Below are 72,089 nucleotides of genomic sequence, written 5' to 3'. Positions count from 1 at the left end.
GGCACTGAGGGTGATGGAAAAAGTTCCTCCCTCCAAGCTATCGCATCCCTCTAACGATCAGTGGAAGGTGGGGGAGAGAGTGCCATTGAGGGCACAGGAGTAAGTACCAACTTACAGAGTGTCCCAAACATATCGAATAAGGAGGGGCAGTACTTTAGTCAGTATATCTGCAACAAAGGAGGCGCAAATCAGGAGCCGATATCAATTACTTCCACTCCCTGAGGTAAAAGGTAGAGGCAAATCGTGGGAAAAGCAGGGAGCAGGCTGTACGGGAGATTGTTCCGGTCTTCTCCAATCTGGAGGGAGGCCTAAATGCTGTGGTCCTAAGGAGGTACGTGCACCCACTAAGCCCTCACCATCCCGCAGCTCATACTTTAAAATAATGGAACAGATCGCCACATGTCAGGGGGAGGGGAGTAATGCTACCCCACAGATGCAGTCAGCTTCACTCCTTTTGGAAAACCGCTTCTCCCCGCTGGCAACGGGCTTTGAAGATAAAGATGGGCACAGCGAAAGTCTGAGTTTGGAGGTAAACTCCTGTCTCACCCCAGCCCCAAGCACAAGGTCGCCTCAAGGTAATGGCAGAACCTTTGTAACTGAAGCAAAGAGATGACAACTTGCAAGCCGCTGGAGGAGTGGAAAATCAGGTGGAAAAGATGATTATGAGCCTAAGGCAAGATATCTTTACGAAATTTGAGATATCCAAGACAAATCAGAAAGGAATCCAAGATAAATGTGGGATATTGGAGGAAAAACTGGATGACATAGCACAACGAACTGTAATTTTGGAAGGAGAGGTGAAGGTCCTGTCAGAGGCAGTGTCGGGGAATGCTAAGGATATAGAGATGCTAAAATTACAGAATAGAACCCTGCAGGACGATATGGAGAGGCTTGAAACACAGTCTAGACGCAACAACTTGAGAGTCCTTACATTTTCGGAAGGGTCTGAGAAGGGGGATATCAAGGCCTTCATATGTAATCTACTGAGAGAAGGAATCTTGATGGACAGACCAGATATCGAGTTAGAGAAGGAGATTCAGAGGGTGCACAGGGACTCATTCAAGCTGAATCCGGCTACTAAGATGCCTAGAAAAATCTTGATAAACTTCCTTACGTATGCTGTGAAGGAGTTGGTGCTGGGGCGTGCTTTGAAGGAAGGTTCTCTAAAGCATGATGATTTCAGCTATCAATAAGATCAGATTTAGGCAAAAGGACGGCTCGGAGGCAGTGGGAGTTGGGTACCAGAATGAATGAACTACGGAGCAAGGGAGCCCAATTTCAGATGAAGTTCCCAGCAATGTTAAAGATAATGTGGTGAAAGTAACCCTGAGGAAGTTGACACCTTCTTAGCACAGATGGAGGGATGAGTTTCTAGATTATGTTTTAAGTGTAGGGGTCGTTATTGGATGTATAGGTACAAGACATAAATTTCCTATGAAGCGTTAGGCTGTTTTTCCCTTGTGAATTCCCATGTATTTCTCTCTCTTTGGCAAGGGGGGTCACAAAGGGTGTATTGTATCACCCAGGGAGTAGAAAGGGGGGGCCCGATTCACAGAACTAACTTAAGACAAAATCCTAAACTTACTACTTTTGGTATTCACAGAAGTTAGGATTTTGTCTTAAGTTTGTCGTAAGACAAACTTAAGACAAACTTAAGACAAACTTAAGACAGACTTAAGACAGACTTAAGACAGACTTAAGACAAACTTAAGACAGACTTAAGATAGACTTAAGACAGACTTAAGTTAGGATTTTGTCTTAAGTTTGTCTTAAGTTTGTCTTAAGTTTGTCTTAAGTCTGTCTTAAGTCTGTCTTAAGTCTGTCTTAAGTCTGTCTTAAGTTTGTCTTAAGTTTGTCTTAAGTTTGTCTTAAGTCTGTCTTAAGTTTGTCTTAAGTCAAACTTAGGACAAAATCCTAACTTCTGTGAATACCATAAGTAGTAAGTTTAGGATTTTGTCTTAAGTTAGTTCTGTGAATCGGGCCCAAGGTTTCTCGGGGGTGGGGTGGGGGAATAATGGCACTGGTTGTGGGGCGCATAGGGAAAAAAGAAAAAGATTTGGTCCTCATGATGTTATCTTCTGTAGGGGTGAAGGGTATGTTTGGGTCAATAGGGTTGAGAAGTGTAATTTAGGTCCTAAAGGAGATGAAGCGTTGCAACAGAAATAGAGTTTAGGAAATTGAATATGGATAGGTCAAAAGTGGTTAACCTCTTAACATGGAATGTGATAGTGTTGAGAATTAGGAAGAAGGTATCCCGGGTAATAGAGTTTTTAAAAGATAGTGAGGCACAAATCAAACTGTTGCAAGAGACCCATCTGAATAAGTACGAGTGTAGACAATGTTTCAGTAAGTTACGATGGGTCCAGGAGGTTGTGTGTTCAGATCAGAGAGGGAGCACTAGAGGAGTGGCCCTTATTATCAGACAGAGTCTGATGGTGACTGTACAGGTAGAGGAGGTGCCTGGACGGGGGGTGATGGTGGCTGTACAAGTGGGGGAGGTGCCTGGACAGGGGGAGATGGTGACCGTGCAGTTGAGGGCATGTGCAAAGATGGTGGTGACTGTAAAGATTGGCAGGTGTCTGTGCCAGGTTGTGGTACATATGTTCTTCAGGAAGATGTGTTGGGGTCTCTCCATGTGTTGACCTTGACGGGCAACTTTGGACCAGTTTCAGCATGCCCGCATTTTTTTCATGGTCAAGGCATGGTGTCTTGGAGTCTTTTCCCTATAGATGGATATGATGTCATTAACCTTCTTTGACATGCCTTGCCAAGATCTATCCATCCTGTTCAACACCTGGGACAGTCTGTCAACCACCTTAGCAATTAGACGCATGTCCTGCAATGTGTCTGACACATCTGATAGAGTAGCCCCTATGGCACTAATGTCCTACCTCATGTCAGCCTGCTGTTGGAAGAAATCCTCCTCCCACTGGCCACCATGACCATCTGCTAGCCACCACCACATGGGAAGTCCTTAAATTACGGGCGTCAGGTCCAACAGTGGGTCTGGCAGGTGGCAGGCTGTAGGGAGGAGATTGGTGCCCAGGGGATACCTGCACCTCATCGTATATGATAGGTCCCTTAGATGGTGGAGAGAATGTCTGGGATGCACTGTCATGGGAGGAGTGTGGAGGAGAACGAACATATCTGACCTGGTTATGAAGGAGTGACGGCTTTGTTGGTGTAGGTGAAAGCTGTGGCTGGAAGCCCAAGGGATTGAGATAGGCAATCGTCAGGGTTGGAGTGGGAGGAACTTTCCTGTCCCAAGCAGGAGTGGGATTAGATGCATTGCACAGTAGGCCAACAATGGTGTCCAGGGAATCAGTCTTCTCATCCTCTGTATAATGTGCCAGAGCATCTTTATCCGCCACCACTTCCTCCTCATCTTCTTCTACCTCCTCCTCTTGTGCATTACTGACAGCTGACATGGCGGCTTGCTCGCAAGAGAAGTGGGTTCTCCCCTGTGATTGCCTGTCACTCACCATAGGTCCATTTTCCTCATCGTCCTCAGCACCTGAGAAACAGAAGTTGCAACAGGATAGGTATTTACTTTAGTGTAGCCTATTGTGCAACACAAGGGTTGAGTTAAAGGATATTTGCATCAACGGATGTTCCACCTATGACCTGGTTTCTGTACACATACATGTGACAGCTCACACCATAGCACTGAGTTGTTGAATGCAGATTTGCAATGCAAAAACAAACCCATCAGCTCCAGCCACAGCTCTGTGTTGTTTGGCAATCCCTGCTATGTCAGCTGCTGAACCTGGCTCCTCGTATGTGTAGCAGAAGATGAGGACCTCAATACAGCAGCTTGAGAGGGAAGTGACAGCACACTTAATGATATGCATGAATTATATGCAAACATGCACACTTGACACACACATCACTGATTGATTATGTAGGGAACATTTTAAACACCGACCATAGATTTTATGCCAAAGGAGCTAAAACTGCTAATGTCCTTCCCCAAGGATTTTGTTATTGTGGATGAACTAGGAATCCATAGTGTACACCACTATATGGCACACTTACCTGACCGAAAGATGCTAGTGTGCTTGACTGCTGCAGCCAAGATGTCTACTAAACTCCAGGACTGTGTTGTCTGCTGCACTGAGGTAATCCTGCCATATGCATATTACGTCCAGGGAGCTGCATGTGTCCCTCCTGATCTTTACAATAGGGGTGGGCAGAGCTTGTGGAGTTGCACTACATGGAATTCAGTGGAGTTGCATAAAAACTCAGTGGAATTCTGCATAGTTCATCTCTGGCTAACATGTCACCAGAAGTCCAGAACAATGCTTAGACTACAAGTCCCAGAGTGCACTGCAATGCACAAGGCTCCCAGGACTTTACGCTATTGGTTTACACACCCCTTACCATCACACCAAATATAACCTGGGAGAGTCACAGAGCCCTTGGGTTCCATTCACAGGTCATCACCAGCGAAGTCTCACCTTCACCTTGATGCTGAGTCAGTGCTACAGGAAGGGGGTGTCAGGAACCAGGCCCTGGCCCGAGGGGTGCCCTTGTGTCCCCCGTGGCCCACGATGAGCTTGGCAGGCTGGTGCTCCACCTGGGCCCAGCAGGCCCACTTGGGCAGGCAAGGTTTTCCCAGGGCACCGGGCAGGGCCAGAGCCAGCTCCAGGCTGATGGAGCCCACCAGCCCCCACAGGTAGCCCAGCATGGTAGCCCACTGGCCCCCATACACCCAGTCACCTCAAACTTTTTAAGAGGCACATAGTATCCTGGTGTGGCGGCCATGTCAGGGTCAGCTCCAGGGTTCATTTGTCATTTAACTTGTGTTCAATGAGCACCTGCAGGTGATGTGTAACTGGATTAAGGGCTGTTTTGTAATATTTCAAGGTGAGCTTGAACAAAATGTGCACACATTACGGTTGACTATAATGAGCATACAATATTCTTTTCGCCAAAATTCATAGATATCAGCTAATAAAAAAGTGATCATTACAATGCAATTCCAATTCTACAGAGAGCAGTTAAGTTAATAGAATGGTTCTTGCCAGTTTAGAGATGGAGCCTACTTTGTTTCAAGTTAATTTCCTGGAAGTCAGTATCAGCTCATGGAGCATGAATTATAGGGGAGGGCAAACTCTGCCACATGGCAGAATCAGAGTTTTTTGCTGAACTCCGTGCTCCCAGCGAAGCGCGGAGTTGGGAAAACTCCACAAACTCCGCTGGAGGAGCCGAGTTCACCACCCACCCTTACTTTACATGCACCCCCCTGGTCACCAGCAGCAGTGGGCAGCTGTTAACTCAACAAAGCAATGACATCAAACAGATATCACATTAACAGGCAAAAGTGTATTAGAAGGTTACCGATAGTTGAAGGAAGGAGGTCACTAGGAATCCTAACTTTACTACTACTACTAAATGCCTTTTGTGAATACAGAAAGTCCTAAAGTTAGGATTTTGTCTCAGTTTAGTAGTAGTAAAGTTTGGTGTTCTAACCTTACTACTACTAAATGCCTACTAAATGCCTTCTGTGAATTCCAAAAGCAGTAAGTTTAGGATTTTATCTCAGGTTAATTCTATGAATCGGCCCCAATATTTATTTCTTCCTCCTCAGTGGTAGCATTATTAGGGCAAGGCATAAAGCAAGCAGACAAATACTTTTTGTGGCCAAACCAGGGCCTTGATTGTGTGCTGCTTTAATTTATTTTGTATGTGCATATCTTGCAAGTGGTGATGATTGTCTGCAGGTGTATGCAGGTGCATGAGATTACACTTTTTCCACTCTGAGTAGGGAGGTTCCGTCACAGGTACAGATGTAAAGATACTACTCATAAACACCCTTTGTGAATACCAAAAGTTGTAAACTTAGAGAACCATCCTGCTCCAACCAACTGAAGGCTGTTTCTGGGGCAGTGCTAGACAGTGAGACGAGGTGTGGGTATGTGACTGTACTCTCTACTACCTATGTTTGCCACCTGCCCTGGAGACTCCTTGTGGCTGGTATTCATTCCCTGCTTGTTTACCTCCCTATGTCCTCTTACAACATGCCATACCCTGGTCACAGGAAGGAGGCCCAAGGGTCGAGACCTAAGAAATCTCCTGAAACTAGTGAAGGGACTTGCACACACCCGGATGCAGTCCCTCAAGACAAGTTGGACTTTATCATTTTGCCTATGAAGGACTAAAAAGACACCCTTGCACAGAAAATTGATACATTGGTGGTGAATCTCGGACTCCTGCAGGCTCACTACCGTAAGCTGGGAGAATTCATTGCTGCTACTGAACTTACCTTGCATGAACTGGTCTCCATGACTCAGGATCTGACAACCTAATTGGAGGATGTGGTGGGCCGAGTTCGTGTTCTTGAGGCCTGTTTGGAGGACTCTGAGGGTTGTGCAGAAATAATATTCATGAGGTGGGTATGCCTGAGAGATCAGAGGGTGCAGACATAGCACCCTCTGATCTGATCTGATCTAAAATGTGGCTATGGGAGAAAGCGGCACCAGAGGAGTTGTCCCCCTTCTTCACCTTGCAAAGAGCCCAAAGGGGGACCCTCCCACCCACCACCTACTGGTGGGCACCTCGGCTCTTAGTAGCACACCTTCTACATTTCAAGGACAGAAACCATATCCTTAAGTGCGCCAGTGATGAAGGGAAGTTGCCCGTTGATAACATTCAAGTGATGCTGTTCTTGGATTTCACAATTGAGATCTTTGTGAATCATGCCATAGTTCCTAATAGTGAAGAGATGATCTTTTCAAGTTTGGAGTGTCTGGAATCAGTGGTGAAGTTGGATTTTAAATTGCAATTCTGAAAAATGCACTTTTAGAACGTTGGCACTTTCTTGCTTTAGACATTCAGTGCCTGCTGCCTAGCCCTGATCACATGACTAGGGTGGATGACAATTAGGCTTTGTGTATACCCCCTAGACAACCATGCAGAATGGGAGCTCAGTTGTGACTTGATGGGCTATCCTGGCAGGAGGGGAGGGAGGAGCTGGACTCAGCCTCATTTACCCTAACCCTGAATAGATTGTGTCCTGTCCCCCCTGTAGCGAATTTAAACCAGGGCAGGAAGGAAGGACCTCTATGCTCTTCAGCATGTCTTTGAAGTCTCCCCCTCTTCAAAGGCACAACTGGGTGTAAGTGCTGGACCCCAGAAACCACCACTTCAGTACGCCTCTGGACCTGTGGATACTGTGCTGGGAAGAAGGACTGCTGTGCTGCTAAAAGGACTGTCACTCTGCTGGATTGCCACTCTGAAGGAGCTGCTGTCTTACTGTGCTGACCTGCTACCTGCTGCCTTCTTACCTGGGGAGGAAGAACTGGACCTGGAACCCATCTTGAACCTACGACCCCCAGAGGGACTCAAAGGACTGGCCTCCTGATCTGTGCCTCAGAGGCATAGCAGGCTCCCCACAGCTCCTAGACCTGTCTTCAATGAGTTTCTGGCCCCCAAGTGGTGCCTCTGAGGTCCCTGGGCCCTTGGTGTGCTTCCTGATCTCCTAAAATGAAACTTTTGGGCTCTTTGAGAACTGGCTTACTTGCATCAGAACCGCACCGAATGTACAAAGAATCAGCTAGAGACGCCACAAGTTCATCTCTTTGCAGATCCAACATCATCTATTGGTGTGCATCACCACCGTGAGGCTCCATCCCGCCCATCTTCAGCGACCCGCCTGCTCTTCGCACCCCACTGACCATCACCAGCTATGCTCTCCTTGCTCCCAATGAACTTCTCCCCCACAAACTGGACTCTTGCCACAAAACTTGAGAAGGTAAAACAGCTGCGGAATTAATCTGGTGTTGTACTGACCCACGCTCCTTTTTGGTCTGCTTGAACTTTTAGATCTGACCCGGTCTACCATGACCAGATGTCCCTGGTTGGTGCTTTATGCTTTCAGGCACCAGTTTACATTTTATTGTCTAAAAATGCATAAGTCTGGTTGCACTGATTGAATTTTTGTCATTTTGGTCTTGTTTTATTTATCAAATATATACTTTATTTTTCTAACCTAGTGTGATATCTTTTTGTCTGGTGTTGTCACTGTTTTACTGTTTGAAGTGTTGCACAAATACTTTGCACATTGCCTCTAAAGTTAAGTCTGACTGGTATGTGCCAAGCTACCAGAGGGTGAGCACAGGTGACTTTAGGGTTTGCCTGTTTCTTACCCTGACTAGGATTGTGGCTGCTGCTTGATTAGGGCTCATACCCCAGTCAACTACCAGCCTAATTTCTAACAATAACCTATTGGTTTAAAAGTAACTTTCTTCATTAAAATAATACTCAGCACTGGAAGTGTGTTTCCACTCTTCCTCAAACATGTTGCAAAGTTATGACTTGCTGCTTTTGACAATACTTGTTTATTAGAGATGACCCTAACCTCTCTAAAGTTCTGATTCAGTTATGGAAAGAATAAACAACTTCCTTTTGAGAAGAAAATTATGTTATACAATATTGTGAACAAATTCTTCTGTTGAATTCTAGCTATTTTTCTCCTTACCTGCTTCATTGATCTTATAATATTCTGTGCTACCCTGGTGCGAAATAACTTCTGTTGAAGTTCTTTGAATGTCTTATTCCTTTCAGAAGAATGATCATGTTTCATTTTCTAAATATTTTGATGTCTCACTTTGGCCTCCTATCAATCTGGGAGTTCTGCCACTCTTCCGTACACCTTTGCCAGTAACACTGGTTATTTTTAAAAAAATGCTAAGAAATATTTGAGTACTCCTACCAATATTCTTTTTTTTCTTTTCAATAATATCTTTTTTGAGTAGGTCTGCCCTGTCTTTTATGTGTGGAGTTCTCTGCTCCAACTGCAGAGTCTTTCAGTGGTAAACTTACAATTAATTTGCAGTTTGTGAATACCCAAAAAAACTAAACTTACACAAAACTGAACATTTACCTTTGTGAATCAGCCCCAATATGCAGTAGTTAATTGGACATTTAATTGGACTTTACTATGGTAATGAACTGACCTCTCAGTGAAGAACTTAGTCCAGAGAGAACCTGCATGTAGAAGGAGATTGACCAACTTATAGGGGTAGAAAGATTGTAGTGAAGAACTGCCCTCTTCTTAAAGAGATTGGTGAAGGTATAACTTTACTGAGAGACTAGTTTGGTTTCCTACAACTCTGCATAGAGTGAGTACCGTCTCTGAGTTCTACCCTTGCCTGAGGTGCCCCCTCTAGTCCTGGGCCTCAGAAGTGGGTTCTGCAGCTGTTTTCTGCGGAAACTGACACATTGCCTCTACTGTGTGAGAATTTCCTCTGTGTTTCTCATTCAATCCACAGCCTGCTCGGCTCGATGACTATGCAGAGGCGGCTCGATGACAAAGCATTGCATTCACCGCAGTTTGAATGCCCTGAGACTGAGCTTGCAATGTAATGGAATAGGGTTGTGATGCTGTTGGTTCTGCTATTTCTACTATTTTCCACGCGTTTTTAATTATAATTTTAATTTTCCGGCTCAGTTTGATGCTTTGGTGCTGGATGGATGGGTGCAAAAATGCAGGAAGACTACCAGAGCCAGGGCCATTCACAGCCGAGGGGTAAAAAAGCGTGAAAGGGGAGGGAAGCAAGGAGGAGAGGGAAGCAGAGAGGGAAGCAGAGAGGGGAGCGGGGAAGAAAGTCTAACCCCGCTCGACCCAACCCTACCAGTTTTTATGCTGTTGCTCCACTCTGCTCTGCGACTCTTACTCGACTCTCTGTGCCTCCGGCCGCCAGTTCCTCGCCAGATCCCCACCTCAGGTTGTTCAGATTGTTCAGGTGGTTCAGGGCTGCTAGCTTGCTACGAGCGGTGAGAAGAACCTCCACTGGGTGGATCGCGCACGACAGTGCAAACAACAGGGGGGATTGTAGAGCAGTCCTTTTGGTATGCACAGAGGAGTGGACGACGAGTGAGCCGCTCTTAGCTTTGATCCCGCCTTGCAAAGGGTTGCAGAGGATTGCGCCCGCTCATACCCCTTACTACTTCGCGTTCACTTCACTTCAGATGGGAGGCGGGGGAGCGAGACGCAGTCCACAGCTCACAATTCACGGTTTTGTCAGCCCCCCCAGACCCCTGGATTGTCGCCTGAACTCTTGTACTCCTGTTGAGACTGGGGCTGGGGGCTGAAGCTGCTTCGGGTCCCTCAGCTTCGCGCTCTCCTCGCTAATCCTGCTGCCGCTGCGGTATGCCGCAAGACACGGAAAACTGGAATCCTCGTGTCAGCAAAGGAGAGGAGTTCGAGGTATGCAGATTGAGGAGATTCCACTCCTCTCAAATGGAATCTCAAATGGGCTAGATGTTATGGGTTCAGGGCTAGTGGTTGTGAAGGTGTATATTAAGGAAATATTTATAAAGGTCAAAGCAATTTAATGCCAGACAATTTAGATAAGCAAATTGGAAATTGGGAGAGGAGGCTACTGGTAATCAGTGAGACATTGCACAGATTTCCAGTCACAACTAGGGGTCAGATGGCAAAGATGGCGCAGGGCCATACCCTTGCGCCCCCACCCAAGAAAAGGAAAGGGCATGGTAGTTATAAATCAGCTAAGTCAACGCCGAACACACAGGTCGGAAACCCTGCCAATCCAATAGTGTGCAGACCCAAGAGAAAATATCGGCTCTAAATGAGGGGGCCAGTGGGGAAGCCTCACATAATCCAATAAAAGAGGATCTTTTATGTAAGCTGGAACTAATGTTATCCGTTCTTTTAGATCCCGTAGTCCAAAAACTCACCCACATCGAAGCCAGGTTAGCTAGCCTCGAAAAAACTATATCGACTCCCTCGCAACTACCATTGGAGAACCCTGGGAGGAAGAGTGAGGATACCTCACTTAGCAATCAACCAGGGTGTAGTGGATTCAATAAGGGTCAACCAATTTCTAATCTATGCTTCTTTCTCAGGTCCTTTGGGCCCAATATTCCCGTTACAGGTCTTAGTAACATGGAGAATGGAAGTGCAGTGTCCTCTTCGTCCATGGGCGGTGCACCACAGGGACATGTCCTATCCTCACAGAAACCACCTAGCGATAATGTAAGCAGGGATAATTGCACTCAATCTGGGAGTGGCCCGCTCTTAAATCCGACGAGGGGAAAGTCTCCTGCTCGTGCGGTCACCCAGAATCCAAATTTACATCTACCCCCAGAAGTTACCCCGTATGCCGTGGTGATGGCAAATGTTCCTATGTTGCCTGCCAGTAATAACGAGCACTGGTCAACTCTGCAGAATAAATCTCTCCATTTTCTTAGTGCTAGGACTGGAATCAATATCAATTCTTTATTCTCAGAATATAAGATGGCACGCAGAATTGGCTGGGTGGGACAATCCAGGAAGTCACTTGAAGGGGATTGTATTGTCTTATCCTTTAGGTCCCCGGACTTCGTCCACTTAATATTGGACAGGGTGGGTAAAGGGCCAGTTAGATCAGATGATCTAGCCATATTACCCCTGGGGTATTTTTATCCTCCTTCCACTTATCCATGGCATGTCTCTAGGGAGAAGGGGTATACCCATGGTAGCCAGTCAAGATATATAGTCCCAATTAGTAACCATTGTGATATCTTTAACACGCTGGACGATATTGACTGATTACCCCATGAGAGAAATTATCGAAGATCTATTGATGGGCAAGTTGGGCAGCAGGGAGATAGGGTGTTAGCGCAAGTAAATAGACCTCAAACACTAGCAGAGGAGTCAAATCCTATATTCTCCAGGGAATGCAAAGTGGATGAAGCCCAGCATAATAGGTTTTTTCCCTGGGCTCAGACCCCATCCTTGGATTCTTTAATTGCGCATACTACCGGGGATGAGGCCAAACTCATTGGCTCCACTTCTCGGGTTCAGACATTACCACAAGTATCACCTAATTTATGGTTTAAAGCACGGCAGTGGACAAGTCATGAAGCTAGCAATTTCCCTAATTTGAGGATAGCCAGTTTCTCCTCTAGTAACGCGAATACTGGGTGTAACCTCGTATCTTGGAACATATCAGGTTTATGAACCAAGATTAGCAATCCCCAATGGTTTGAATATATACTAACATATGAAATTATTTGTCTTCAGGAAACATGGCTGAAGGACTCAGTTCATATGAATGGCTATAGAACATTTAACACCCAAGCGATAGGGGATTCTCATGGCAGAGCCAAGGGTGGGCTTTGTATATATGTATCTAATAAGTTAGATTTTGTTAAGACTGAGTCTCACCTTGAGTCTCCCTATTATCAATTGCTAACTCTGTATTTAACTATCTCTCATTCTGTGATTTTGGTCAATTTTTATAATAATATTCCACCTGATAGTGCCTCTAAGGTGGTGAAAATACTGTATAATGAATTAAGAATTATGTGTAATGTAAATGGCACTAAGAAAATGCTTATTATGTGTGGGGATTTTAATTGTGCCCTATGTCTCCATGAGGATGACAGGAGGATATGTGGTTTTAATGTGGAAGAAGGTACAAGTAATACTCATTTATGCCACTCAAGCACAGGGGAACTCTTCAATGAACTTGTGTTTAACTTAGATCTAGGTTTTGCCAATGATTTATGCACTAGACCTGTTTTGATGATGCAGACTTTTAATGGCAAAGGCCTTTGTTCCTGAATAGATTATATTTTGTTATCAAACATGTTTGCTTCTAGACTGCTCACCTTTTCAGTCGATACGAACTCAGTGGGTGATCATTTTCCTCTATGTATTACGGTTACACTCCCTGTGAGTAGACAGGGAAGAGACGAACAGGTGGTAGACGAGGCCTTAGCCGATTTTAAACTTGCCGAAGTCAATGAGTATACCCTTCGTTGGAACATGATGGATCCCGATGCAGTAAATAAACAACTAATTACAAGGTATAGATCAGCTTTTGACCCTTGTCCGAATGAATTAGCATCCCCTGAGAGTATTTTATCCTCATTCCAAGATGTAGTAGTCGCGGTATGGGAGGTAATGTTTAAAGAAGATGGAAAAAAGTTTGTGCCCCAGCGGTGGTTTGATTTAAATTGCACTCGTGCTCATTCCTCCCTGAAACATGAGTTGCTCAATACCGCAAGGAATATCACTAAAATCAGACAGGCTAGAAAGAACTACAAATTGGCCCTTTCAGAAAGGAACAATGCCCTCAGAATAGAAGCCTGGGAGCTGCTTCCAACAGCCTCACAAACTAAAGACTTCTGGAAAGCGGTTAAAACACCATTTCTGTCTTCGGGTGGGGGTCCAACTATCGAAGTAGCCATTACAGAGGGTCAATGGATCGAACATTTTTCCAGGATATATAATGGTCAATGTACCATTAATGGCCTTGATAGCAACAACCCCGAATTTATTAATCATCTGCTAGATTTACACTTTAGTATTGATGAAGTAAGCAGAGCACTCTCCCTAAGTGCAGACTGGGAAGCCTTGGGTCCTGATGAAATTCCCGTGGACTTATATAAGTCCAATGTCACCTTGTGGGTACCCATAATTATACAAATAATCAATGCAAGTTGTGAGGTTGCTTTCCCACTAACATGGGTGGAATCCACTAATGTCCCCATCTTTAAAAAGGGGGACCGTCAGGACCCTACCTGGTACAGGCCCATTTCCTAATTAGATTCCATGGCCAAGGTTGTGAGATGCATCACTTAGGAATGCCTACAGCTTTGGGCAGAGGAAAACCAAATGTTATCTGACATCCAAAACATTTTTCGGGAAGGATTAGGGACTGTGGAGCAGAGCCTAAATCTAGCGATTTTCATGGGGAAGTATATTAGGGCCAAAAAGGGAAATTTGTATCTAGTCTTTGTTGATCTCAAGGCTGCTTTTGATTGTGTGAGGCACTCAAAGCTTTGGGAGATTTTAGAATCACTGGGGGTCGATGAAAATATTATTCATTTTATCCGCCGCCTCTATAATGGAGCAAAATCACGAGTGCGATTTGGCTTGGGAGGAGAGTGCACTGCCTCTTTCCCTATTAGGAGAAGGATTAGGCAAGGTTGTATCCTGGACTCCTGGCCCCCTTCTTTTTTAACCTTTATATTAATGCATTAGGAGAGGCACTCCTCAAAGATGCCCAAGATTTCCCGCAAATAGGTAATCGCCCCATCCCAGCGCTGCTCTATGCGGACGACACTGTGATTATGTCTTGTACCCAGATAGGCCTACAAAAGACCCTAAGATTTTTATTTTATTTTATGAAGGATCTGGATCTCAGAATTAATATCTCAAAAACCTACATAATGAGATGTGGTCGTGGGAACCAGAGGTGCAGGGATATTTATGTGGAGGGAATCCAATACCACCGACTAACAGATTCTCATATTTAGGCATATTATTAGCCATAACGACACCTGGGCTCAAGCGGTTGCAGCTAAAAAGCAGGCACTAATTAGAACAACGACTGCTCTTGTTAGCTTTGCAAAAAAAACTGGGACGTAAACTACCATTGGAACTTCTGAAAATTTACAAAGCAAAATGTGTCCCAACTGTTATTTATGGGGCTGGGATTTGGGGTTTTGCCGACACAAATTCAATTCAATTAGTTGAGAATTCTTTTTTAAAATATATTTTGTCAGCATCCTCTAGTACCTCCACCTATGTCTGTCATGCCGAGGTGGGCCTCCCATATATATCCGACCTCATACATTTTGAGCCAATTCTCCTTTGGCACAAGATTTGGTCATGGGATCAGACTAAATTTAACAGGGACCTATTACAGGATAGTCTCAGGCTGGATGGTGCGCAAAAAATACCATGGGTTAAGTTTATCCAAGATTTTCCAAAAGACATGGGCAAACCGGAATATTTTACTAACCCTAGCACTATCACCCTGGTTTCCAGGAAAAACCTAAGAAAAGAGGCCCTCTCTTTCCTGGATAGCCTAAGATTATCGGGGGAAATCACTAAGCCTAGCGTCTTGCAGCACGAGATGGTTCTCACAACTTTTAGCTTGCAGCCATATTTAATATTTGTACCTGGTGGTTTTATTATTTATTAATAAGATTTAGATTGGGGACTATATACAGACTTGTCTCTTTCCCCAACATTAAGGACTTGGCAAGTGAACTACAATCATGTCCATGTGATAACTCGTCAACTCAATCCTCATTACACTTAGTTTTATTTTGTAAATTTTATACAGAGCTAAGAAAGATCTGGATAGTTTCGATTTTACAGAAATTGGGGCTGAGACAATGCCGCCCTGCTTTTATTAAGCTCCAGTTCTTAGAAAACGAACATGCAGTTTGAAGGAAATCAATGTTTTTAAAACAAATTCTTCATCAGAGAAAGAGCATTGTTATCTAGGACTGAGGAGGTGGCCCATATTAGACACCTTCTTTATTAATTATTACCAGTTTAAACATTTTTAAATATACATGAAATATATTTTAACACAAAATATTTTTTATTGTATCTACATATTTTGATGAAAATTCTTGTATTAATCATGTATTTTATCTGTGCTTTTTATGATTGTTATATCACAATCTAAATAAAGCTTTGTTCTGATTCTGATTCTGACTCTGCTTTTAAGACCTCGATCCCCTGATTCGCTGCATACACACTCCTATGTCCCCCTAGCGTGCAGAAATTCTCACTTTGCTCCACCCGAGGGAAACAAATAGCCCTCGCGCTAAACGCTGCGCTTCAAGTCATTCTGGCAGCCTGGAGCACAGATAGAATTACAGACCACAAACAAAGGCCGCACCAATTATGGTCTCTGCTCAGAAAGGAGCGTCTGTCTATGGTGGTCTCACCTGAGAGCGCTGCTTACACCAAAATCTGGGTCCCGTTCATGTCAATTCTCTCCATAGAATTTAGAGAACTGACTAGCTCGACATATTTGCGCGTTTTGCGGCTACACCCAGCTCCCGCAGGGACACCATATCGACAGGGATCGCCGGACTCCCGATAGTTGGAATCCGGAGGACTGTCCATGTAGAGTTTACCTACACCCCTAGGCTGCTCTTGCTTGGAAGAAATGGGGCGGGAGGGAGAGGGTGGGTGTTCCCTGTTTAATATTGTTGTCCCTGTGGGTTCTAGATATTTGAAAACTGGTTCTTCAAGTCTGATTACAGCTATGTGCTGTTATCTTAGATGGGAATGACAAGAAGGCAAACGCCCAGAAGAGATTATGGACACTTAAGTCGTTTTTCCTACCTAGGTAGTTCGCTCCTGATGTTGAACATGCAGCAGGCCCCTGGAGGGTTGCAGGCGAGAAGCTGTGTATACCACTTCTCCGCGCGCATTGATACAATGTACAGTGCAGAACAACACGGCCTGCCCACCCAGGGTTGTAGGCGGCATCCTGTGTAAATTACAACTGCGCTTGATACTAATAAAACAGATTTGATTCTAATTAACTGTGTGCCCAGACATTATCGCCTCTGCAACCAAGGACCTCCCCAATGGCTTTGAGGCCAAAACATACAAGGAGAGTCAACCACTGGTACTGGCTTACCATGCAATAATGCCAATAATTACTGAGAGGTGAGGGTACCTGCCTGAACCTCCTATCGCTGCTGGGGGACCGTGAAGGGTACATGATTACTGCTATAATGCTGAACAGTGCTTTAAATGACAGATAACATGATCACAACAGCAATGCTGAGCAGTGCTTCAACTCACAGATAACACATGACCATATCTAAAAGACCGAGGGGCTGTATCATGTTATAGAATAGTTTAGCAATACTCGGCCAGTGTGCTGCCTGAACATTTAGCAAGATACAAGCCTGAGTGGATATATGGTTGTCTCCCACTCAGGGCTATTGTTTGGAAAGTCAAAAAGGGGACTCACACCTAATACACTTTGTTGGCAGAGAGTTCCCATAAGTAAAGGTCATGTTTAGATGGTTGGGGGCTACAGTTGTAGTGGGATAGACTGTAGAAGAGCAGAGACCACCGCCCCTAATCAGAACACCAGGGGGATGTGGCACCATAAACACTTGTAAGAGGCCACAGCAATTTGACAACCCCTGTAACTAATCCCCACTACTCTTTTTACTATTATGTTTTATTGTGTTATGAAAACAACTGTGATGTACAGTAGCTCATTGTGCCTGTTGGTTTATTATTGAGTTTTGAGTTCTTGCCCTGGAGAGAATCACCCTGGCTGTAGCCCAACAACCCATTTATTCATAATTGCAGCCTTCTCCAATTTGATTCCTTTTGGGCTTAGGTGAATATTTTTCCTTGTACACAGAAGTGGAATAATTAAACTGTCAATTTCTCTCACTTTCAGTTTCCATTGATTTTTATAAAGCACTTCATAACTGATTTATGTACTCTCATCATTAGCACATTTGTTTTTACTGGATCAGTTGGTTGGCAATTATCATTCTTATTACATTTAGGTTACTGAAAATTGTTCAGTGTTAGCTGCACCAATTTAATGAGCAAAAGACACAAAATTGGATAACAGGAACCAGAGATATGATACTTCTAGTTTTAAGACAAAGAGGTGAAAAAATGCTGATATAAAGAATGGAGCTGTCAACCTATGTGTATTACCTAAAAATTGCCACCAAGGCCTAAGCTTACAATGGAAGAGAAAGCAAAAAAAAACAATACGTAACTGCAAAATGTTCCACTTTCTGGAAGCAAGAAGGTCAGGGAAGAGTCAATAATGTTCCCTTCCGGTACCCTCCAATGCATTCAGCGTTCAACCTGGTGCTCTTCAGGGTGATGTTGTTCGCAGATCTATGGGTCAGAAATGTCTGTATTTCTCTGCTTTCCAAAGTCACTCCTAGTCTCTCTGCTATCCATCAGGTCCACAGGCAAATCTTCTAGATCAGCTCTCTGTCTCTATCCACGACTTTCTCAAGGTGCATTTTCAAGTGGTCAGGTGGGTATTCATCAGAGCAGGAAGCCCTTCTGCCTTTTGCAACAGTGGGAGGCCAACCACTTGATCTTGGATAGGAGTTCCTGGGTATCAGCAAGAGTAAGGAACTTTTCAGTTTACTTTCCCCTGCATTCTGTCAAATCACCTTTGATTCCTCAGAGCTTTCTCGATGATTAGAAATGTTCACCTCCAGGCACTACCACAGTCTGTATGCCATTATAGGGCAGACTAATGGAGTGGCTAGGTTAGGGAAAGGGTGTGCGGGGGAGGAACTGTGGGGAAGGAGACTTGTAAAAATAACAATATGGATTTGTGACTGTCGTTTAAAAACCCGCCCCATCTCCCTTGTTACAAAATGACTTCATAACACCTGCAACTCGTGTCTGGGGATCCCTGAGCTGTTGATATGTTGCCAAAACAATGTAGTTGTGTTTAAGACTAAAAGATCACAAATGATAAGCACACCTCGCATTTCACAGCAGCACATTAAGGTGCCGATTCCGATCCGGTAAAAAAAAATACCGTACGACTCGTATCCGTATTTTTTTACGTACGAGTCGTCCAAGTACCGTACAAACGGGCAAGTACGATCCGTACGCGAAAAATATCTACGTATAGCTTCGGGAAAAGTCTACGAGAGTGCGCCGGAAATGTTTTACGTCCGAATATCGTCGGGAAAAGTGTACGCGAGTGAGCCGGACATTTGTACGTGCAAATTGTAAAACACAAGTCCTAGCGCGCAAGTACAATCCCGACCGTCCGTCCGAATACACAATCGCACGGAAAAAGGCCCATATGGAGCTAATGCAGTAGCACACATGTACACGGGTAAACCTATGCCCGTGTACGAGCCGTACAGCCCCCCCACCCCCAATTCTGTCAGCACCGTACACCACCCTGTCTGCACTGTACCCCAGCCCTGCAACTGTACGCGCCGTCCACCCAATGTATGCGCATCACCCCCGCATGTACGCGCCGTACCTCAGCATGAACGCACCGTACCCCCTGCCCCCACCGCATGTACGCACCGGACCCGAGCACCACCTGTACACACCGTACCCCTTGCCTCCCCACCGCATGTATGCACCGTACCCCCTGCCCCTCACCGCATGTATGCACCGTACCCCAGCACTGCATGTACGCACCGTACCCCTGCACCGCATGTATGGACCGTACACCAGCACCGCATGTACGCACCGAACCCCCTGCCCCCCACCGCATGTACACACCGTACCCCCTGCCCCTCACCGCATGTACGCACGGTACCCCAGCACCGCATGTACGCACCGTACCCCTGCACCGCATGTACAGACCACACACCAGCACCGCATGTATGCACCAAACCCCCTGCCCCCCACCGCATGTACGCGCCGTACCCCCTGCCCCTCACCGCATGTACGCACCATACCCCAGCACCGCATGTACGGACCGTACACCAGCACCGCATGTACGCACCCAACCCCCTGCCCCCCACCGCATGTACGCACTGTACCCCCTGCCCCTCACCGCATGTACGCGCGGTACCCCCACCGCATGTACGCACCGCACTCCAACACTGTACCCCAGCACCCACACCCAGCATCGCGTATGTACGGATCGCACCTACGCGAAAAAGACTCATACAGAACCAGGTCACTGTAAAACAGCACAAGGAGGGTCAATTCGACTCGCACAACACCACCAAACACATCCACACGACAAAATACATCTCAATGACTGACCTGGCACATCCAAACAGCCAAACAGAGGCCCCAAATCACAACCACCTCTGATAACACACCCACCAAAATTCAAACACAGCCACACCCAAAAATGGACCAATAAAAAGGGCCCACACACACAACCCATGAGCCTTTGCAACAGACCCACTGCTGCCAGACCCCACACACAAACAACTCCACATTACTCATACCTTCACTACACCTTCACTCACACACCTTGACACAACCTCCACCACAAACATCCCCCTCTTCACATTCACACACACACACACTCACATACACACCCACACACCCACAACCATCCAAACCCACACCCACACCCCACACCATGCCCACAGACAAGAATCCAAAGTTCACTACGGCAGAGCTGGACCTCCTTGTCAACGAAGTCATCAGAGTCGAGCCACAGCTGTTTTGAACATTGGTCAGACAGACCAGCATATCTGCAAAATCTGCCATGTGTCAGAGGATTGTTGACAAGGTTAATGCTGTTGCACCCGTCCGAAGGACCAGGCATGAATGCCAAGCCAGGTGGTACGATCTGCGCCGGGCGGTCAAGAGGAAAATAAATTAAAAATATGCCCAGACTAACATCACTGGAGGTGGGCCGCCCCGCAGACCCGTACACTACCATCCCTGGGAGGAGAAGCGGATAGCCCTGCTACCGCCGGTGGGAGTACACGGAGTTGAAGGAGTCGCAGAGCCTGGTGAGTACACAAACAACTTACGTAACATGGGGGCAATGGGGTCCACACAACATATACACCAAATGCAAACAACTTCCCCCAAGCACTCACCGCACACAACCACACTCACAAACCACGCTCATGCCACTAACGTCTCCATGCACCCTTCACAAATCAAGGCAAGGCCATGTCCAAGGCTACAACAACCACAAACACAAGACTGGATGTCCGGGAGGCTGGGAGGGTTGTGGAAATGAGACGCAGACAACAATGCCTTCAGCCCATATGGCATATGTACATACCCATGCACAATGCACAGGGACTGGCAAACTACTGACAAGGTAGCTGACACTGGGCCCTGCTGTATGCAGCACAAGGCCCTCCTGGGACCACTGTACACTCAAACAACAACTCCACAAGCACAGGTATCTAGCACAGGAACTCACACTCACTGTCATGCCAGCATGCACCATGAGGGGACAGACACATCACCTGGGAGACCCAATGACAACTCACACTACACACGACAACACGCCCGGTCACACACCCCCCTAACACAAGCACACACCCCCGGGGCATGCAACGGATTTACATACTCCCACAATGGACATGTGACACAACTACACCAATCCAGAGCCAAATAAGCATCAGAGCCACTAATCTACAGGTCAAACACTCAGGAGAACATCCCGATATGTCCCCCGCAACATACCCATACCCAAGTGGGCATTGAGAGGAATGCTAGGGACAACCAACTACCTGGAGGAACTGTGTCAACTTGAATATGTATGAAACATAGATGTGGCATGAAACACCATTGACATTGTCTCTCTCTCACACACAGGGCAATGTCATTGATCTCCCCCCAACACTGGGGGGGAAGAATCACTGTCCCAGGCTCCGCTTGAAGACGATCCCAAAGGCAGCGACGACTCTCACCACTCCGTGTATGACCCCGACCTACCTGGCCCCTCTGGTGCCCAAGCACCTGCAGCACCTGCGTCAGGTACATCTGTGCCAACCACCACCCCCATTCCTGCCACATCCCAGGACACACCCAGGAGCCCTGCTCGCACTGAACAACAGAGCCAGTCTGAACAGGAGGGACAAGGTTCTCCGGGCACCCAGGAGGAGGCAGGCAACCCTGCAAATGCCATCCCTCAGGGGTCCCGTAGACCCGATGTGCCCACAAAGGCAGGCCAGACTCAAGTGGGCAGGGGTGGTGGGAGTGGAGGCAGGCGGAGGCGCGAACCTGACCAGCCAGCTCAGGACACCGGTATGTCACACATACGCAACATCCTGGACTCATACCGGCGTGACACCAGAGGCATCGACCAGGTCGTGTCCAGACTTTCCGGGATGCAGGGGACCCTCGATGAGATTAAGAACCTGCAGGTCGAGCATCATGCCAGTCATCAACAACACCAAGGACGGATGGAGGCAAGACTGGCTGAGCTCCTGGCGGTGCACAGGGACATGAGCCAATCACTCTGTCAGATCGCCCAAAGCCTGGCAAACCCTCCCTGTACCACCAGGCGTAGACCGGCACCAGACACAGGGAGGGCCGAGGAGGAGGAGGATTCGTCTGACGGAGCATCCCTAACATCGTCACAGCCTGCATCTGAGGGTCCCCGGAGGAAGGTGGGTCGTCCACGTAAAAGACCGTGAGAGTCAGCGGACCATCCCCATCTCCCAGGTCACCTGGCCTGGCACTTGGCCCTCTGGCGCAACAGCAGCACCTCACCCAATGACATTCTCTGCCACATGGACTTGCTGGTCACAGTCTGACCAATGATGACCAACACTGTGGTCTGGACACTGATGACTCCAACTGACAAGGATGCCATCTTCCCCTATGAACTTTGGATTCTATTCCCCCGGTAGTGCACCTTAGTACATCTACCAAAAGACTCACCCCAACAAAAATAAAATCTGATTTTTCTGCACATGAGATGTTGCTGTCATTTGGCATTATTCAATGACATATGTGTGTGGAAATGTCTAGCTATGCCTGAGTGTTGAACTAACTCCAGCCATCCATACCCTGAGATTAGAGTCTGGTATAGGACACACATGGGTCACAAGGTATCATACAATGTAGGCATGGAGCACAACATTCACCTGTGATGGCCTCTGGCTGCTGAGGGGGTGCTTGCTAAACTGTGCGGAGAGACCTATTTGGGAGATTATCATCAAGGCGTAGGGGTCATGGCTCATGTGGAGGTACCCGGGGAGGGAGTCCCAGGTATGTGCGGCCAGGTGGGAAAACAATGTCCTGTATGCTGGAGTACGTTGGATGTGAAGAACGGTGGCCAGGGCAGGTTGGATGCACGGAGATGGCCCAACGGGATCTAGGATGACAGACGTACAAGGTTGGTTTGGGGTCGGGGTTGTGGACTGCCTCCTGAGTGTGGGTGGGGAGTGTGGAGGTCATCCTGCAGCAGACAGTGATCCATTGCAGCTATCTATGGTGGACGGTGAGGTGGCTGGGGCGCAGGGTGTTGAAGCTGAGGTGTGCAGATGCCCCCTGGAAGTGGACCAGTTTCCTGGGAGTATGGATGTACTTGCTCCGTAGAGGGCAGGGCAGTATTTGACACAGATGTTGCCATGGACCTGGGGGATGGTCTGTCTTTACTTGGAGTGGATCCATCTGTGGATCAAGTGCATAATGCAGAGGGCGTTGCAGCAAGAGGTACAGATGCTGTGGACTAGCATGGCATATGTGAGCCAGCCAAACTTGATGCACACCATCTTGTGTGTGTGGCCACTGGGTGCTTGTGCAGGGCCCGCAGCAGCAGGCGCCATCTCCCTGCAATATGCCACATTTTGCACACAAAGACTAGGATGTCAGGCGCGGGTGTTAAGTAAGGAGTGTACAGTGTCACATGGCACACCCAGCGACAATGCATGCACAATCACCAAAGAGCCATTACATCGGATCAGGAAACTGAAGGCCGACCTGCGCACAGGAGACACACCCTCAGCAGCTGTTGATGGCCCATTGTGTGGTCGACCTAGCAAAAAAACATACACGACCATGTACTACATGCCCAATCGGGAGCCTAATCCATGAGCAACTGCATGCATGTCGCTAAACTACAGATGACTCCTATGCATTATCTACAACAAGTATGCCAGATATGCCGCAGGCTAAGTGGCAAGAGACCTGCATTGACAGAGATGAGGCACCTTGGAGTGTGACGAACACCTTTATTACTCAGCCTCACACTAATGGAAATGCAACCATTGGAACAGACTCACAGGTCATTTGGCTGAACATGTGTGACCTACACTGGACACCCCCTTCAACACACAGATGTGGTAAATCCTACAGAGCTGGCACACAAGTGAAGGGGTTGAGCCTAACACCCCTTGCTGCACACGGAGAGTCTGCAATTCCCCATTGAGGCTGTCATGGGTATGTCCCACACCATGCCCACCATTAGCATCCCGTATGTTCCTGAGGGACGTTATACACACATTGATGCCTTCATCAGAATCCACAATCCATGACAGATGACTGTCAGGAAGGGTGACTATCAATTCATGGGAGCCATGCAACACGTCATGTGGCCCATGGTGAGTCGACATGTATGCATGGTAACACAACATGCACAGGAGCAGTCCCCACAAATCACAAACACGTACCACCCACAAAACGCCTTGCTGCACTCCTTACCCCAAATGAATGTTCACCATGTGTGTGCATGTAACTCAGATCCAGCACACGTTGCAATACTCATGAGGAATAGCAGGACGGCAATGATGACATGAGCAGACGACAGCCGCAGGAACCTGGGGAGGACAGACACACAACAAGTCAGCTAAGAGCTAGTAATCCGCAGACATGTACATGTACTCTACAGGAATGATGCCGTCACCATGCTATGAATGATTTTTGTGTTACCGTAAAAATGTGTGGGGTGACATCACCACTTGAATGACATATCAGAACACACCTCCAAGTCACTCAGCACACAGTCAGCTCGACACACACATTGCAACACATGCCACACAAGGCTCTAAGCGTGCACACTCAGACACAGGGACTCACCATCATGAGAAGAAGTTGCGGATAAGCTGACTCCGGATGTCCTCATCCTCATCCTCCACCTCATCCTCACTTGCCCCGTGCCCAAGGCCTTCATCCTCCACGGGTGGATGATCCTGCTCATCGGGATCCAGGATGAGTGGCACGGCCTTCTCCACTGCTATGTTGTGCAGCATGCAGCACACAAGGAAGATTTTGCAGTCCTTCACTGGGGCATATGGGAGGGTGCCGCTGGTCTTGTGGAGGCACCGGAATCTGCTCTTCAGGAGGCCAAACGTCCTCTCAATAACGCGCCTCGTCTGCCCATGGGTGTCGTTGTACCGGTGTTCTGCGGCAGTTCTGGGGTTGCGGAGAGGCGTCATCAGCCATGGCATGTTGGGATAGCCAGAGTCCCCTACATGGAAACATCATGGGCAGAAGTGGGTGAGGAGAAGCAGTAAGATGAGATACCGCAAACCACTGGACTAACAGAGTATACCCACCAACAAGTCATGCACGTTTGTTGCGCAGCTGCAGCATCATTTCAGGCACCCTGCTACACCTCATGATGTAGGCATCGTGTGCTGATCCTGGAAAACGGGCACAGACATGGGATATCAGCATGTTAGCAAGACATACCACAAGGGCATTGATGAAGTGGTAATGCTTGCGGTTACGAAAGGCTACCTCCTGTGCCTGTGGTGGTACCAAAGCCACATGTGTCCCATCAATGGCCCCAATGACATGTGGCATCCCTCCCAGGGCATAGAACTCACCCTTGACACCTGTCAACTGCTCACGAGTTGGAAAATGTATAAATTCATCCAGGTGTAACAACATGGCCTCTAACACATCATGCAGGACACGGCTGAACATGGTCTGGGACATGCCACCTACATCAGCTATGGTCAATTGAAACATACCCGTGGCAAAGAAATGTAGGGCTGCCATCACCTTCATCTTGGGTGTCAGTGCAGTAGGATACCTGTGTAGCGGTTGGAGGTGTGGTGCCAGCCTTGCGGTCAAGTTGTCAATCAACGGTTGTGAGAAGCGGTAGCGGCGTATACAGTCATGTTCCCTCATGGCAGCCAAGTCTGGCATTGGTCGGGGGAGAGGCGGTGCCCTGCAGAAATTTGGAAGGAATAATGAAGATTGAGTACATCACTACACCAATGTCAATGAACAGAGCACATGTCCAACAGCTAATACACATATGCTACATACAGAGTCTGTTCTGTGCAATGCATCCAGGCCACGTATGGCAGCCAGGTGATACTCCTACCATGAGTCAGCTACACACGTGGGTGCTCAAGGTCAACATGACATGCCATGAAACTAGCTGTGGGCCAGTGTAAGTGAAAAGCCAGACGCATTACAGGAGTGACAGATATCCACATATCAGCATTTGAAGGATGTCATCTCATACAGACAGCTGGCGGGAGTCTAGACGCACAGGTCACATGTAATCTTGAAAAGGACAGACAACACACATTACCATGAAGGGGTACATGTCAAAAACTGATGTCACAGACATTGAGAGAATGCAGATATTGCCTCATGTCAGGGAGTCATCTTCGAACCATCATGACACATGTAACGTGTGAGTCCACATATGGCATGGTGTGCGTATATGTGTGTCATGCACATATGCACACAGACAAATGTTGGATGCTGCAACAGCAGATGGAGTTGACGGAACACCAACGGAAAGCTCATGGGAACACATGACACACACTTGACATAGTCACATCGTGGCATGCTGGGAGTCACATGTGAGGTGTAATTATATCGTGTACCTGGCATCAGGGGACAGTTGCGGGTGTTGCTGACTGTGCCATACCAGTGATGCAGTCTTGACATGTTTGTCCTACATGCACACATGTGCAAAGTGTGAATGGGAAGTGTGCCACATAGTGCCCCATCACACATGACATGTGTAAACAGCTCATCACACATTTATTGTGCCACAACATGAGGAGACATGTGCCACATCACTGCCTGACACACCTAGGCCCTGCACAAGAAGGACTGCACTGACAATGAGTTGATGTACAGCCTTATGCGAGTCTGACGCCTCCATTCCTTTTGTGTGCGCCTCCTACCACCAGTGTAAGCTGTGAAAGGCAGTACACACGCTCTGAGGGCGTGTGTAGGGTCTGTACTCACGCGTGTATGGGCCATAGACGCGTGAGTACGGCCCGTATCACTAGGACCTACGGTACCCCCAACTATAGTGATACGGGCCGTACTCCTGCGTGTATGGGCCGTACACGCGTCAGTACGGCCCGTATCACTAGGACCTACGGTACCCCCAACTATAGTGATACGGGCCGTACTCACGCGTGTACGGGCCGTACATGCGTGAGTACGGCCCGTATCACTAGGACCTACGGTACCCCCAACTATAGTGATACGGGCCGTACTCACTCGTGTACGGGCCGTACACGCGTGAGTACGGCCCGTATCACTGTAGTGATGGTGCCCTAGGGGTACGTGTGAAACGCGCCGTACCTGTGTGGGGAGCTAAGAATTACAATGAGGACACATGAGGGACAAATATTAGGGCCTAAATGCATGCAGGTTGTCATGGATACCGAGTTTCATGTTTAAAATTGAACATCATGTGGTCTGGAAAAATCAGTTGACCAAATTTAACAATGTTGCAAAGTGGTTGTTGACTTGACATCATGCTGCAAAGTCAAAAGATGCAAAGGCTGTCACTGGTGTCTGTTTAAAGGGATTGGAGGAAACGTAGGATGCAAATGAGTCTGACCAATCACTCTGTCCTCCTGTAAATGAAATAGGCCAGCAAGGCATATATAAGGCAGCCAGAACCCATGAGAGGGCACTTGCCTGCACAACATGTCAGTCGATACCACTGCTGCTGTATTGTCTCCCTCTGGCACCATGTCAAGGACTGTGGAGAGGGCCCAGCCTTTCACCCAGGAGGAGAACGAGGCCCTGCTGGATGTGATCCTCCCACAGTACCCCATGCTGTATGGTCGACCAGGGGAGCAGGTGAGTGCTGACTCAACTACCTTTGCCTGTGCACCTTTCTTGTGTCTGTCACTTCTGGCATTGTGGCCAGGTGTGACAGACATGCAATGTTGGTTGGAGTGGGTCCCAGGGAGGGGGAGGGGGGCTTATGTCTCTCATGCAGGGCTTGATGTAGTTCATGTGTGCACTCCTCACTTGCATTGTGCTTACTGTGACATTCACTGCATAGTGCATGGCACATTCCGCCAGCCTCATCCTCTTGGGCATTCTTGTTCTATTGTCCTGCGGTGATTCAGTGGTCACCCCGGTGTGACAGGTGACTGCACCCACAGATGTGTGTGAGAGTTTAGTGGAGCTGTGGTGAGAGTGGTGAGAGTGTCCAAAGGATGTGTACACCCCCTGGACATTGATGTGTGTGAATGTTCCTTGTCATGTGGGTGAGTGTCCATGTGGAGTGTTGCACCACAGCTGCATGGAGGAGGCAACTGCTCAATCCATATGATGTGTGAAGTAAGCCATGCTGTGTGTCTGACTTGCTGAGGTAGCCCCACACCTGTGACCCCCCCTGGCAAGTGGCACATGTGCAGAGTGAGGTGTGCATCCGCAGTTGGCAATGGCAGGTGATTGATGTGTGCCTGTGTGTGTCTGTGTACTCTGCTGAGGTTTTGTCAGTGGCCTGGGGCATGTGACTGATTTTCGGTGCTGTCCATCAGCCTTCTGTTGCTTGGGATGCACAGTGTGTGCCATGATCTGGGATTGTTTCGCACCCCTCATGCCACCTGTGCACTTAGAATGCCATGTTGTGCATTGGTGCGCCCACAGTGGAAAAAGTCCCTATGACTAAGGTGCTATTACTTGCCAGCATACTATGCCCTGTTCAACAGATCAAAGATGTTCAAATGTGTGTCTCTGTGACATGGTGCAGGTGTAGTGATGTTGTCCCACTTTGTCATCCACACAGGTATCCACCTACCACAAGGGGAAGATCTGGAAGGATGCCGTCAAGGACGTGCAATCTGTGGAGGGTCGCAGGCGGCGCCTGCCACAAGTGAGGAAGAGATGGCACGACATCCGGTGCTGGACCCGGAGGATCGCCCGGGTCATGCTGAAGGAGGAGGAGCCTTACAAGCATGGCGGGCGCCGGCGCCTGACCCACCAGATGCGGCGTGTCCTGGCGGTGGTCTTCCCTGACCTGGATAGGCGGATACGGGAGTTACAGCAGCAGTAAGGGGGTAGGTACATGTGTTTGTTGTGTGTCGCCAGCTTTTTGATCTGCTCAGTCGCCTGGATACACTGCCAGGCTATATATGTGCAGTGCATATCCAGTTCCCCAAAGTAAACCTGTGCTGTTCTTCCTCCCTTCCCCTCCTTGACATGTGTTACCTGGTCTGTGTGCCATCACTATTGCACATGGTCATCTAGGCTGCCAGTTAATCAAGGTGCACACTGCTTTCAGCATCATGTGTGGGGGTGGTCTGCCTGTGCCCTGTCCTGTTCGGTCATTTTGGGGTGCTTAATTGTTGGCACTGATGCTGAGTCTCAACATAGGAGTGTGAGGGTTCAATTGAACAGACTTGCAGCATGCATTACCAATTTTGTGGCCTCAGACATGATGTGCATGAGTGGGACATATGCTTAGTGCCGGGACGGTTGTTCCTGCAACAGTCAGCTCATCCCAGGACCATGGAGCAGTGTGCACACTACAGTCCCCTGACACAGCCTGCCCTCCTACTCATGTGTGTCATCCAACACTGTGCACATTCACTGTGGGTACATCATGGCTCTGCCCCTGTGGCATTGTTCCCTGGCCTAGGTAGTATTTTCACATGTGTGATACATTTGTCCACTGGACAGGGATACACCAGTTTGCTTGTGCATACTCACACTGGGCAGTGCCTGTGTGGCTATTCACAACAATCTGTTGATGTTTGTTTCAGACCAATATGTTTTGCCAGCCCTACAAGGAGATGTCGTGTTAATGAAGCTAGTTTTCAAGCACAGTTATTGTAACCCAGAATAAGAGGTGTCACTTCTTGATCGGTATCAGTCACATTGACTCAGGTATGGGTGGGTGTGTGCAGGAGGGGCGTACATGTTCAACCCTGATGTTTCATTGCCAGTTCTGACTTGTGTGTGATGAGTCGTAGTACAGACAGTCATCGTGCAGTGCCCCCGTGATGTTGGCCAGTGCTTAATGTTCGTGCGTCATTGCCAGTGTCAGCTTTTGACAATCATGTATCCTGGTTGTACATTTTTGCCACCTGTGTGTGGTTCAGATGCTACACAGTTGGGACTTTGTGTGCTGACATCTGTGGGTACATTCTGGCTTGCCATGAGGGGGAACCCACAGTGCAGCTAGCCTTTTTTGCTACACAATTGCAGGCCAATTAGCTTATGCATTGTCCTGGGTGTGGACATGTGTGCCGCTCCAGATGACAGTCAGTAGGTCATGTGTGTAGCCAACTGTGTGATCAGGTGATGGATAGCCATGTGACAAATGACATGATTCAAGTTGTTACACAGAGAAAATGTCCATTGGCACTCACTACACCTGTCAACATGTCTCAATGTTTCATATGCGTGACCTTGTTGTTTTGTTGTGAAGGACAATGATGTGCCTGCATGCCAGATGTCTCCCAAGGAAGTGCACAAGACACCACCTTTACACTTTCCAGGGACACGCTGGCACATTTTAAAGTAAGGCACATTTTGAACAAAACTTGTTTGGAGTTCATACATATACATTTTCCCACAGTGTGCTAGCAATTGGGTTCGTCCTTGGTTGTTGCTGATACCAACTTACGAGTGTCAAGTCATCCAGACCACCCTGGTGCCATGTATATGTACTTACTGATACGCCATTTCTGCCTAACAGTGGCTGATTTGAATGAGTCTGGCAGCTCAGACAATGACTGTGTACATGTAGTTTGGTGTGCACCTCCTTGTGTGACTTCTGCTATACAGACACATGTGTGTTGTGTTCACAGAGTGCCACATTCACACATGCTAGACATGTCCATTATGTAAAGGGTTGTGAATGTCCAGGAGTCACAATGTATTGCTTTGGGGTGTCAAAAGTACTCACAGGTCTCTGAGTGTGGGGAAACCTTCTGCATTGGCATGTTGTCTTTGGCCTTCGTTGCAACAATACTGTTTGTTTTACAGTGAACAAGAGGTGGCATGCCTTCATAGTCTCGCTGTGCTCAACTGATCTCAGACACTAGCTTCTCATGATCTTGTGATTTCAAGTTATTTGGTATTGTGTCCTAATTGTATTTTTATCCAAGTGGCATGGTGGGTCAACCAACTGGGGAGTGCAGGGCTTACATATGTGGGGAGTATCCTAGATGTTACTCATGATGCCTTTCCTGATATGCAGTGTTGCCTATTTTGTTTGGACTCATGTGTCAGATGCATACAGGTGACTGATTTTATCCTGTCTCTTCACCTTGCCCACAGCATCATCTGAGGACACCGAGGGAGACACCGGCACGGACGTCGAGGGGGGATTGAGCAGTGGTGCCACCACTGCTGAGGAGTCAGTAGAATCCAGTGGCACGGAGGGCGAGGGGAGTGAGGCGTAGGACCTGCCCAGTACCAACACAGACTACGAGGCAGACGGGTCCGAGGCTGAGCTCCCAGAGGGGGCAGAGGCTGCTCCCACAGCTGAAAGCAGCAGTACATCTCTCGCCGCCCCTTGAATTCCCATCACCGCCCTCCCACTTGCTCGGGTCCCTTCTGTCCGAGCTAGGCGCCCACATGTCTCCTTCGTGCCAGGCACCGCACCCCCTACCCCTGTCCCCCCTACTTCCCTCGCTGCCGAGTCTTTGGACATTCAGCGGCAGTTGCAAGTTGGGCAGACATCGATCCTGACTGGCCTCCATGGCCACACCAGACTGCTGACCCAGATGGTGTCGTACATGGAGGGCATGTCATCAGCGATGTCTGACCAACGGAGGTTGCTGAGGTCCTTGGACTCGACACTGACAGCAGTAGCAAATCACCTGCAGTGCTGTGTCCCCCCTACCCCTGCCCCATCCACAAGTCCCACAACCATGCCTGTCCCAGTCACACCAAGACATCCACACACACGCACCCCACCAGACAGTAGCAGCATACCACCACATAAGTGCAAGCGCACACCTCCTGACACGCACACTCAGGGGTAAGCAGGCACCCCCACTGGGTCTGGGGCACACAGGCAGGCACGCAGCCACAGTCCTCGTCCACATGACTCACTCCCCAGTCCCTCCGATGTCACTCCCCTTGGCTCCCCTGCCCCAGATTCGGAGAAGGAGGCCTACTTTGCTGGGCTGGGCCTCAGCCCCACTAGTTCACCTGGGCGTAAACGGTCAAGGCACTCCACGGGTAGGGGAGTTAAGTCCCCCAGCCTGTCCACCACCTCCCCAAGTAGCGCTGCAACCCATCCCTCTGACCCCACCCCCCTCCTTGGGGCCTGTTGTTTCTCCGGGTGCAGGGGAGACGCTTGAAGAACTGGCAGAAGTGTGCAGCGCTGAGCTCGCCTCCACCTTTGGCGCTGCCCCACCCCCTGTGGTGGAGTCGTCCGTCCCTGCACCCACCACACCTACCCTTCCCCCTCCTTTCCCTGCGGTGCCTGGTCCTTCCTCACATGATGCCCCCCCCCCCAGTCGACGGCACAGTCTTGTGATGTGCAGGCAAGCTAGGGGAGATGCATGGCCATGTGGCCCCCCCCCCAGGACTTATGTAATGGACTGGCCATTGGCCTTTGTGAATAGTCTTGTTTACACATTCTTATTTTGCTGCTGAATAAAGCCTTTTCTTTTTCGTTTGGAAAGTCTTGCATTTCAGGTATTGATGTTGATGCTGATGCTACAGGAGTTGGGGTTGTGGGCATGTGTTATGTTTCAGGGACATGTTGTACTCTACTGCTCATGGGGTGGGACCTGGTATCTGCGTGCCATCACAAGGTCTCTGCAAAGATTCCTTGTCGTGTCTGCTCTTTGTGTTTGGAGACATTGTCTCAAGGAGTGTTCTTTCTTCTGTGTCACCTGACATCTCCCCTGCAGAGAGTTGCACAATTGTTGTTTTGCCCTGTGTCTACATATCCTTGGATGGTGATGGATCCCTTCAACTCTGGCCATGCCTGTTCAGCAATGTGTCCGGCTGCATAGTCTGTGCCATCCTTGGTACTCACTGTACTTGTGTATAGAGTGTTTTGCCATGCCTTCATGGAAACATTGTCCCTTTTCCGCACAATGCATGTGTGTAATCCCAGCCTAGTACACATATGGTACTTGTCCTGCTGGGTATTTGAACACCTGACTCACAATTGTGGCCTTTGTATCTGTGGGAACTCCACCCGATTCCTTCGGTGACAGACAACATCTAGGTGGCTAGGCCAGCACCTGAACATTCCTATCAGTCCTGGGATGTGCGTGTCAGTGTGTGTTCTCTTTGGCTCTCTTAGTTTATTAGGCAGTGGCATGACTATACTGTCTTGTGGCATAATCTCAGTGTGTGTATTGTGCTGCATCTGCCAGGGGTGGTTATGCATGTGTTATTTGTCCTCACACCCACATGTGGTGTGTCATGCAGTGGGGGAATGACATCCATCCTCCTGGGAGTGGGACACTGCTGTCAGTGATGTGTTGCTATGGCACTATCATCATTGTCCTAAGTTATGGATACGTACATTGACCCATGGAGCTGTGGTCATCTGATAATGATATACACCCCCCCATATCTCTGTCCACTGCTGGGAGTCCTCTGCACCCACCCCCATGGCTCTGTCCACTGCTGGGAGTCCTCTGCACCCACCCCTCATATGTCTGGGCACTGCTGGGAGTGATAGGCCCCCACCCCTCATATGTCTGGGCAATGCTGGGAGTCATAGCCACCCACCCCTCATATGTCTGGGCACTGCTGGGAGTGATAGGCACCCACCCCTCATATGTCTGGGCACTGGTGGGAGTCATAGCCACCCACCCCTCATATGTCTGGGCACTGCTGGGAGTGATAGGCACCCACCCCTCATATGTCTGGGCACTGCTGGGAGTGATAGGCACCCACCCCTCACATGTCTGGGCACTGTTGGGAGTCATAGGCACCCACCCCTCATATGTCTGGGCACTGCTGGGAGTGATAGGCACCCACCCCTCATATGTCTGGGCACTGCTGGGAGTCATAGCCACCTACCCCTCATATGTCTGGGCACTGCTGGGAGTCATAGGCACCCACCCCTCATATGTCTGGGCTCTGCTGGGAGTCATAGCCACCCACCCCTCATATGTCTGGGCACTGCTGGGAGTCATAGCCACCCACCCCTCATATGTCTGGGCACTGCTGGGAGTGATAGGCACCCACCCCTCATATGTCTGGGCACTGCTGGGAGTGATATGCACCCACCCCTCATATGTCTGGCCACTGCTGGGAGTCCTCTGCACCCACCCACCCACTTGCGCCCTTGCTGTGGTACACTGCTGTCCTGGCCATACACCACCCCCAACTTACGGCTGATGTGCTGCACTAAGCCGTACGCCTGCATCCATGGCGTGTGTATGCCTTGTGTCCATCATGTAATGGGGCTGTAGGGGTACGCGTGTACCGACCATACCCACGCTCTGGGGGCGTGGGTAAGGGCCGTACCACCATAGTAGTGGTGATGTAGGGGCACGCGTGTACGGACCGTACCCACGCTCTGGGGGTGTGAGTACGGTCCGTACACGCGTACCCCTACATCACCACTACTATTGTGGTACGGACCGTACCCACGCTCTGGGGGTGTGGGTACGGTCCGTACCACCATTGTAGTGGTGATGTAGGGGTACGCATGTACGGACCGTACCCACGCTCTGGGGGCGTGGGTACGGTCCGTACACACATACCCCTACATCACCACTACTATTGTGGTACAGACCGTACCCACGCCCCCAGAGCGTGGGTACGGTCCGTACCACCATAGTAGTGGTGATGTAGGGGTATGTGTGTACGGACCGTACCCACGCCCCCAGAGCGTGGGTACGGTCCGTACATGCGTACCCCTACATCACCACTACAATGGTGGTATGGACTGTACCCACGCCCCCAGAGCGTGGGTACGGTCCGTACACGCGTACCCCTACATCACCACTACTATGGTGGTACGGACCGTACCCACGCTCTGGGGGCGTGGGTACGGTCTGTACCACCATTGTAGTGGTGATGTAGGGGTACGCGTGTACGGACCGTACCCACACTCTGGGGGCGTGGGTATGGTCCATACACGCGTACCCCTACATAACCACTACTATGGTGGTACGGACCGTACCCACGCTCTGGGGGTGTGGGTACGGTCCGTACACACATACCCCTACATCACCACTACTATGGTGGTACAGACCGTACCCACGCCCCCAGAGCGTGGGTACGGTCCGTACCACCATAGTAGTGGTGATGTAGGGGTATGTGTGTATGGACCGTACCCACGCCCCCAGAGCGTGGGTACGGTCCGTACATGCGTACCCCTACATCACCACTACAATGGTGGTATGGACCGTACCCACGCCCCCAGAGCGTGGGTACGGTCCATACACGCGTACCCCTACATCACCAGTACTATGGTGGTACGGACCGTACCCACGCTCTGGGTGTGTGGGTACGGTCCGTACCACCATTGTAGTGGTGATGTAGGGGTACGCGTGTACGGACCGTATCCACACTCTGGGGGCGTGGGTACGGTCCATACACGCGTACCCCTACATCACCACTACTATGGTGGTACGGACCGTACCCACGCTCTGGGGGCGTGGGTACGGTCCGTACACGCGTACCCCTACATCACCACTCCTATGGTGGTACGGACCATACCCACGCTCTGGGGGCGTGGGTACGGGCCGTACCACCATTGTAGTGGTGATGTAGGGGTACGCGTGTACGGACCGTACCCACGCTCTGGGGGCGTGGGTACATCCCGTAACACCATTATGGTGGTGATGGGTACACGTCCACGTCCACTTCCGTTGTGGCGGGACGTGGGATTGGTGGACACGCCCCCCCAAGTGACCAGACTATGGAGGTAATTATTGTGCAGGTTGTATTTGTATTTTGTGGGGTGTGGGTTATATTTCCTGCCCCTTGCACCCCACCCCCCCCCTTTACCCCTAGGGGTTGTTCTGACCTTCTGCGGCGTCTGCGTCGGTTTCTGAAGACGAGGTCATATGCTATAAGGGCCGGGATGACGCGTAGGTTGGGGTCCATCGCTGTCCGTCGCGTACCGGTGCTCCTTGTTCGCGTCGTCCTCAATTTCCCGGCAGTTTTTGGCTCCCATAAAAAAAGCTACGCGCGGAGTGACGTAGGCACGAATCGTACTTCCTGGTCCGTGAAACGCTGCCTGACTCCGTCCGTACGTCGCGTCTGCGCCGTCCAGACTCAGATTTGTATGTATTTTTTAGCCGGTCGGTGTTTTTTACGACTAGTACGGAAATTATGTTTCTGTACGATTCGTACTTGCGAGTTTGTAAGGTGTTTTTCCCGGGTACGAGTCGGACGGAGAAAACGCTCCGTACGACCATTTGTACCCGGGTTTTACCGGATCGGAATCGGCACCTAAATGTATACCATTTAGTTTGTCATGTACTGTGTCATTAGGCCAATATACCTACCATAACACAGCGCTGTATTCGCTGTGAGCAGATACATTTATGGTATGGGTCTGTAAGACAGATTGAGCACTATCTGTGATGTCCATATGTGTTTGACTTGGCTTTTTCAGCGGGTTTACCCCCAGACCTTTTGCTTTTTGGCTTCTTGTTTTTGACCTTTGTTTTGTTGGCTTTAGGACACCGGGCAATTTACCACTGCTATTCAGTGCTAAAGAGCAAATGCTCTCCAAGTAAATTGTGCTATGATTGGGTTACCATGATTGGATTATTTGATTTACTACTAAGTCCCTAGTACTGTGCATTGAATATGTGTGCCCAGGACTTGGTAATCAAATACTGCTAGTGGGCCTGAAGCACTGATTGAGTAGCTTTCAAAGGGTTCTCAGACCTGCCACTGCAGTGCCTGCATGCAGTTGTTACTGCCATGTCAACCTGGCAAGTACACCAACTTGCCAGGCCCTAACCTCCCCTTTTCTTACATGTAAGACACCCCTCAGGTAGGCCCAATATACCCCCATGGGCAAGGTGCAGAGTATGTGGAAGGTAGGACATATACTGGTGTGTATTACATGTCCTGATAGTGAAATACTGTGCAATTCGTTTTTCACTATTGCAAGGCTATCTGTCTTATAGATTAACATGGGAGTTGGTTTGTAACATCCTACAAGTTTAACTTTCCATGCGGACAAGATGGAGGAACGGAGTTTAGGCTTCCTGAACTCAGAATTTAAAGATACATCTTTAAGAGAAGGTGATTTGTATATTGTGTGCTGGAAAATGCCAGTTTTAGAAGGTGGAGATTTTCTTACTTAGCACTCCTGTGTGCCTTTGTCTTTTGTGTATTCCCTGTCTGGGTTTAGAGTGACAGGAGCATGGGAAGTGCATTCACACTCAAACAAACTCAAGGTGGAGGCTTGAGATGTATCCTGCCTTTCCTGGGTGACTCTTAGCTGAGCTGAATAGACCTGGCTGCATTTAGTGCAGTGGGAGGAGTTGCCACTTGCACCTGAATGGACTTTGGCTGCCTCATCATATGCAATCACCATCCTGAAAATGGTCAAATGGATTTATCCACTATGTAGACCGAAACGAGGACAAATGCAACCATTTTCTTTGTGATTTTTCATCATATTGTTTGTTTCTCTATGATACATTACAACTTTTTCAAATGTTTGAAATGGGTGTTTACCCCAGTAACAAAGAAATAGTAGTGGCTATATAAAATCTGTATATCTCGGTCACTGTATGCCCATTTGCACCTATCTACATTTGTGCCTCCTATGAATATATTTTTCTACATTTATGCTTCCAGAAGTATACACCTGTCTGTGTTCTGTTTTCTTTTATTTCTATATTGATTGGTTCATGTAAAAATAGGCAATTTGTTTCAAGGAATACCTCAATGCAAGCTACTGTCTAGAGCTTACTATAGATAAATCTCCAACAAGAATACAAATGAGCACTAGAATAAATCCCTCTGTAGGCACCTTACCTGTTTATATGTTAATTGCCCAAGCCTCCAAGGGTCTATTGGGTTTCCCACTCTCTTTTTCAGTACTTAGAGATCAAAGCACCAGATTGTACAGCAAACCACGCCAGTAAAACGTGGCAGAAATGGGTCCAGACGCCTAGAGCCGCCGGCCTTGACCATGACACATTCCAACAGAATTTCTTTTTTACTACATATTTCTTGTCAAGTACAGACATATTTAGACAAGGTCATGGTTTTCATGCACACTAAGAAGGTATTGAAGAGTTCCCTCCAACTAATACTGGAAACTTTGTTAGTAAAATATAACATCTTTTTACAGCACCTCCTTTCTCAGTTCAGTTTTCATGATCCATCCCACAGTTGCTCACAGAGGGCCATATTATCAAGAACGGCGATAACATAATCGCCGCTTTAGCGGCAGGAAACTGCTGCTAAAGCGGCAATAAGGGGCTTGATAATATGCCCTAGAGAATTCCATTAGAAGCCCAGGTTCTGGTGTGAAGGACCACAAACCTGGGCTTCTTTTGGAATTATTATCAAGCCCCTTATCGCCGTTTTAGCGGCAGTTTCCTGCCGCTAAAGCGGCAATAATGTTATCGCCGTTCTTAATAATATGGCCCATAGTGTTATATAACTGTTAATCCTGTTTTGGAGCTCTGAAGAAGTCCTAAAATAACCAGGACCACAAAGTGATTTGATGTTCACTGAATTTTGTTGCAGTAGAATGAATTCCTAAAAGAAGAAATAATAAATGCTTTAATTAATTGTGATTCTGAATTTAAATTATACATGCTGTTATTTCACTGAATACAAATACCTTACTGTAGGAAGGTGGAATCTAACTACATGGTTGCCCCCATTTTTTTCCTGGTGTTTGAATGTTTTTTGACTAGTCTGGCTGGGATCCTGCTATCGAGGACCCCAGCCTATCTGCTTACTCCCTTAAATGACTGGTGTGCATATTAGATGCACTAGTGATTGGATACTGTGGTACCTTATGAGCCCCTAGTATATGGTACCCTAGGTACCAAGGGCATAGGTACTTCACAGGCCTACCAGGGGCTGAAGCATGTATTATGCCTCCCCTGGGAAGCAGACTAAATCTGACACCACAGACCTGCTACTGCAGCCTGGGTGAGGTAGTGTTAGCACTCCTCACTGAGGTATAGGTTCCTATATCTCACCATACACACACATAGAAACCTATCAGTCACCCCTAAGGCAGGCCCTATCAATCCTGAGGGCAGGGTGCTTGGTTTACAATGTGAGGGGGTGCCTCTGACTGAGCAGGGCCCGTCTGAAGCTGGCAGGGTCTATTCCCTGTGGCTGTTTGTGGATGCGGTTAAACCATATACTCTTAAGTGCATTATAACCTCCCGGTAAATGCTAACTTTGGAATGACTGCATCAAAACATGTTGTGTTTGGTGTCAAACAACTTGGAATCATACCTCCGCACCAGTAACTGGTGTGGGAGTATGATCCCACCCTTCTAGAGGGGACGACATGTACCTACTGTGGTAACACGGTAGAAATCTGAAAGAGCCCTAGCATCACAAAATGGATGCCACCAGCACAGACAATGGGCTGCCCTCCTGCTGCTGAGTGAAACTCGCAGTGGAGGAGGCCCAACAATAGGCATCCTGTCACAGGGAGGTGTCACCACCTTCCAGACAGGATTTAGTGTATTGGGGCTGGGTGGGTGCACTCCTAGAGTGCTTTGAAGTCCTGCACTGGGGCGAATCCTAAGCGTCACCCCTGTCACATGACTGGGGTACCCGTGCGTCATACGCATCAAAGCGCATAAGCGCAAGAATGCATGCCGGGTATTGTAGTTTGCTCACAAACCCAGTAGGGTACTGCAGGAGCGTCCTATTAGAAAATCATGTCTAGAGCAAAAACAAACGCTGGATACTACAAAAACGTCCTGGTAAGAACGTCCTATTTGGAAGTCGTGTCTCGAGCAGGAAAAAGAGAGAATATACTGGTGTACCAAATGCTCCCTGGTTTAATCATTGTCCCAAACCAACACCTAGTAAATATCGGCCAAAGGCCTGTCCGTATATATTATACAGAAAGCCAGAAGTAAGTACTGCCAAGGTATAATGGGGCCGGAGAGAGCGTGTAAAAATCATAAAAGCTCTATAGTTGCTATAACAGGCCAAATACCTAGCCATATCATGTTATTGCCGATAGGGGGATTTGTAAACCAAATGCTAATGTGCGACCATGGTTGCACAGGTTCGTTTTGGCAACATTATGGATGTAAAAAGCAATGAGCCCTAGATATCTAGTACACGGGCATGTGGGAAAGGGAACCACTAAATTCAGCGATGGATCAATAAAAGCTAATTTGGGTCATTCAAGCATTAAAACATTAAAACAGAAGACAGGACATTGGCCATAAGTTATTGGAAAAAACCCCTCTGGCCAAATGGGAAGAGAAACATAGCTGTATCACAGTAGGGTCCAGGGAATGGCCTCATTTAGCCCCACTTCATCACTCCTCAATTTGAAAACCCAACGCTGTTCCTTTCTAAACAGAAATTTGGAAATGTCAGTGACATGGGATGGAATGAAGGGTTGTTCAAGAATCGTCCAGCTTATATCGTCAGGTCTGTGCTTCAATTCCAAAAAGTGTCTCGTTAGGCAAGTGGCCTGTCTTTGGCATCTGATGGTACTTTTATGTTCCATTATCCTCAGTTTAACCTTCCTGGTAGTCATCCCCACATATTTCTTATCGCAGGGGCAGGTAATTAAATAGATTACCCTCTCGCTATTGCAGTTTGTATGTTTCACCTGTCTCCAGGGTTTGCTTGTCCCAATGTCGATTTCTGTAGTGTGTTGCGTGTGTATACACACCACACAATTCCCACAAGCATAATGGCCCTGGACAGGTGGCATGTTCCATAAGGTGTTAGTCGTGGAAACAGCCATGTGTCTTGGGCGCGTGTGAACCAATGTATCACGCAAATTAACACTTCTCTTGAACGAAAATAATGGAGGAGGAAGATGTACCTGTCCTACATTTAAGATTCGCCAGTGTTTGCGTATGATTTTCTGTAATTGGTTCGAATGAGTGCTGAACGTTTGTACGCATGTCAATCTGTCCAAAGGGGCCTTTGGTACAGATGGTTCCAGTAAGGCTTCTCGATTGTTGTTGCCAGCCCGCTTGTATGATTGTCGAATAAGTTTGGAAGGGTACTGTCGGGCCTTCAAATTGCGAGAAAGGACATTGGCATGCTCCTTGAAACTGTCCACAGTGGAACAATTCCGACTCAGTCTGAGGAATTGCCCGAATGGTAGACCTGACCTGAGTGACTTGGGGTGGAAACTGTCATATGACAAAAGGGAATTTCTTGCCATAGGTTTAGTATATAACTCACTGCCCAAACCGTTGTCAATTGGAAAAATGCGAAGGTCCAAGAATTGCAAGCTGAGCTTGCTCGCTTCCATGGTAAAATTAAGGAAGTTGTTCTGATCATTGAGCCACAAATGATAGGTCTCTACAGTGACAAGGTCACTTCGCCATATGACGAAAATATCGTCAATATAACGTTTCCATATGACTATACAGTCGCGAAAAGGGTTGTTAATATTCAGAACGGAGTGTTGTTCGAACAGGTGTACATACAGATTGGCCAGGCTGGGGGCAAAAATACTGCCCATCGAAGTACCAGATACTTGAAGATAGAATTGGTTTTCGAACTTAAAAAAGTTTTTGGTCATAGCCAGCCTGGCACACTCCACAATGAATCCCACTGGCGAACTCAATCCATTTGGGTTGACTTCTAGAAGCCCTCTGATGGCTTCGATGGTCTCTGTCTGGGGAATGCAAGTATACAGTGATTCCACGTCGAAACTGACGAGGAAATCTGTTTCGGTGTTAAAATCCAAACCGGGGAGCAGCTGTAAAACATCTTTAGTGTCCTGCAGGTACGTTGGCATGGTTTTCACTAAAGGCCTAAGAAAAACATCCACTAATGTGGATAGAGGTTCAAGGAGTGAACCCAACCCAGATATAATAGGCCTACCCGGAGGGGGACGTTGTGCCTTGTGTACCTTTGGTAGCACGTAAAAGTAGGGAGTGACCGGATGTTCAGTCACCAAATATTCTGCTTCACGTGCTGAAATCCAACCCTCCAGCTTGGCCTCATTGACCAGCTCCAATATTTCCTTTTTGATTCGAGATGTAGGATCCATATCAAGAAGTTTGTAAGATCTCTCATCACTTAATTGTCTTAAACACTCCGTCCTATAGTCTAGAGCGTTAAGAATCACAATAGCTCCGCCCTTATCGCCGGGCTTAATGATGATGGTAGAATTTTTGGAAAGAGAAGTCAGAGCCTGTTTTTCTAGGTTGGGTAAGTTGTGATATTGTCTAGTGGGTTCACTCATCAGGACAGAGATGTCTTTAGCTACAGCTGTCTCATAAGCAAGAACATGTGCGGGTAAAGACTGAACAGGTGGGTTGAAGGTGGATTTGTTTCTAAGACCACTATCACTCCCACCATCTTCCAATACAGTGTTGTCATGATCTTTATCTTTGAAAAAGAAGTGTAATCTAATTTTGCGGAAAAAATTGGCTAACTCACACTGAAGAGTGAAGGGGTTCCCCGTACTGGTCGGTACAAAGCCCAGACCTCTATTGAGGACCCTCTCTTCCATCTCCGTCAAAGTGTAAGAGCTCAGATTCACCACTAGCTGCTGCTGGATCCTGCCCCTGTTGGACCCTTCGCCGTGCTGCGGAGGTTCCGCGGTGATGTAGGTGGGCTCCGATGGACCCTCGTTTGGCTTTGAGTTTGTTTACCTCTTCTCTGACCCCTTGAACGTCCCCGGCCCTAGCCTAAAAAAGGCTGATGGTGGGGGATTGAATGGCATCATGTTAGGAAGAAAAGGAGGATTGGGATATTGCCATGGTGATGGGTGCCACCATTGCAGTTGTTGAATCCCTCCCCAGTTGCGCCTGGAATTGTTCCCTCTTCCTCTATTCCGTGTTGGCTCATGTGTAGTAGAATCAGAATCACTTGACCAATCATCTGATCCAGAAGAGGAGTAGTTTGAGCCGTACCGTCTGCCTTTCCTATTGAACTCAGGTGGAACATAGTTCTCTTGTGTGTAAGGATACACTTTCTCAAAGGAAAACTTAGCTAGGTCTTTTTTGAATTTTTCAATTTTAGAGGAGAGAATTCCATCTTTGAAATCTTTATTGGATTTGTTAATCTCATCGAGATCCTTCTTATAGATGGAGTTGGACAAAGTGGTCTTAATCTGTCCCTCTAAGAGTTGAATCTCAATCATTATAGCGTCAGCGATGCGCTTAGCGGTGCTGATGATCAAAATCAACCAGTCGCGAGTACATCGCCAAGCTATCAATGACCAATCTTTGAGGAAGATCTTATCTTGCAAGAAGAGGCGGGGTGTGTTGGTGACAATTAAACCAGTCGGTGCACAATTGCTACGCAAATATTCTGTCATAATTGCACCGTGAATACCAGTGCGAGTATGCGATTTCTTCAAAATGAGAAGTTTGACCCAATCATCAACAGTTCCTCCTACCGGATTGACTGCATTATCTAAAATGCTGGGAGTAGTGGTCAGAATAAGTCTAGCCATGTCATCATCAAAGGCCAGACCCGTAAGTTCAGCCATGCTAAAGAAGTCAAAGGACCACACCTGAGATGAAATAAAAACTATAGCACAAGAATAGTACACAACAGCGCTGCTGTGTGTAGAGCACAAATAGACCCGCAGCCGTAGCTGCACAGAATACCGAAAAAATAATAAGTTAGGGGGTCTCAGGGAATTTAAAGACCTGCGCGGACAAATCCCCAAATCACTAAGACTTTAACAACACAAGAGTCCGCGGGTCTACAACAGTCTACCTGAAGCACAAAAACAACAAACCAGCATATTCAGACATAAAGAAGTCCTTCTATAAGGGACCAAGTCCCATCACCCACCGAAGTGGCATGCTTCATCATCTGGGACCTCCCTTAACCACACCTGGTGCAGTTAAAGAGCTACAACTCCTTTATTTACTGTAAAAAGGAGGAGCTCAAGGATGTTTTAATTGATGTAACATGGAGGATAAAAATCTCCTGGTTAAGAAGAAGACTGCCAATAGTGTGGTGAAGCTAAATGCACTGTGTGAACTAGAAAAAGTGAATTAAAATTGATTACCAATAGAAAAATATTTTTATTCAATATCCAGTGGTATCAAAATAAAAAAGCAGGAATATTGGAGGAGACCGTGTACACAAATGTTATAGGAACACGTCCTCAGGGTCTACATGTTTCAGCCAACCTGTGTCTAAACAAAATGACAGTGGCTTTCGTCAGGACCGTATAATAACACTACTGCAAAATTTGAAAATGTGATAAAAACAAGTCAAGAAAGGAACGATACAACCTACACATGTACCTGCTTATCTGAAGATATGCGCCACCGTAGGGATGTAAATTTATCACCTGTTGAAAAAGAAATAAATTTAACAGGAGAGGAAATGAATGATATATGCTGGTTGAAGTCAAAAGTGTTCAATAACTTAATACAAATGTACCAGTAATAAACATTTGTCGTGAAGGGATCAACATTGCCTTCTTACCCGTCATGAATCGGGGATGCGTCCTACACTCCTGGTAACAACTCAGGGCGTGAGGCAACGCTCTAAAAGACAAAAGGAACAAACTAATACTAAAGGAAAACAGAGGATTGTTTGTTCACTAAAGCAAGCTCGAGCAAGCTTGACTATAAAAACAGATACAGGTAGGTCGATTGACTAAAATGAGCATGAGTACATAAGCAGCCCCAGCAATGGGTATGCTTCCATTTGTGGAAACCACAGATGCTGAAATACTCAGTGACGCAAGTGACACAGATGTTCTCTAATAAAGGGGTCAAACAGGAATGCAAAATCCATTCATCTCTTGGAAGACACAGTGACCTGTGTGTCACGAGGCGAGCAAAAGTGTCAAAGAGCGCATAAACACAACCTTTAGTAGGGGCGCCATGGCCGGATGAATCACAATGCCATTAGTTTGAAAAAAATCTCAGATTCTATGGATCGAATAGCACACAAACATGAAAAAAAAAAGCCTACAGTCTAAAGCATGCTTACCTGTCCGTCGTTACCCCGGACCTTCTTCCCGGTTGTTCCGAATGGTAACAGGAGCAGTGTAAGCATGCCAAACTTAAAGACTGACGGTGTTTCCTGTACAACGCTAGGCGAATCCTAAGTGTCACTCCCGTCATATGACTGGGGTACCCGTGCGTCATACGCATCAAAGCCCGTAAGCGCAAGAACGCATGCCGGGTATTGTAGTTCGCTCACAAACCCAGTAGGGTACTGCAGGAGCGTCCTGAGACCCCCTAACTTATTGTTTTTTCGGTATTCTGTGCAGCTACGGCTGCGGGTCCATTTGTGCTCTACACACAGCAGCGCTGTTGTGTACTATTCTTGTGCTATAGTCTTTATTTTATCTTAGGTGTGGTCCTTTGACTTCTTTAGCATGGCTGAACTTACGGGTCTGGCCTTTGATGATGACATGGCTAGACTTATTCTGACCACTACTCCCAGCATTTTAGATAATGCAGTCAATCCGGTAGGAGGAACTGGTGATGATTGGGACAAACTTCTCATTTTGAAGAAATCGCATACTCGCACTGGTATACACGGTGCAATTATGACAGAATATTTGCGTAGCAATTGTGCTCCGACTGGTTTAATTGTCATCAACACACCCCGCCTCTTCTTGCAAGATAAGATCTTCCTCAAAGATTGGTCATTGATAGATTGGCGATGTACTCGCGACTGGTTGATTTTGATCATCAGCACCGCTAAGCGCATCGCTGACGCTATAATGATTGAGATTCAACTCTTAGAGGGACAGATTAAGACCACATTGTCCAACTCCATCTATAAGAAGAATCTCAATGAGAATAACAAATCCAATAAAGATTTCAAAGATGGAATTCTCTCCTCTAAAATTGAAAAATTCAAAAAAGACCTAGCTAAGTTTTCCTTTGAGAAAGTGTATCCTTACACACAAGAGAACTATGTTCCACCTGAGTTCAATAGGAAAGGCAGACGGTACGGCTCAAACTACTCCTCTTCTGGATCAGATGATTGGTCAAGTGATTCTGATTCTACTACACATGAGCCAACACGGAATAGAGGAAGAGGGAACAATTCCAGGCGCAACTGGCGAGGGATTCAACAACGGCAATGGTGGCACCTATCACCATGGCAATATCCCAATCCTCCTTTTCTTCCTAACGTGATGCCATTCAATCCCCCACCACAGTTTTTTCATAATCAGCCTTTTTTAGGCCAGGGCCGGGGACGTTCAAGGGGTCGGAGAAGAGGTCAACAAACTCAAACCCAAACGAGGGTCCATTGGAGCCCACCTACATCACCGCGGAACCTCCGCAGCACGGCGAAGGGTCCAACAGGGGCAGGATCCAGCAGCAGCTAGTGGTGAATCTGAGCTCTTACACTTTGACGGAGATGGAAGAGAGGGTCCTCAATAGAGGTCTGGCCTTTGTACCGACCAGTACGGGGAACCCCTTCACTCTTCAGTGTGAGTTAGCCAATTTTTTCCGCAAAATTAGATTACACTTTTTTTTCAAAGATAAAGATCATGACAACACTGTATTGGAAGATGGTGGGAGTGATAGTGGTCTTAGAAACAAATCCACCTTCAACCCACCTGTTCAGTCTTTACCCGCAGATGTTCTTGCTTATGAGACAGCTGTAGCTAAAGACATCTCTGTCCTGATGAGTGAACCCACTAGACAATATCACAACTTACCCAACCTAGAAAAACAGGCTCTGACTTCTCTTTCCAAAAATTCTACCATCATCATTAAGCCCGCCGATAAGGGCGGAGCTATTGTGATTCTTAACGCTCTAGACTATAGGACGGAGTATTTAAGACAATTAAGTGATGAGAGATCTTACAAACTTCTTGATATGGATCCTACATCTCGAATCAAAAAGGAAATATTTGAGCTGGTCAATGAGGCCAAGCTGGAGGGTTGGATTTCAGCACGTGAAGCAGAATATATGGTGACTGAACATCCGGTCACTCCCTACTTTTACGTGCTACCAAAGGTACACAAGGCACAACGTCGCCCTCCGGGTAGGCCTATTATATCTGGGTTGGGTTCACTCCTTGAACCTCTATCCACATTTGTGGACGTTTTTCTTAGGCCTTTAGTGAAGACCATGCCAACGTACCTGCAGGACACTAAAGATGTTTTACAGATGCTCCCAGGTTTGGATTTTAACACCGAAACAGATTTCCTCGTCAGTTTCGACGTGGAATCACTTTATACTTGCATTCCCCAGACAGAGACCCTCGAAGCCATCAGAGGGCTTCTAGAAGTCAACCCGAAAGGATTGAGTTCGCCAGTGGGATTCATTATGGAGTGTGCCAGGCTGGCTATGACCGAAAAAAAATGTAAGTTTGAAAACCAATTCTATCTTCAAGTATCTGGTACTTCGATGGGCAATGTTTTTGTCCCCAGCCTGGCCAATCTTCATGTACACCTGTTCGAACAACACTCCGTTCTGAATATTAACAACCCTTTTCGCGACTGTCTAGTTGTATGGATATTTATATTGACGATATTTTCGTCATATGGCGAAGTAACCTTGCCACTTTAGAGACCTTTAATTTGTGGCTCAATGATCAGAACAACTTCCTTAATTTTACCATGGAAGCGAGCAAGCTCAGCTTGCCATTCTTGGACCTACGCATCTTTCCAATTGACAACGGTTTGGGCAGTGAGTTATATACTAAACCTATGGCAAGAAATTCCCTTTTGTCATATGACAGTTTCCACCCCAAGTCACTCAGGTCAGGTCTACCATTCGGGCAATTCCTCAGACTGAGGCGGAATTGTTCCACTGTGGACAGTTTCAAGGAGCATGCCAATGTTCTTTCTCGCAATTTGAAGGCCCGACAGTACCCTTCCAAACTTATTTGACAATCGTACAAGTGGGCTGGCAACAACAATCGAGAAGCCTTACTGGAACCATCTGTACCAAAGGCCCCTTTGGACAGATTGACATGCGTACGAACGTTCAGCACTCATTCGAACCAATTACAGAAAATCATACGCAAACACTGGTGAATCTTAAATGTAGGACAGGTACATCTTCCTTCTCCATTATTTTTGTTCAAGAGAAGTGTTAATTTGCGTGATACATTGGTTCACACGCGCCCAAGAAACATGGCTGTTTCCACGACTAACACCTTATGGAACATGCCACCTGTCCAGGGCCATTTTGCTTGTGGGAATTGTGTGGTGTGTATACACACGCAACACACTACAGAAATCGACATTGGGACAAGCAAACCCTGGAGACAGGTGAAACACACAAACTGCAATAGCGAGAGGGTAATCTATTTAATTACCTGCCCCTGCAATAAGAAATATGTGGGGATGACTACCAGGAAGGTTAAACTGAGGATAATGGAACATAAAAGTACCATCAGATGCCAAAGACAGGCCACTCGCCTAACGATACACTTTTTGGAATTGAAGCACAGACCTGATGATATAAGCTGGACGATTCTTGAACAACCCTTCATTCCATCCCATGTCACTGACATTTCCAAATTTCTGTTTAGAAAGGAACAGCGTTGGGTTTTCAAATTGAGGAGTGATGAAGTGGGGCTAAATGAGGCCATTCCCTGGACCCTACTGTGATACAGCTGTATTTCTCTTCCCATTTGGCCAGAGGGTTTTTAATTTCTAATTTCTAATTTAAAATATTTCTAAAGCGCAGCGTACACCTTGCGGTTTCTTGGCGCTGGGGAGATTGGCAACTGAGGGAAAGAGACCAGAAGAGAGGAAGTGGGGGTGTTTTTAGGGGAATTTTTAAGAAGGGAAGGCCTGGTCGAAGAGAAACGTCTTCAGGTCTCTACGGAAGAAGAGGTACTGAGTGGCAGAACGGAGGTGGTCGGGAAGTGAGTTCCAAAAGGTAGGAGCCAAGGTGGAAAAGCTGGCCCCGCCCCACTTTTTACGTGTGAAGCGAGGGGTCTGAAGATAGGACTTGGAAGAAGACCGAAGATCTCTTGCAGGTACATACGGGTGAATTAATGAGGAAATAATTATTTTTCCAATAACTTATGGCCAATGTCCTGTCTTCTGCTTTAATGTTTTAATGCTTGAATGACCCAAATTAGCATTTATTGAGCCATCGCTGAACTTAGTGGTTCCCTTTCCCACATGCCTGTGTACTAGATATCTAGGGCTCATTGCTTTTTACATCCAGCATGTTGCCAAAACGAACCTGTGCAACCATGGTCGCACATTTGCATTTGGTTTATAAATCCCCCTATCGGCAATAACATGATATGGCTAGGTATTTGGCCGGTTATAGCAACTATAGAGCTTTTATGATTTTTACACGCTCTCTCCGGCCCCATTATACCTTGGCAGTACTTACTTCTGGCTTTCTGTATAATATATACGGACAGGCCTTTGGCCGATATTTACAAGGTGTTGGTTTGGGACAATGATTAAACCAGGGAGCCTTTGGTACACCAGTATATTCTCTCTTTTTCCTGCTCGAGACACGACTTCCAAATAGGACTTTCTTAACAGGACGTTTTTGTAATATCCAGCGTTTGTTTTTGCTCGAGACATGATTTTCTAATAGGACGCTCCTGCAGTACCCTACTGGGTTTGTGAGCGAACCACAATACCCGGCATGTGTTCTTGCGCTTACGCGCTTTGATGCGTATGACGCACGGGTACCCCAGTCATGTGACGGGGGTGACGCTTAGGATTCGCCTAGCGTTGTACAGGAAACACCGTCAGTCTTTAAGTTTGGCATGCTTACACTGCTCCGGTTACCACTCGGAACAACCGGGAAGAAGGTCTGGGGTAATGATGGACAGGTAAGCATGCTTTAGACTGTAGGCTTTTTATTATCATGTTTGTGTGCTATTCGATCCATAGAATCGGAGATTTTTTTCAAACTAATGGCATTGTGATTCATCCGGCCATGGCGCCATGGCGCCCCTACTAAAGGTTGTGTTTATGCGCTGTTTGACACTTTTGCTCGCCTCGTGACACACAGGTCACTGTGTCTTCCAAGAGATGAATGGATTTTGCATTCCTGTTTGACCCCTTTATTAGAGAACATCTGTGTCACTTGCGTCACTGATTATTTCAGCATCTGTGGTTTCCACGAATAGAAGCATACCCATTGCTGGGGCTGCTTATGTACTCATGCTCATTTTAGTCAATCGACCTACCTGCATCTGTTTTTATAGTCAAGCCTGCTCGAGCTTGCTTTAGTGAACAAACAATCCTCTGTTTTCCTTTAGTATTAGTTTGTTCCTTTTGTCTTTTAGAGCGCTGCCTCACGCCCTGAGTTGTTACCAGGAGTGTAGGACACATCCCCGATTCATGACGGGTAAGAAGGCAATGTTGATCCCTTCACGACAAATGTTTATTACTGATACATTTGTATTAAGTTATTGAACACTTTTGACTTCAACCAGCATATATCATTCATTTCCTCTCCTGTTAAATTTTTATTTTTTTTCAACAGGTGATACATTTACATCCCTACGGTGCCGCATATCTTCAGATAAGCAGGTACATGTGTAGGTTGTATCGTTCCTTTCTTGACTTGTTTTTCACATTTTCAAATTTTGCAGTAGTGTTATTATACGGTCCTGACGAAAGCCACTGTCATTTTGTTTAGACACAGGTTGGCTGAAACATGTAGACCCTGAGGACGTGTTCCTATAACATTTGTGTACACGGTCTCCTCCAATATTCCTGCTTTTTTATTTTGATACCACTGGATATTGAATAAAAATATTTTTCTATTGGTAATCAATTTGAAATCACTTTTTCTAGTTCACACACTGCACTTAGCTTCACCACACTATTGGCAGTCTTCTTCACCAGGAGATTTTTATCCTCCATGTTACATCAATTAAAACATCCTTGAGCTCCTCCTTTTTACAGTAAATAAAGGAGTTGTAGCTCTTTAACTGCACCAGGTGTGGTTAAGAGAGGTCCCAGATGATGAAGCTTCCCACTTCGGTGGGTGATGAGACTTGGTCCCTTATAGAAGGACTTCTTTATGTCTGAATATGCTGGTTTGTTGTTTTTGTGCTTCAGGTAGACTGTTGTAGACCCGCGGACTCTTGTGTTGTTAAAGTCTTAGTGATTTGGGGATTTGTCCACGCAGGTCTTTAAATTCCCTGAGACCCCCTAACTTATTGTTTTTTCGGTCCTCTGTGCATATGCCAGCTCAAACCAGTTCAGGGGCTACCTGTCCCTGCTCTGGTGTGAAACTGGACAAAGAGAAGTGGGTGTAACCACCTCCTACCCTGACCCTCCCAGAGGAGTGGTCATAGAGCTAGTCCCTCCCTGTCTTTTAGTATAAGATAGGGAACCCTTGCCATTGCAAGTTAGATATCCCTGGACGATGCTTTACAAGAAGAATCCTGATCCTTAAACGTTCCACTACCTTTGGAAGACAGAAGAATCTCCCTTGGAGTCAAGGAGTGACTCCCCTGCTTGGCAGGCACCACAAACTTGAATCAATGGTTGCAAACTTTCCCGCTCCCGCCAGAGTCCGAAGTCCCTGCAGCCCCAGAAGTGGATTTCCTGACTTCTCGACGGTCATTGTGAGTCCCCAGCAGAGCTGAGGAGAGTGGACCCCACGAGTGATGAGGAACAGCAATACCCGGGTACTGTGCCCTATTGTCAAGTGCAACCCCTTCACGACATTCTACGAACTTGTGCTTTGGATCACTTTGTTGTACTCTTACATGAAGTAGACGCTGATAGCCATGTAAGTTCTTTAGTACCTTTATTCCAGTAGTACAGCAAGTTGGTTAACAGATACATCCAACAGATAGTACAGGTAACAGGATAAGGTAAAGTAGGTTAGCCCAGTAGTCAGTCCTTGGTACTATGCCACAGCAAACCCCTTTGTAGTATCGAACCCCACCAGGAGCAGCCTGCCTGCTGCTCAGCCCATCTGTAACTGTCATACCTCACCCAGTCAGACTCCCAACGTTCTATGCATCACAGCATTCTCAACATTCTACTCCAAACACACACTGTGGCTGATCAGCAGGTGAACTGGTACACTGCAAGATATGAAAATACTATGCAGGGCATAACACACTTGTGGCCCAAGCCTCCAGCAGGTTTTGCAGTGAAAATCAGGAGCCTACCCTGTCCCAAGTGACCGTGGGCTCCTGTGAAGCATTTCCTCATGAGGCGTCTTTGCGATCCCTTGCCTGTTGACTTGTGGGTCCCTTGAAGACTTTCTTATCAAACCAAAGTGCACCCCTGATTGCTCCAGGCTTGCCCTCACTTACCCTTGCTGGGTGAGTCTCTCAGACCTTGCTGGTCTGCACCATTTGCTAAATTCACTTTCCACAAGACTTGCTGTTGCCAAGGCTTGTTGGCACCAATCTGGTTGCTGATACTGCAATCAGCTGCAGACATTGTGGGACACTCCGAATCCAGCAGCTGGTCATCGTTGATCCCTCCTGGTCCTCGTGAGCAAAGAGTCAAGACACCCTTGATCACCTGAAATAAACCGACATCCGTGGGCATCCATCTTCCTGGCCCCGGGTCACTGGCAAGTGACTGTGAACACTGTCCCTTCAATTTTCAGGTCATCTTCATTTCGAATCCAGCCTTGGATTCCACCGGACACTTCTTCAGTCGTCGCAAGCAGCAAATCTTCTTTGGCTTCCATAGAAAACAGCGACGCGACCCGACACCAAAAGACACCTATGCACCCGGCTTCCCTGGGTGAGGTAACTCGTGCACTCTGGTGCCCTAGTGTGTGTTGACCCTCGACTTACTTACCTTGTAAGTGGCTTGCTTGTAGACTTCCACGAAGTACCCTTAAACTTTAAAAATCCAACCGTGACTTGCTTAATTGAAATCAATGGGGAACCCGCGGCTGTGTTCTCACACTGCACGCGCCTCCCGTGGGTCTGTTACTTACCTGCTTCTGCTGCATTAGTGAAGCCCCAGTGATTCTACAGGCCCTAGGCCTTGTCCCCTTGCAAGTCGACTTTCGCAAACCTCTTTTTTAGTATATGGTCTGGTACGCCCCTAGGGCCCCAGCCATATTTGTGCTTAACTTATTGTGATACAAGAAAAACAGGAGCAAGCCCGTTAGCCCAGCTGAGACCGGGTACATGTAGTAACAAAAAACAATGTCTCAACAGGGAAAATGAATGAGAGGACCAATCGATACACAATTCAATCAAGAGAAGGGAAGACAAGAGAGATCAAAGAATAGAAAGGGAACAGATTTAATAGTTAGATACACAATGGGTATATACAATTCAAAATAACCATAACTAACACATGTGCACTGACAGTGAAGTGAAAAAGTGAACGGCGCAGTGACATAAGTGTGTGGGTGACAACAAGGTACGGCAAAATAATTCAAATCAATTCAAGGTCGAGGAGAGTTATATACAATGGATAATTTACACATAATCATGAAGGTCTCACAGGACCCTGTAGTTAGCCGTAAATAATGCTGTCCGGTCGACGACGTTTCAACCTCCTTACGTTGAGGTCATCATCAGGACTATGGTTATTGCGATATTTTAAAATACCTATGTGTAAGAAAAAAGGGGAAGGATAATGAATAGAGAAGCCCAGGAAAGCCAATAACATACAGCACAGAGAGTGAAAGCATAATGAATAAGTAAAGAGCAGGCCAGGGGGTAATCGTACCTGTGTCCGTGGTAAATCACCACCTCATTATTAATTGCAGGGAAATGTGGAACTAATCGATATGGTCCGTCGTATTTAGAGGGGTATCTTCAGGTGTCTGAAAGGATAATAAGGAAACTATAAAAGAGGCCCACTAGTTCAATACACGTAGCCGAGTAAAGCGCGGTGGAAGGCGCTTACCTATAAAAGACACCAAGAACTAAGGAGGCCAACAGGAACAACTTAAGGCATCCGCGTTATGCTTCTAAGTCAGCCATCTATCAAGAAAAAAGGAAATGAAAACCGTGCTCTAGCCGGTAATATATAGAAGAATTAGGGGCAAAAACGCTTACCAATTGGAACAATTAGTGAAGTCAGTAATCCAGCGGTCAATAATCCACAATGTTTGAGAAACGATCAGTACTCTAAAAAAGGGGGCAGAAAGCGTGCACGGTTTTCATTTCCTTTTTTCTTGATAGATTGCCTTTTTTCTTACACATAGGTATTTTAAAATATCGCAATAACCATAGTCCTGATGATGACCTCAACGTAAGGAGGTTGAAACGTCGTCGACCGGACAGCATTATTTACGGCTAACTACAGGGTCCTGTGAGACCTTCATGATTATGTGTAAATTATCCATTGTATATAACTCTCCTCGACCTTGAATTGATTTGAATTATTTTGCCGTACCTTGTTGTCACCCACACACTTATGTCACTGCGCCGTTCACTTTTTCACTTCACTGTCAGTGCACATGTGTTAGTTATGGTTATTTTGAATTGTATATACCCATTGTGTATCTAACTATTAAATCTGTTCCCTTTCTATTCTTTGATCTCTCTTGTCTTCCCTTCTCTTGATTGAATTGTGTATCGATTGGTCCTCTCATTCATTTTCCCTGTTGAGACATTGTTTTTTGTTACTAACTTATTGTGAAACGTTGATATTTGAATGTGTTCCTGGCTTCTAATCTCATAAAGAGATTAGTAGAGTGTGTCTAGAAATAAATACATATATATTTTATATATTTACCTGTGTGGTGTCCTTTCATTTGGTAATTCAAAAGATTATAAGGTAAAACAAGCTGCTTTACATTCCTCTGAGACTTAGCCTGAAGGCTGCTCTCCACAGCTACCACTAGGATAGCTTTCTTTAAAAGGTTGTCTTAAACCTATCTACCATAGGAGTCAAATTGGACTGGTGAAAAGTGGCCACCATAACTAGTGACCAGCATATGCCAGGCCAACTTCTCACACATACTATGAATTATACACACTGTAATTTATTAGGGCAATAAGTCACTCTTACGGTGAAATACTTGCATAATATGAGTTAATCCTGGTTAAAAGAATCTCTGTGATCCCTCTGTGAATTAATATTGCTGCTCTATTTATGCCTGGATAAGGAATGTAGATGTTTTTAATTCAATTACATAAAGAGGCACGCTTAGTCTCTTTTTCAATGTATATAGTTTAGTCGCTATAAGCCTAAGACCTATAAAGTAGATATAGAATGAAGAGTTGAGACTTTAACCACACTATCAATAATCTATTGAATATGCTACTGAATGCTTTATACCACCTAATGCTTCATTGCCTTTAAAAAGTTACTAAGCCACTGGGGGCCATATTATCAAGAACGGGTGTAACATTATTGCTGCTTTAGCGGCAGGAAACTGCCGCTAAAGCGGCTATAAGGGGCTTGAAAATATTCCATTGAGAATTCCATTAGAAGCCCAGGTTCTGGTGTGAAGGACATCAAACCTGGGCTTCTATTGGAATTCTCAAGGGCATATTATCAAGCCCCTTATCGCTGCTTTAGCGGCAGTGTTCTGCAGCTAAAGCGTTCTTGATAATATGGCCCTAGATAAGAACGGCGCAAACATTGTTAATGTAGAGGTCTTCAAGTAATAAATAATATATCTACTGCACAACGCTGTGGTCCGTGCCCGTTTGTCTAATCCTTAAAGACGGAGTGAAACAACAAGATATATATATATATATATATTACCTACTGGCGGTCGCCAGTAGGTAGTTATAGTTAGGACCACGTTTCCATAGGAAAACCTCAACATTCTATTTTGAATAACTTTGGCGCCGGTCGACGAATCCTCGCGAATTTCTCAAAATAGGTGGGGCGCTACGCTCCGCTCCTACCCTGAAAGTCTCGGGGGGATCCGTCAAGCGGGGGCTGAGATAAAAGGGGGGTCCCAAAACGCGTTTTTCCCATGCATTTTTCCATAGGACCTTTAGAACGAGCTACAGCCCGAACGGCTGAACAGAATTACTCAAAATTTGGCAGAGAGGTAGTCCCTAGGTCAAGGAAGTGCCTTTTGTAGGTTTGGTGTAAATCTGTTCAGTAGATTCTGAGAAAATAGCCTTTAAATCAATATATATATCTGAGCCCGCTTACGGTACGCTTACCGTACGCTTACGGTAAGCGTACGGCGGCGTGCGCGAGCGCGATTCTGATTGGCTGTTAGATCTTAGTAAACATTCGAATCGGCCGAAACCAGGAAGCGGCGGCCGCCATTTTGTGTATTTCACTCTGAAAAAAAAGAGTGAAAACAAGGAAAGGGGGCAATGTGGAGAGTTACAGACCCCCTAACATTTGTAAGGGGGTCAAAGAAGGACAGAAAAGTACAAAAAAAACATTTATTGATTTTAAAAAAAATCACGGGGTACGCGTACGGTAAGCTTACGGTAAGCGTACGGTAAAAAAATAAAAATAGATAAATGAAAAGCAGATTTAAGAGTTTAGAAATTAGGGAGCTCTAAAAAGAGCTGTTGTGTTTATGAAGTCATTTTTTTAGTGGTACCTACAAGTAAGTACCGATGCAGAGTCTAAGGTTCAAGAGGAAGACTCTGTTCCCTTCATCATTGAAGTGCACACCATCTCCTCTATAAATGTCTTGCATGTCATAACGCAAGTTGTTGTGGTAAATGGCACCCATACCATAGTCACGGAGGAAAGCAGAAACAGATTTGTTGACGTGCTTTCTTGCTTTGTCAATCTGTGGACAGAAATGATTGGACCAGTTCCATTTTTGCCTTTGGCATATGTTGGAAAACACAAAGGCAGTTTTAGGGAAAAGTGTAAACAGTTGTGCAAAGGTGTCCTTCATAAGCATTTCCAGACCTACCCCAGTCAAAGTGCCTAGGTCATTGCCACCACAGTGCACTATTATGAGGTCAGGGTGTTGGATTTGAATGAAGGATTTCACCAATGGCATCAATTGGTGCCACTTTAACCCTCTCTGACCAATCCATTTAATGTCTACATTTGGCAAAGCAAGGTCTCTCACCATATCTGTTTTCTCTGCAAACTTTTCACTCCAGAAGACATAGCTGTGCCCTACAATCCACACTGTGAACATCTTCAAAGGAGAACTGGATGCACTCAGGAGGTGTCTTTCAGTAGAATGGCAATATGAAAAGAAAGACAGTTTGGAAATGGAGGCATACATATTTTTTTAAAACAAAAAGAACTGATTGGCTGTTTCATTCCATTCTAGAATAAAAACTAGGTTGTATGTGAAAATTAATAGAAGCATGTTTTGTATTGGTACAAAAAAATGTGTAACCAAAGAACAGTACTATGGATTTGCTGTTAGGTTTGAAAAGTCAAGCACTCTTGCTCTGTGGAATTGAAACATTGTGTGTCGAACTTCTGACCTAACTGCACACAGCAGTGTTCCATGAGCTGTTGCTATGGTAGCAGGCAGAAGTCAAGTTGGGGGAAGGGTACTAGGCAGAAGTCAAGTTGGGGGAAGGGTACTTTTGGAAAAGGGTTCGTTTTCAACCAATAGAAATGTGTGATTACATGTGAAAAAAAGGGGGAAGCACTGAGATTTGAAACTTACATGTATATGTGTGGAAAAATAGAGGGAAAGTTTGCCATTATCTGGTTCTGCTGAGAGGAGAGAGGTGAACACAACAGAGATCCTGGCTCTGATAATCTGCTGTTTGAGTGTCACATTTCTTTCACAACTAACTAATTTTAAAGGTGAGTTTACAGTTTGAGAGGGTATGTATGTGGTAACTTAAGAAATGAATAATAGAAATGGGAATTGTTTTTGTTGTAGTTACACATGGTGGTTTCATAATGTGTCAGTGTGTAAAAGTGATTTACACTTGCCCCGAAAAAAAAAAGAGCAGTAAGTGTGCTTTCAAATTGGCAAAGAAATTTCGTTTTGGGACTAATGTGATAACATGACTCTGTGTGCATAGAAGAATTATAGGCAGAGATTTATTGCGTCTTGCTCTGGTGATTTCACAGTTGCATTAGATGGAAAGGGGGAGCGAATTTTTTGGGGAAGAAGCAGAGGCTTAGCACACACCCATGTGCTTGCCGTGTATAGTCATGCACAGTATTTAGAAGCCAGTGGGGTTTTCAGGTTTAAGTCTGTAATGCAAATACATTCAGCATCACTAAGGCTGGTTGCCCTTGCTGGAGTGTAGGCAGACACAGAGAATACACATGGTGTTGGTCTGAAAAAAAAACAGCTTGGACACGTGCAATTAAATAAATCAAAAATAGTGGTTTCATAATGTGTCAGTCTGTAAAAGTGATTTCAAATTGTAAAAAGAGATTTTCACTTGGCCCGAAAAAAAAAGAGCAGTAAGTGTGCTTTCAAATTGGCAAAGAAATTTCGTTTTGGGACTAATGTGAAAACATGACTCTGTGTGCATAGAAGAATTATAGGCAGAGATTTATTGCGTCTTGCTCTGGTGATTTCACAGTTGCATTAGATGGAAAGGGGGAGCGAATTTTTGGGGGAAGAAGCAGAGGCTTAGCACACACCCATGTGCTTGCCATGTATAGTCATGCACAGTATTTAGAAGCCAGTGGGGTTTTCAGGTTTAAGTCTGTAATGCAAATACATTCAGCATCACTAAGGCTGGTTGCCCTTGGTGGAGTGTAGGCAGTCACAGAGAATGCACATGGTGGTGGTCTGAAAAAAAAACAGCTTGGACACGTGCAATTAAATAAATCAAAAATAGTGGTTTCATAATGTGTCAGTCTGTAAAAGTGATTTCAAATTGTAAAAAGAGATTTTCACTTGGCCCGAAAAAAAAAGAGCAGTAAGTGTGCTTTCAAATTGGCAAAGAAATTTCGTTTTAGGACTAATGTGAAAACATGACTCTGTGTGCATAGAGGAATTATAGGCAGAGATTTATTGCGTCTTGCTCTGGTGATTTCACAGTTGCATTAGATGGAAAGGGGGAGCGAATTTTTGGGGGAAGAAGCAGAGGCTTAGCACACACCCATGTGCTTGCCATGTATAGTCATGCACAGTATTTAGAAGCCAGTGGGGTTTTCAGGTTTAAGTCTGTAATGCAAATACATTCAGCATCACTAAGGCTGGTTGCCCTTGGTGGAGTGTAGGCAGTCACAGAGAATGCACATGGTGGTGGTCTGAAAAAAAAACAGTTTGTACATGTGCAATTAAATAAATCAAAAAAAGTGGTTTCATAATGTGTCAGTCTGTAAAAGTGATTTCAAATTGTAAAAGAGATTTTCACTTGGCCCGAAAAAAAAAGAGCAGTAAGTGTGCTTTCAAATTGGCAAAGAAATTTTGTTTTGGGACTAATGTGAAAACATGACTCTGTGTGCATAGAGGAATTATAGGCAGAGATTTATTGCGTCTTGCTCTGGTGATTTCACAGTTGCATTAGATGGAAAGGGGGAGCGAATTTTTGGGGGAAGAAGCAGAGGCTTAGCACACACCCATGTGCTTGCCGTGTATAGTCATGCACAGTATTTAGAAGCCAGTGGGGTTTTCAGGTTTAAGTCTGTAATGCAAATACATTCAGCATCACTAAGGCTGGTTGCCCTTGCTGGAGTGTAGGCAGACACAGAGAATACACATGGTGGTGGTCTGAAAAAAAACCAGTTTGTACATGTGCAATTAAATAAATCAAAAATAGTGGTTTCATAATGTGTCAGTCTGTAAAAGTGATTTCAAATTGTAAAAAGAGATTTTCACTTGGCCCTAAAAAAAAGAGCAGTAAGTGTGCTTTCAATTTGGCAAAGAAATTTCGTTTTAGGACTAATGTGAAAACATGACTCTGTGTGCATAGAGGAATTATAGGCAGAGATTTATTGCGTCTTGCTCTGGTGATTTCACAGTTGCATTAGATGGAAAGGGGGAGCGAATTTTGGGGGGAAGAAGCAGAGGCTTAGCACACACCCATGTGCTTGCCATGTATAGTCATGCACAGTATTTAGAAGCCAGTGGGGTTTTCAGGTTTAAGTCTGTAATGCAAATACATTCAGCATCACTAAGGCTGGTTGCCCTTGCTGGAGTGTAGGCAGACACAGAGAATGCACATGGTGGTGGTCTGAAAAAACAGCTTGGACATGTGCATTTAAATAAAAGAAAAAAAAGTGGTTTCATGATGTGTCAGTCTGTAAAAGTGATTTCAAATTGTAAAAAGAGATTTTCACTTGGCCCGAAAAAAAAAGAGCAGTAAGTGTGGTTTCAAATTGGCAAAGAAATTTCGTTTTGGGACTAATGTGAAAACATGACTCTGTGTGCATAGAGGAATTATAGGCAGAGATTTATTGCGTCTTGCTCTGGTGATTTCACAGTTGCATTAGATGGAAAGGGGGAGCGAATTTTTGGGGGAAGAAGCAGAGGCTTAGCACACACCCATGTGCTTGCCGTGTATAGTCATGCACAGTATTTAGAAGCCAGTGGGGTTTTCAGGTTTAAGTCTGTAATGCAAATACATTCAGCATCACTAAGGCTGGTTGCCCTTGCTGGAGTGTAGGCAGACACAGAGAATACACATGGTGGTGGTCTGAAAAAAAAACAGCTTGGACATGTGCAATTAAATAAATTTTTAAAAAAGGTTTCATAATGTGTCAGTCTGTAAAAGTGATTTTCACTCGGCCCGAAAAAAAAAGAGCAGTAAGTGTGCTTTCAAAATGGCAAAGAAATTTCGTTTTGGGACTAATGTGAAAACATGACTCTGTGTGCATAGAGGAATTATAGGCAGAGATTTATTGCGTCTTGCTCTGGTGATTTCACAGTTGCATTAGATGGAAAGGGGGAGCGAATTTTTGGGGGAAGAAGCAGAGGCTTAGCACACACCCATGTGCTTGCCGTGTATAGTCATGCACAGTATTTAGAAGCCAGTGAGGTTTTCAGGTTTAAGTCTGTAATGCAAATACATTCAGCATCACTAAGGCTGGTTGCCCTTGCTGGAGTGTAGGCAGACACAGAGAATACACATGGTGGTGGTCTGAAAAAAAAACAGCTTGGACATGTGCAATTAAATAAATTTTTAAAAAAGGTTTCATAATGTGTCAGTCTGTAAAAGTGATTTTCACTCGGCCCGAAAAAAAAAGAGCAGTAAGTGTGCTTTCAAAATGGCAAAGAAATTTCGTTTTGGGACTAATGTGAAAACATGACTCTGTGTGCATAGAGGAATTATAGGCAGAGATTTATTGCGTCTTGCTCTGGTGATTTCACAGTTGCATTAGATGGAAAGGGGGAGCGAATTTTTGGGGGAAGAAGCAGAGTCTTAGCACACACCCATGTGCTTGCCGTGTATAGTCATGCAAAGTATTTACAAGCGAGTGGGGTTTTCAGGTTTCAGTCTGTAATGCAAATACATTGAGCTTCACTAAGGCTGGTTGCCCTTGCTGGAGTGTAGCACTGTGGACATGGGCTTTTTAAAAAATCTGAAAAGTGGTTTCATAATGTGACAGTTTGTAAAAGAGATTTTCACTTGCCCAAAAAAAAGAGCAGTTTGTGTGCATTCAAATTGGCAAAGAAATGTTGTTTTGTGACTATTGTGAAAACAAATGTAGTAATATATTTAAATACAATAAAGGATTTTTTTTTTAGTTTTTTTCAGGTATTGCTGAAGAACAGTGAACAAAATTTAAGATGCCTACAAAATCTCGAGTTCAAAAAACGCTAAAAAAAAAACTATATTTGAAGACAACTGGAGGACCAAAGTTACTAGAAGATGCTCATGTTGGGAAAAAGAAAAAATCTTCTGGTAAGCAGAAAAAACAATTTCTTAACAAAATATTCAAAACAAAGAAAAATGTACAAAATGTCTGTCCTCGGAAAAATGTAACAAAACATAGAGAACAGCAAAAAATTGAGAATTTAGTTAATGCAAATATACCTTCTGCAATTGAAAAGTTTAACATAAACAGAAAAACAGCGTTTAAAGAGATACGTAGAAAAATGTTTCAGAGAAGAGTTATGTCCAATTTGATAAAGGATGTAAAGAAATATAAGCAAAAGGCAAAATATTACAAGAGAAAAAAAGAAATTGAAGCCATTGCAGCAAAAGCATTAGAATTAAAAAGGAAACTATTCATATTAATTTTGAATAGGATGCGTACATTAGATAAAATGGTTAATGTACTGAAATCACAAAGCAAAAGCAAAAGAGTAGTGAACAGAACAAACTTTTGTAAAGTGTTTTTAGGAAAGTGGATGCATAGTTCAAGTAGTGAACCTTTTTTTAATGAAGAGAGCTATTTTCAAAGTAATAGTTTGCTGCATGCAGTTGACACCAGAGGTCGTTCATACGAAGTAAAAAATGGTTGCATAATGGAGAAGGAGATAATGGTTCCAAGAGATGAGGTACAAGTGATGGCAGATGAGGCAATGGGGAGACGTCCTAAAGCCCCAGTGTACACTTGGAATTGTAGTAGTATTTGCACTGTGCGTCAGGAATCTATTGACAGATTTCGAGAGTTTCTAAGAGAATATAGTAAAAAAAGTGTAAAACAAAAGATTAAGGTGCTTCAAAGTCTGGATCCATGCAGAGTGAGAGAGAATACTGGTTTGCAGGGTCATTCTCTTGCTTGTCTATCTAGAAAAGTGTGCAATAGTGTTTTCCATCATTTTAGGATGCTGGCTGTTCATCATACTGAAATGAGAAAGTTTGTGAGACGGTTGTATTTTGCCAAAAGTCCAGCAATAAAGTTAAATGAATTGAATAGGGCTCTGTTCCGAGGAACGGTATCAGATGTAGAGAAGGTTGTTGATGAAATTCAGTTTTGTTACTTTGGTCCTGAACAAAACAGTGCAGAGAAGGACACAGTAAATGAGGCAGAAGTGGAAGAGAATGTAGAACCCTCTGTAAGTAACACATTTAATGATCACATAACAAAATTTGCAATAGTCTCTAATGAAAGACCAAATGTTACTTGTATTTGTTGCCGCAGAACTCATTATAGAAAACAAACTAGGAATGTTGATCTCTACAGAAAGAGTGAAAATGAAGATAATTATAAGTGGATGGATTTTGCCACATATATATTTCTTGAAAATTGTTTTGAATTGGGTGAAGATCAGCGTATTTGTAAATACTGTTACAACAAGTTAGAGGAAAATAGAATGCCGACCAGAGCTGTACATAATAATTTAGAATTGGATGCTATTCCTGCTGAACTTTCTGAATTAAATACATATGAGTCTATACTCATTCAATGTGTTCATCCGTTCCAGACCATAGTACGTATGGAGCCCAAAACTGGTAAATTACCTCCTTCAGATTTACTGAGAGGTTTAAAAGGTAGAGTGGTGTATTTGCCCTTGGATTTGAAAAAAAATATGGAAACTATTGATGCGGATACTTTGGAAACTGAACCATTAATTATTCTGGTTAATGGTGTACCTACAAAGAATAAGAAGATTTGGCAGGAGCTGGTAGATGTGCGGAAAGTACAAAGAGCAAATTTGTATTTGAAAAAAAATAACAAATGGTATGAATCAATTTATATAGAAGAAGAAGAAGAAGAAGAAGAAGATTTTCAAGAACACACAGAAACACCAACTGGACAAATTGAAAAAGTGGACAAGTCAAAGGAAGAAGAAATTTATGAACATTTTAGCATACATCCTCTCCATTCGAAAGAAGTTATGGGAGACAATATTGATCTCTTTCAGATGAAGAAAGCAAAAGGAAATCCCGTGAGTGTATGGGAGGAGAGCTTGGAAGCTCGATGTTTTCCCCAGCTGTTTCCTAAAGGAAAAGGAGGACGATACGATGAACGTCCAGAACAGATTCCAGCTTCTGAGTATCGGACTACAAGACTATATGCTGAAGATCCCAGATTTCGACAAAGTATTCCTTATTTGTTCCATCTTTTATTTGAAAGCGACTTGTCTGCACTGTCTTATGCAGTAAATCACATTTTAAAAAGTGGAGTACATTTACAAAATGTGTCTGCTAAGGATTTTATGGAGAAAGTGCAGCACCGAGATGATCATTTGGAAACACAACTGATCAATCTGATGGCTTGTCAGCGTGGGACAAATGAATATTGGTACCGACGCCATGGTGAACTAAAATGCATGTTACGCAATTTAGGAACACCAACATGGTTCCTTACCCTAAGCTGTGCCGAGTACGCTTGGGATGATTTACTGGATTTTCTACGAGAGGCCAATTCAAACATTAAAAACATTGAATACAAGACAGCAGGAGAACTGTGCTCATTGGATCCGGTTAATGTTTGCAGATATTTCAATCATAGATTTGAGGCTATGATGTCCTTCATCTGCAATAAAAAAAATCCACCCCTTGGAGAAGTAGTGGATTTCTTTTGGAGAAAAGAGTACCAGGCAAGAGGTGCTCCTCATATTCATATGCTGCTGTGGATCAAGGATGCCCCAAAGTTTGGAACAGATACTGATGAAGCAGTGTTATCTTACATTGAAGAATATGCAACATGTGGTATACCAAAAAGCACAGAAGAGAACAAGTTAAAGGAGCAAGTTCTACGTTTCCAAAGTCATCGGTGTGGAAAATACTGTCGACGGAAATACAAGAGCAAAGAAAAATACTACACTAAATGTCGATTTGGATTTCCTAGACCTGTTCTTTCAAATGGAAGAGTCAACAGTTTTATGTCAGCTGTGAGACATACTATCACAAGAAAATCACCTAAGAATACCTACAACCTTAAAAGAAAAGAAGAATCAAAAAATATAAATGACTACAACCCAGTCATTTTATCCATGTGGAACGCTAACATGGATATACAGTATGTAGCTGACAATTCCATTGCTGTTGCACGATATGTAACGTCTTACATTACGAAATCAGAAAAAACAGAATTGAAGGAAATGTGGGAAGAGATTTCTCACGAGAAGACTGTCAGTAAGAAGCTGTACAGTTTCAGTTTGAAGATGTTATCGCATCGAGAAATTGGATCCTGCGAATGTTCAGATAGGTTATCTTCTGCAAGTCTCTACTCGAAGTCAAGAAGAATAATTTGGGCAAGTTTAGGCCTTGCAGCAATGAGAAATCGGGTACTGAAATCTGTTGGAGAAATTGAATATTTGGCTGAGAATGACCCAGAAAGTACAGATATATTGAAAACAAACATGTTGGACACATATTATCCCAAGAGAAGTCATCATCTGGAGAACATGTGTCTCTATGAAGTGTTGCAGAACTACATTTATTCACGGAAAGCTGCAGAAGACATCAACAGTGGAAAATATAAAGTTGTTGGTGAAGAAGGATGTTTGGTGAAGCAAACCAAAGGAAGTTTGATAAATCACCGGAAGCTGAGTTGCGACACTACCGACAAGAAAGAATTTTACTACTTGGCTCTTTTACAGTTGTTTAAACCATGGCGTACAGAGGATGAACTACTGGGAGAATTCCAGAGCTATGAAGATTCTTTTAATGCTTGCAAAGACAGCATACAATGCAGTACATTCTCAACTTATCTGCAAATGTTAAATGAAGAAATTGAACAGGAAACTACAATTGCAGCAGAAATAGCTAGAGACAGTTCTCAGGACAGCCAAAGTTCAGGAACATACAGTCAAGATCCCCTAGGACAACCAATCGTTGAAAATGAAGCATCAATAGCCATGAATGAAGTGGAAACGGCTATGAATCAAGCTCAAGAAGAATTTATAGACTTACAAAATTTGGAAAGACAACTGAATCAAGAGCAGCAACACATTTATGAAGAGATCAAAAACAAAATTGATCACGGATTTCTACATATAAAAAAAGAGTGCTCATGCACATCATTTCATCCAATCAGGATGTATGTAAGCGGACAAGCTGGCACTGGAAAAAGTTTCCTAATTAAAGTCATCAGAAGCTACCTAAAGCAAAAAACGGATTCTACTTTGTCTTGTGTGGTTACTGCTCCAACTGGGTTAGCAGCATATAACATAAAAGGAATCACCTTACATCGTTTGCTAATGTTACCAGTGGAGCATGAGAACAAAATACAATTCAACAAGCTAACTGGAGAAGCATCCTTGGAAGTTTCAAGAGTATTGAAGAAGATGCAAGTTCTCATTATTGATGAGGTGAGCATGGTATCAAACTTAATGCTTGCCTTTGTGCATTTAAGAATGCAGCAAATTTTGAAGACAGACTATGACGTGTTATTTGGTGGAAAACACGTCATAGTTTTTGGGGATCTTTTGCAACTTACTCCAGTTAAAGGACAACCAGTGTTTAATACTGTGACACATGAAGACACGAAGAAGTCATTGGGAAGCATTGGAAATACAAATATTTGGTCCTTCTTTGAGTACAAGGAACTTACAACTAATATGAGGCAAGCAAACGATGAAGAATATGGAAGTATTCTGAAAGATATCAGAATTGGACTACTCACAGAAGTTGGGAAAAAAGCATTACAGAGTCGGCTGCTACATAATTTATTTCCAAAGGAAGAAATAGTTGCAGAGAAAATATACAAGAATATTGCAGAAAACAAAAGTGTCATCTGCTTAATGCCAACTCTACGTGAATGCTCAATATTTAATGAGGAGCTTTTGAAATTGGAAAAGGAAGAGATCAGGAAATTGGAAGCAGTGGACAAAATTGAGGATGGAAGAATTACTGTCACAGTAACAGGCAAACTGAAAAATAAATTGGACTCACTAGAGAAGAACATCTCCAAAACAGCAGGATTAGAAAAAAATCTATATGTTTGCATGAACTGTAGAGTATTTTTAAGGAGAAATTTGGATGTTGAGAAAGGCTTAGTGAATGGAGCGATGGGAAGAGTTGTGGGTTTTATTAATTATCAGAAAAAAGAAGGAATTGAATGTTTACAGATAAAATTTGATCAGATAGATGAAGTTAAAGATATTTGTCGTTGTACAGTTCGTTTTATGCTTGTGAAAGACTTACATGTACGTAGGAAGCAGTTTCCGTTTTCTCTAGCATATGCTGTAACTATCCACAAGTCTCAAGGATTGACTGTAGATTGTGCATTTGTGAACATTGGTTCAACTGTGTTCAAAGAAGGTATGGCATATGTAGCTTTGTCACGAGTCAAAACATTATCAGGTTTATTCATGATAGACTTTGATGACTCAAAAGTTAATGCTGATACAAACTGTGTAAAGGAGTATAATAGATTAAGAAGAAGCTATGCTCCTCATTTAGGTCAGTATCCTGTGTTGGAGAAACGTGTAGTTTCTCGTAAAAGGAGAAATGAGAATATCTGTAATGAAGATATAGAGAAGAGGAAAAAAAAGAGGAGTGATGTAATTGCAAGCAAAAAGAAAAAGGACAATGAAGAACAGGTTGTAGGATGTCATTTTGAAAATAGCTCTGGTGTCAACTGCTACGCTAATGTAGTGCTGAATGTTGCATTTTATCTGGAAAGTTTGCAAGAGCAGATAATAGTAAATCAGGGAAAAAGATTCTGTTCAGAGCTGAGTCTCCTTTTTCAAAAGCTGAGTAAAGATAAAACTCAAATAGAAAGTGCTACTGATATTAGAAAACTTTTAGATGTATGTTCAGGACGAACACAGTTTTCTCAAAATGAACAGCAAGATGCACACGAATTTTTGATGTATTTTCTTCAGGTAGTGGAAGAAGAAGGAGTTCCCATTGACATTTTTTTTGGTCTCTCTTATAAATGGGAACATAGTTGTGATAATTGTTATAATATATGTGGCTCTATTGTTGATAATGAAAGGTTTATTTATTTGACATTGCCAGAGAGTAAAACAGTCACTTTTGCAAAATTAGTTAAAGATGCTAATCATAGCATGAAATGTGGTGAGTGTAATTCTGACATGTTTTCAACATTAATTTTAAGGGAATACGGACAGTATGTAATTTTAATGATGCAACGATGTAGAGCTGATGGTTCAAAAATGGATACTTTAATAAAGAAGTTTACAGGACAGCAATTATCAATTTCAGGAAAAACTTTTGTAACTGTTGCAATAATTTTCCATGAAGGACCTACTGTTACTTCTGGACATTACACAGTTTATCTAAAATGTGAAAAAGGCTGGACACTGTGTAATGATTCCCAATTGATTTTCAAACAACGTTTGCCTTTTGATTTAGCAAATTCCTATCTAATCTTCCTGAAACCTAAATTTTAGAGAGACTTGGCAAGATCTGGACAAAATAATTTTACCATTTTACTGGATTACCATTGCAATTTTGTAGAAAAAATATTTTTAAAATTATCATTTGGCCTAAAGGAAAGATAACCAATTGTAATGTGGACTTTTTTAATTTTTAATGCAATTTTGAAAAACCAATAATTTAGAGATAATCGGTAACTTCTGCACATTTTAAATTTTGGAATGCTATTGGACTGCCATTGGAAATTTTTTCAAAAATGATTTAAAAAATTACTATTTGGCCATGTGGAAAAGTAAGCAATTCTATTGTGGACTAAATAAATTATTCAAAAAATTTTCGTGAACCAAAATGTTACAGAGAATCGGTGAGATCTAGACAGATTAAACTTTAGAATTTTAATGGATTTCCCTTGGAAATTTATTCCAAAAAAAAAAAAAAAAATACTATTTGGCCTAAAGGAAATGAAATCAGATGTATTTTGGAGTTATTTGAGATATAATATTGTGATTATACTTCTGAAACAAACATATCAGACGGTATTTTAAAGAAATAAGTATTGTTTTTAGATGATATTTTTTAAGAATAATATGCATTTCTGTAATGATAAGTTTAAGTGAGAAGAGATTCTGGGCTTTTTTAATACAATCTTTGAGATTGTTATTTTTTTTTGCCCGCTGTAAAATGATGAATGCAATTGCTTTCACAATTTATAGTGAAATGCAATATATTCTGAAAACAGCAAAAATAAGGCAAAAATATTTTTTGGAAAAAAATGTAAATATGTATACTGTATTATAAATTGTTAAAAAAATATTAATACTTTTTTCTTTTTTTTCAGATCGATATAGAAAATTTTCGAAAACTACAACCATTTTTAAAACTATTTTTTAAAAAAACAAATGAATAAATATTTTTTTGAGTGAGTATGGTAAGTCAATAATAATAATTGTAGTCTCTCAAGGACCTTGTAATGTGATAATTGATTTTTAGTGTTTTTTAAAAAAAATGAAAAAAGGTACGCGCACCGTACGCGTACGGTAAAAAAAAAAAAAAAAAAGGTTTTTAAAAACATATGTAAAAAAAAGATGAAAGATAAGGTTGGCTCTTAAAAGAACCGTTGTGTTCATGCAGGGACAGAGGAAAGGAAGCATGGGAAAATCATTCAAAGCTACAAATGTGCTGATCTATTTTGTTGTTCACTAGGGAAACACTGGTCTCCCTATGGCAAATTAGACCTTTACAAAATGTGCAATGAATATCAACCTTCCGAAATCGAAGGTTCATTTCCAGAGGGCCAGCAAAAGGAGATTCTACCCCCACAGATGAAGGGCTCACCTGACCTGCAGAAGAAGGAGTAAGCCCTGCAGATGATGGTCCAGGCTGAGCTGCTGTGGATGTACTGGCTCGTCTTTCTGAAGAGTTACCTCCAAAAAGATGACCATGTGTCCTTCCGTGTACATCCTGGAGGTGCCTCTTCATGGTGTGATTCCCAAAGGAATACTTCCTGTTAGGATTACCTCTAGAAAGTACACGCTTACACAGACAGCAAGTAACTAAGGGTGCATTCACCTTTTGCTGGCCTTCTGGAAAAGTAAAATAATCCCAAACATAAGAAGGCTTTTGTTTCCTCGATCTCTGCCTCAAGACAGTGCTGCTGGTGCTAGGCTCACTCTCAGAAGAGCTCTGCTGTTCTGCCATCGTATCCCAAAGACAAACCAGCTCCTTCTCCCAAGGGATCACAAGCAGAAATGAGGGGAATGGGTGTGGTGTAGGAGAGTTCTAGAACTGAAAGTAGTTTCAACCAATCAAAAGTTATGTTTCATGATCACATGACCTACCGTACGCTTACAGTACGCTTACGGCAAAAAGTACGCGTGCGCGTAAAAAAGACACGCGCTTCCGCGCATGCGCATAACAGTCACTCCCCGCACTTCCGCGTAACGTGCGCGTGTGGCGTAAGCGCGCACGCGTCCCACGCGCAGTTCGCGCGGCTACGCAAAGTGCGTAACTATACGCAAGCAGCGTAGATAGATGACGGACGTTGCGTAAACCGTACGCTTACCGTGAGCTTACGGTACGCGTACTATAAAAAAATAAAAAAAAAATAAAAAAACTGGAAATAAATTTTACATGTTTATTTTAAAAAATATATTAAAAAAAAAATATTTAAGGATTTTTAAAATTTAAGCATAGTCTTTATAAAAGGTAAGAAAAATAAATTAAAAATATGTTTGAAAAAAATGAAGAATAAAAAAAAAATTAGCATTTAAAAAACCTTGCAAATTCACTGAAAAAACCATGGGTTTCACACACGTTATAGTTAGGAATTAGCATTTAAAAAACCATAGAAATTCAGTGAAAAAACCATAGGTTTCACACATGTTATAGTTAGCTGGACATTTTACTCGTAAAAAACCAATGAAATTGCCCCGTTATAGTTAGTTCAGCTAACTATAACTCGCGCGCCCGCAATGCACTGCTGATGACGTCACATATTACATCACTCATGACATGGTCAGTGACATCACTCATGACATCACTGATGACATCTCAAATGACATCACTGATGACATCACTGATGACATCATCCTTGTGATAGAGTGGCAGACCTCCTCTCACCTTAATATAAGCTTTGATACACACATTCAAAAATAGAGACTAAAATTTTCAAAACAATGGACATACCAATACCAGTTACAACAACCTCTTCAGTAATTCTAAGATCCACATACACATCCACTCATTCACCAACAGTCCTATACAGTCACTCATACATGTACTCACTCATCATATGTACTCATACACCTATACATCCTGTTACACAACGCCACTCATCCATAGAGTTACTCACACACATAGTCACTCATGCTAATAAAGAATCAAACATACATTCACCTGCATATACAGTTATACACACACCACCACACTTACTTCTACGGAAACTTACACATACTTAGTCTTTTAAACAATCACTTATAGAAACACATACTTATTCATACAGGAACTCTTTCAATCTCTCCCTCTCACATATACTCACATATATACACCAATAGTCACATATACTAGTTTAAAACATATGTAGTTACTCCTGAAGACACTATTGAGACAGTCATTCACTCACTAACACACCCATACACACACTCATCCACCCATACAGTCCTGCACACATGCTGTCTTCAACACATACAAACAGTGAGTCACTCATTCATGCACCTATGCACTACGTAATACCCCCCACCGAACCATACAGACACTCAGACTGATACTCAAAAAAACAACTAATAACCTATATAGACACCCATGTAGCTACTCACCAACCCATGCAGCCACTTATACACAAACTGAGAGACTGATACAGATATTTACATATTTAAACATTACTCACTAAGCCATGTATTCACTATGATACACTTAATCAGTCAGTTACACAATCAATTTTTCAAAAACAAATCATCCATTTAGACACTTATATACCCATTTATTCTTCCATCGACCTTGAGATATACATATATAAAACATATTTAATTTTCAGAAAAACACACATTCACTGGATGATGTCATCAGTGATGTCATCAGTGATGTCATTTGAGATGTCATCAGTGATGTCATGAGTGATGTCACTGACCATGTCATGAGTGATGTAATATGTGACGTCATCAGCAGTGCATTGCGGGCGCGCGAGTTATAGTTAGCTGAACTAACTATAACGGGGCAATTTCATTGGTTTTTTACGAGTAAAATGTCCAGCTAACTATAACATGTGTGAAACCTATGGTTTTTTCACTGAATTTCTATGGTTTTTTAAATGCTAATTCCTAACTATAACGTGTGTGAAACCCATGGTTTTTTCAGTGAATATATATATATATATATATATATATATATATATATATATATATATATATATATATATATATATATATGTATATATTATCTACTGGAGGTCGCCAGTAGATAGTTATAGTTAGGACCGTGTTTCCATAGGAAATCCGCAACATTCTATTTGGAATAACTTTGGCGCCGGTTGACGAATCCTCGCGGAATTTTCAAAATAGGTGGGGCGCTCCGCTCCTACCCTGAAAGTCTCAGGGGGATTCGTCAAGCGGGGGCTGAGAAAAAAGGGGGGTCCCAAAACGCGTTTCCCCATGCAATTTTCCATAGGGACCTTTAGTCCAAGGTACAGCCCGAACGGCTGAACAGAATTACTTGAAATTTGGCAGAGAGGTAGTCCTCAGCTCAGGGAAGTGCCTTTTGCAGGTCTGGTGTTAATCTGTTCAGTAGTTCCTGAGAAAATCAAAAGTAAAATCATATATATATGTGGGCGGAGCCTAACCACACATCTCATCCTGAGATCTGATTGGCTGTCAGCACTTCATCCAAGAAGTGTTGGCAGCCATCTTGGGACCAATATACATGATAGCACCTCATTAAAAAGCATTGCAGTTAATAGAAGGTTTTAAGACTTTAGTTACATTATAAATCATTTGTTGATGGTACCATACTCATTTTAGGAATTGTGGTATGTTCTAAGGTGATTTCACCATGTGAAAAAGCCTTCTGCTGGGATATCATGATTGAGAGAAAAATATTTTCTCATGCTTTTCCCACAGAGGTTTGGAAGGTGATCTATAAGCTAAACTGAGAGCTTATTTTCTGTAAATT

This window comes from Triturus cristatus, chromosome 8 (genome assembly GCF_964204655.1).
Source record: "Triturus cristatus chromosome 8, aTriCri1.1, whole genome shotgun sequence".
NCBI lineage: Eukaryota > Metazoa > Chordata > Amphibia > Caudata > Salamandridae > Triturus > Triturus cristatus.
Note: the sequence above shows the minus strand (reverse complement) of the source record.